The 60,948-nt window shown below is 35.9% G+C and overlaps 1 protein-coding gene across 1 annotated transcript; it reads right to left on the reverse strand.

The window, feature by feature from the left end:
• Positions 1-24,140: 24,140 nt before the first annotated feature.
• On the reverse strand, positions 24,141-35,971 carry LOC136025856 (actin, clone 403). Its single transcript, XM_065701883.1, has 7 exons — positions 35,843-35,971; positions 34,336-34,489; positions 32,010-32,249; positions 30,115-30,253; positions 28,453-28,688; positions 26,722-26,884; positions 24,141-24,457 (listed from the first exon to the last, which is right to left on the reverse strand). The coding sequence occupies exons 2-7, from the start codon at positions 34,459-34,461 to the stop codon at positions 24,231-24,233; spliced, it is 1,131 nt and encodes a 376-aa protein (XP_065557955.1). The 5' UTR covers positions 34,462-34,489; positions 35,843-35,971; the 3' UTR covers positions 24,141-24,230.
• Between the last annotated feature and the right edge of the window lie 24,977 nt (positions 35,972-60,948).

Genomic DNA, 60,948 nt, shown 5'->3' on the forward strand with positions numbered 1-60,948 from the left:
ACAGAAATTACTCCGTATATGAAATGGGTTGTCCCCTCCGCAATCCCTCGCTCTTTACGCTAAAGTGTGACTAAAAAGCTAGTTTTTTTTATTTAATTTCTGAAGGTTTTTGAATTAATGCATGTTTAATTTTGGCTCTCCACACATAAATTATTAAAATGAAATTTGCATATTAATTCCTTTTTTGGCTAAATGGCTTTCTCTTAGTTTTGATAAGACGATTTTGAGAAATAAGGGGTGGAGAAGGAGACCTAGTTGCCCTGCAATTTTTCGGTTACATAAAAAGGCAACTATAAATTTAATTTTTAACGAATGTTTTTATTAGTAAAAAATATACGTAACTTAAGAATTAACTTACGTAACAAACTTTTATATTCTTAAATTTTTGTTATGTATATGAGGGGGTTTGTACCCTCGTTAATACCTCACTCTTTACACTAAATCGTAAGTTTTGTCGCAATTCTTTAAGAATGATCCCTGAATCAGAAAGGCTGCAGAATAAATAGTTAAAATTACTAAAAAATACTATAGTATAAAGAGCGAGGTATTTATCTCCTCCTAAATACCACGCTCTTTATGCTAAAGTATTTTTAGCACCCCTCATATGCGTAATAATCTCTGTTCGTTTTAAGTTTCAATGCTACTCCTTACTTTCAATTGAAAAAACTTTTCCATGTTTATTTTTTCATTGTTTTTTTTTATAGTAATTTTAGAAAATCCTGCGCCCTTTTCATTGAATTTCTGTTCCCCCATGACATATTTCTCCAAGGAAAGATCCTCCCACATAGCCCACTCCTCTCAACCCCACTCCTAAAACCAAAAAAAAAAATCCCCTGAAAACGTCTCTACACTTCCCAATAACCATTATCAAACAGTTCGTGGTAACGAACTGTAGTAAGGAGCGACCCGGCTTAATATTAAATGAAACTCTAAAAAACTCTGCTGATTTTAAATATATAAGTTTCATCAAATTTAGTCTTTGTCATCAAAAGTTAGGAGCCTGAAAAATTTGCCTTATTTTGGAAAATAGGGGGAAACACCCCCTAAAAGTCATAGAATCTTAACGAAAATTACACCATCGTATTCGGCGTATCAGAGAACCCTTGAGCAAAAATTTCAAGCTCATGTCTACAAAAATGTGGAATTTTGTATTTTTTGCCACAAGACAAATCACGGGTGCGTGTTTATTTGTTTGTTTTGTTTTTTTTCCCCAGGGGTCATCGTATCGACCAAGTGGTCCTAAAATGTTGCAAAAGGGCTCATTCTAACGGAAATGAAAAGTTATAGGGCTCTTTCAAATGACCAAAAAAATTGTAGGGCACCTAGGCCCCCTCCCATGCTCATTTTTACTCCAAAGTCAACAGATCAAAATTTTGAGATAGCCATTTTGTTCCGCATAGTCAAAAATCATAATAACTATGCCTTTGAGAATGACTTACTCCCCCACAGTCCCTGGGGAGGGGCTCCAAGTTACAAACTTCGACCAGTGTTTACATATAATAATGGTTATTGGGAAGTGTACAGTCGTTTTCGGTTTTTTTTTGGTTTTGGGGGTGGGGTTGAGGGGAGGGGGCTATGTGGGTGGATCTTTCCTTGGAGAAATATGTCATAGGGGAACAAAAATTCAATGAAAAGGGCGCAGGATTTTCTAAAATTACTATAAAAAAACAATGAAAAAATAAACATGGAAAAGCTTTTTCAATTTAAAGTAAAGAGTAGCATTGAAACTTAAAACAAACAGAGATTATTACGCATATGAGGGGTTCTAAAAATACTTTAGCATAAAGAGCGAGGTATTTAGGAGGAGATAAATACCTCGCTCTTTATGCTATAGTATTTTTTAGTAATTTCAACTATTTATTCTACGGCCTTTCTGATTCAGGGGTCATTCTTAAAGAGTTGGGACAAAACTTACAATTTAGTGTAAAGAACGAGGTATTAACGAGGGTACAAACTCCCTCATATACATAATAAAAATTAAAGAATATAAAAGTTTGTTACGTAAGTTAATTCTTAAGTTACGTATATTTTTTACTAATAAAAAAATTCGTTAAAAATTAAAATTTATAGTTGCCTTTTTATGTAACCGAAAAATTGCATGGCAACTAGGCCTCCTTCCCCATCCCTTATTTCTCAAAATCGTCTGATCAAAACTAAGAGAAAGCCATTTAGTCAAAAAAGGAATTAATATGCAAATTTCATTTTAATACTTTATGCGTGGAGAGCCAAAATCAAACATGCATTAAATCAAAAACGTTCAAAAATTACATAAAGAAAACAAGTTTTTTTAACTGAAAGTAAGGAGCGACATTAAAACTTAAAACGAACAGAAATTACTTCGTATATGAAATGGGTTGTCCCCTCCGAAATCCCTCGCTCTTTACGCTAAAGTTTGACTCTTTGCCACAATTCTGCTTTCTAAAGCAATTAAAAGCTTTAGCGTAAAGAGCGAGGGATTGCGGAGGGGACAACCCATTTCATATACGGAGTAATTTCTGTTCGTTTTAAGTTTTAATGTCGCTCCTTAGTTTCAGTTAAAAAAAACTTGTTTTTTTTATGTAATTATATGTAAACACTGATCGAAGTCTGTAACTTGCAGCCCCTCTCCCAGGGACTTTGGGGGAGTAAGTCATTCCCAAAGACATAGTTATTGTGGTTTTTGACTATGCGGAAGAAAATGGCTATCTCAAAATTTTTATCCGTTGACTTTGGAGAAAAAATGAGCGTGGGAGGGGGCCTAGGTGCCCTCCAAATTCTTGTTCACTTAAAAAGACCACTAGAACTTTTCATTTCCGCTAGAATGAGCCCTCTTGCGACATTCTAGGACCACTTGGTCGATACGATGACCCCTGGGAAAAAAAAAACAAACAAACAAACAAATAAACACGCACCCGTGATTTGTCTTCGGGCAAAAAATACAAAATTCCACATTTTTGTAGATATGAGCTTGAAACTTTTGCTCAAGGGTTCTCTGATACGCCGAATACGATGGTGTAATTTTCGTTAAGATTCTATGACTTTTAGGGGGTGCTTCCCCCTATTTTCCAAAATAAGGCAAATTTTCTCAGGCTCGTAACTTTTGATGACAAAGACTAAATTTGATAAAACTTATATATTTAAAATCAGCATGAAAATCCAATTCTTTTGCTGTATATTTTAGCATCAAAATTCCGTTTTTTAGACTTTCGTTTACTATTGGGCCGGGTCGCTCCTTACTACAGTTCGTTACCACGAACTGTTTGATATTTCTTTTCTTGCATATTTCATTGTTAATATTACACTCGGAAACTGTCTCCCATATTAATTAATAACTAATAGCCTGAATGTCAAATTACAAGCTAATTTATCTGACATTTCTGCCAAACTATTTCCAAAATATTTTCTCTTTAATTCAATTTTTACAAAATTTCCTATAACGGACTTCGTATACCACTTATCAATAGCAGTCCTTTATGTCATGGTTTTACTGTATTATATGATGTCTTGTACAATTTATTAGTACAATTAGAAATTGTTTCCCATATTAATCAGTTACAAGCTTGAAACTCACAAAACGAGTTAATTTATCAGTATTTTGCCTCATTATTTCTTTTGAAAACTGATTATAATGGACTTTTTATACCACTCATCAGCATTTGTTCACTATACCATGATTTTGGTTGTATTATATTTTGTCTTGTATTAGCTAGTTAATTAGTTTGGTCAGAAGATTTCTTCCATATTGCTCAGTGATAAACTAAAAGCTAAAATATTCCATATTTAATTCATATTTTCATATTTAATAATTCATATTACTATTCAATATTTACTAATTCATATTACTAGTTCGTATTTAAACTTTTTTTTATCTAGTCATCGACTTTGATTTTTTTTCTTTTTTTACTCATCCTTTTTTTTTCTTCTCAAAGTACCAAGAACGTCAAAATGTAAACCTGTATTGCCTCTTGGACCTATTTTAACCATAGTGTTCTAAAATGTGCCTTTTAAATAAGCCAAAATAATAAAGTTTTTAAGGCAGTACCAAATTCTCGTTAGCATTGAACAAAGTAAACACGCAAAACACACAAATTCAAAGATTGACAATTCTGCTCATCCTCAAAGGCAGCTAAACCTTCAAAGGAAAGCTCTTAAGCTCTTTGGTGCTATGAGCTTTAACCTTAATTTTTGCTGATATTCGACTTTGTGTCTTTTTTTTTAATTTGGCATCCACTATCGAAAACTACAAGGCTGAATGTTAGCTCTTTTTCATTAAAAGCTGGATTCCATATCTGTCCTAATTTTGTAACATATATATGGTTTTGCAAAACTTTTTTTAACCCGTTCTAACGATTGGAATTAATTTTCACTGTCCTTGGTACTTAGAACTTGCCCACTACTCTGATGCTTTTTTCTGAACAAAATTTTCATTTGGATATTAAACTAACCTATACAATAAGAAGCAAACATTTGTATTGATTAGTAGAACGTCTAAAGTGTCGAAAAAACCTTTGGAGATTTTCGATCTCAAGTGCCAAACATTTCAAAACTTTATTTTCAAATGAGGCTTGATGCTCAAGGTGGTTCAGTTTGTGGTTTGAACGAGCTACACAAGCATACATTTGGTTAAAAGAGCACCAGCGCTAAAAACATCAATTCAAGTGAGCCCTCATATAATATTTATGACCAAAGACGCGACATAACAGGGCTCCCAGACATGCTAACTTTGATAATAAAATTTTTAATAAGACATCAACCCATTTTGTGGAAGGAAGGTGGGGTGGTGACATATCAATTACTTTATAAGTTCGTCAAATTTTTGCTTTTAATTACTTTTGGTAAGAAACTCAACTTACGTTTACTTTTTACTTACAATTAATATAAAAAAAATTCCACAAAACAAGTTTTTCAAAGAAAAGTAAGAACTCTACTAAGCGGAAAATGAGCAGAAAGAAGGCAAAATAGCCTTCCAAGCGCAAAAAAAAACTACTGTAGACCAACTACTGTAGTACTGTAGAACAGAAATTACAACCAATAACTGAGTCAAACTCAAAACTAGCAAAAACTGATATGAATTAAACACTGAAAATTAAAAAGCTGAAAACCACATACATTCTCAAGACCAGAACAAAACTTAATACTTTTCTGAAAAAAAAACAAGTGACCGTGAATTGTGAGTTTAATATACATATACTGATATTTATTCCTTAAAGTTTAAAAAAAAATTTATTCAAAAACTTGTTTTGTGGAAAAATTTTTTCAAATTAATTTCCTTTCGTTTTTATTGACAGTTTTCTTCTATAAGAAACCATAATTTAGCTTGCTATTTGTATGCTGGAGAAACTTTTTCCTGACACAAGTAGTATTGTTTAATTTAAGTTTATACTTCCTCAAGTTGACTTGAAAAATAAAACTTAATATCATTCTCAAGATATTCTATCTATGCCCTTTGACAACCTGGATACACTAAGACTCTTTGGATTTATTTAAATTGTAAAAGTTGAAGTATTAATAGTAGTAGCCCATAAATTTTCAAGTTTATAACACCAGTCGTTCTCGATATATTGCTGAGGTTTATTATTGGTAACGATGCACACAGTGACTTTTGATTTAGTTTTAAATCAACATTCAATTTTAATCATAATGGACCAATCGCATAATTGTGGGGGGTTGATATACACAGTATCCCTACAGGCATAGTTGCTTTACTGTTCTACTACGCTGAACAAAATGGCTGCCTCAAATATTAGATTGGATGTGTCTTGAAAATGAACGGCTTAAGAGGAGTGCTGCTTGCCCTCAAATCTCTTTTTACTCTTAAAAAGGACACTAGAATTTTCAATCTTGAATCGAACTAGCTCCTTTAAAAGTTTCAATTACATTTCTAGCTATTATAGAGCGGCGCTGCCTATAATATTACCTATATGCCCTTTTGAAAATTGCCTACATCTATTTTTTTTGTTTAATTGAACTCCCCGAAACATTCCCTAAGAGTTTCACCTTAATAGCCTTTGCGCTATTAGCCACAGTAATTGTAGTGTTAGTATTAATAGTACATGTATTAATAGTACTACTACTACTACTACTAATAACTCACTGCAGCACCAAGCCGCCTGAGGCCAACACAGCTACGCACGCTCCTCCTCCAACCTAATCTATTTAAAGCCTCCCTCTTTACACCCTCCCAGGAAGATCTCATTTCCTTTAAATCTTTATTTATGACATCCTCCCAACCCAGACAAGGACGACCTGCTTTCCGTGTAGCCCCAGACGGTTGGCCAAAAAGGACAATCTTCGGTAATCTGTCATCCTTCATCCGTAGAACGTGGCCTAGCCATCTCCACCTTTCTTTCATTATAGCCCCAGAAAGCGAGATTGAACCACACTTTTCGTACAACCTACTGTTTGAAATACGGTCAGTCAGCCGGGTACCCAGAACAATCCGTAGGCAATTTTTCTGGAAAACATCTAGTAAATTTTCATCTGCTTTTCGGAGTGCCCATGCTTCAGAGCCATATTTGACCACTGTCATCACTGTAGCTTCCAATATTCTAATCTTGGTTTGTAGGCTTATCTTTCTATTCTTCCAAACTTTTTTTAACTGTGAAAAAACACCCTGAGCTTTAGCTATTCTACTTTTAACATCTTCACTGCTCCCACCATCTTTACTAATAATACAACCAAGGTAACTGAAGCTCCCAACCTGATCAATCTTTTCGTTACCTAAGGTCACCTGTTCATCTTCACTTATTCCTAACCTTAGTGACTTAGTCTTCTTAACATTAATTTTCAAGCCTATTTTAGCACCCTGAACTCGTAAAACCTCTAAAAATTCATTCATTTTGCTCACACTTTCATCTAATATGCTTAAATCATCAGCATAATCTAAGTCCAGGAGCGTTCTTCCTCCCCATTTGATTCCATGGTCTCCAATTGCCTTTCCTGTGCTCCTTAAGACGAAGTCCATCAAAATGATCCATATAAAGGGGGATAGAACACAACCCTGCTTAACTCCTGATTTAATACAAAACCAGTTGCTAGCCTCATTTCCTACCTTAACCGCAGCAGTATTATTCTCGTACATAGCGCAAATCACTTTAATGTATTTTTCTGGTATACCATATAACGATAAGACCTTTGTTAACGCTGTTCTATCAACAGAATCGAAAGCTTGCTCATAATCGATAAAACTAAGGACCAAAGGTGTTTGACAACGAAGGGACTTCTCAATTATTAACCCAAGAGTGAAAACATGGTCGATACATCCTCTACCTTTTCTAAAACCGCATTGTTCTTCCCTTAAAACTTTGTCTACAGCATGTCTCAGTCTAAAAAGTATCATATTACTCAGTAATTTGCTACCTACAGAGACCAGACTAATGCCTCGATAATTCCGACATTCACTCTTGTCACCTTTCTTATACAGTGGTTTAATTAAGGTTTTCCTAAAATCATTGGGTACTTCCCCTTTTTCAAAAATCATGTTCATAATCTTCAGTAGCTTATTCCTAACCTCAGAGCCACCATATTTAAGGAACTCATTAATCATACTATCAGCACCTGGGGCCTTATTATTTTTTAATCCTTCTAGTACTGTCGCTAATTCTTCCTCACTAAACAAATCTTCCTTCACATCCAAGGTATCACAAACTTTTTCATTTTCATCTATATCTTTTCCTGCAACTGTATCTCGGTTTAGCACATTCTCAAAATGTTCCACCCATCTTTCTTTAACTTTTTCCTTATCACTAATTGTGGCCCCATTTCTATCTTTAACTGGGACTAGTCCGGATCGGCTACTCCCTTTCAATTTATTAACATGCCAGTATAATATTTTACTATTATGCCGTCTAGCCGCATCTTCCAGATCCTCAGCAATTTTATCCATCGCCTCCATTTCACATCTCCTTAGTTCATATTTTAATGCTTTCTCCACTTTCTTTACATTCCTTTTGTTTTCATACGACCTATCGCTCAGATAATTCTTATACAAACCCCTTCTACTCTCTATTAAACCTAAAGCTTTTTCACTAATATTCCTAGTTGCTGTCTTAGCACTCTTCCCTAGGACACCATCAGCAACTTCACAAATTGTTTTTCTGAAATTATTCCATCCATCTTCCACATTGTCAAATTTTAAACCCTCAAGTTTAGTACTCAACTGTTCCTGGAATTTTTTTCTCAAATTTTCATCCTGAAGTCTACCAACATCATAACTTTCCGGGAGGGAGTTACTCTTCCGAAATTTCAGTTTTAAATTAACCTTAGACACTACTAGATGGTGATCTTTACTTTTAACATCAATAACGGCACTCCTATACACCCTAGTATCTTGTATTGATCCTGCTAGTCTTCTGTTTACAATAACATAATCAATAAGGTTTGCTGTCTTACCATCACGTGAATACCATGTCAACTTCTGGGCCATTTTGTGACCAAACACCGTATTGGTTATAACTAGGTTGTTATACCTACAAAATTGCAAAAGCCTATAGCCATTACTGTTTTCTTTTCCTACACCAAAATTACCTAGGCTAGGATACCATCTATCCCTATTTCTACCAACCTGGGCATTAAAATCTCCTAGCAAAAACACCATATTTCTACCTGGTACCCTGTCTATTTGCTCCTGTAACTGTAAGTAAAATTCATCTGAGTCACTAGTATCTCCATCAGTTGGTTCAATGGGGGCATATACTACTATAACTGATACCCTAAACTTTTTAGTCATAAAATGAGCAATTAGTATTCTATTATTAATACCTTCCCAGCCTAAACAAGACTTAGCAGCTTCCTTATTCATCATGAGCCCTACTCCCTGTCTATGTACCCCATCCTTCCTTCCTGAGTAAACAAATTCTATGTCACCTAATTTCATGCTTCCTACCCCTGGGATATGAGTTTCTGAAACTCCTAATAAATCCAGTTCAAACCGTCTGAATTCGTCAGTCAAAATGTCGATGCGATAGTCATTTTTTAACGTCGTAACATTCCAAGTTCCAATTTTCATGTTCTTTAAATCTTTGAATTTTTTTTTGGCCTCAAGAAAAGCAGTGATCCCGGATACCAGTACAGGATGGGGACCAACGTATCTTCTCAAGTCTACGCCGAAGCGCTTAAGCCGGCTTAGAACCGGACAGCAAGAAGTCCCTGGGACCTCCAGTAAGTTGGAGGCTTTGTGCAATCCTGGGCCCATCTTGGTCACAACATGGTTTTCAGCACTTGGCGATGCTCTTCTATCAACAAGAGTCGAAATCCTGCACAGACAGTCCCAAGCCTATTACCTCCGACTCATTATATATTCATGCCTACAAATATTATGCTACTACGGGGAGGCAGCCCATAGTAGATAAATCAGCTAGGAAGAGGTTTTTCAGCCCGAAAACGCCCATCAAAACAAACCAAGCCCAGAAAATTATCCAATAATCAGAATCCCGTACGAGTGCCTTTTGGAAATTTCAACATTTCCATTTGTAAAATGTAGCATGTACATTTTGCCTTTTGGTCAATTGATCTTTCTCCTTAAGCATTTTCTTAAAGTTACAACTTAATGCTCGAATCCACTATTGAGATACGCTCTTTTGACAATTTGCATGCACATACTGTCTTTTGTTTTAGTTTCAATTTCTCCTGAACATTTTAAATGTTTACCCCCTCGGAAAATACCCCCCACGGAAACCATGGTTTTCCAAATTTAATAATTTGAGGGTTTATTTCTTTTTCTTTTTTTTATCGAGAAGTGCTAAGGAAATTGAAAAAGAGGAATTTAAGTACCATAAGTATTTTTAGAAACTTACAAAAGAAATACATCAATTTTTGTTGGAAAGACATCCATATGAACTTTTGCAATTTTTGGCAGTAGCGGGCGACAAATTAAAAAAAAAAACGAAAAAAATTTAGACGAAAAATCATCAAGCTTAAGCTAAAAACATATGGCACCAAAAAGTTTAAGAAGATTTAGCTTTTTTTTGAAAGCATAGTTGGCTCTGGGAACCAACAAATTCTTATTGTTTAAGTCTTTACGGATAAAAGCGTTTTAAATTCTACGAGCTAGATCTTCTTATCTTCCAAGCTTAAAACTACCACAAAGTACCATTAATAAATAAATGAAACCCAAAACGAACAGAGATTACAATAGATTAATTAAAAAAAGCATTTTTCCACAAAACAAGTTTCTTGAAAGAAAAGTAAAGAGCTCCATTAAGCCAAGAATGAACAAAAATAAAGTCAAGTAATCTTCCAGTGTACCAGACATTACTATCAATAAATAAATGAAACTAGAAACGAACAGAAATTACAATAAATAGCCGAATCAAACTCAACAAGACCAAAAATTAACATGAGTAGGGCTGATAACCCCTTGTCTTCTCAAGATCAGGACACAATTATCACTTTACTGACAAAAAAGGCAAATGACCGTGATTGTCAGTTTAATTTACATATATTGATATTTATTCCTTAAAGTTTTGATAATTTTTATTTGAGAAAGCAGGAAAAGTGAAACATTTCAAATGTATTTTGTTTTCAGTATAGCGCAAATTCTGTTCTGGTTTTGAGAAGGCAGGAGGGGGGTATCAGCCCTATTCATGTTAATATTTGCTTGTTTTGAGTTTGGCACAATGCCTTTTGATTTATTTTAAAGCATCATTTAGTTTTAAAACATAATAGGGCAGCTGCATAATTGTGGGGGGGGTTGACGTGCCTAATATCCCTAAGGACATAGTTACTGCACTTTTCCACCGTGCTTAACAAAATGGCAGTCTCAAAGTTTTGACTGGATGCGCTTGGAAAATAAATGGGCTTGAGAGAAGGACTGCTTGCCCTCCAAAATCTTTTTACTCTTAAAAAGACCACCAGAACTTTTAATTTTGAATTGAATTACCTCCTTTAAAAGTTTCAATGATATTTCTAGCTATTATAGAATACTGCTACCTATGATATTACTTATATGCCATTTTGAAAACCTGTATGCATGCAGTTTTCTCCTTTAATTGAAACTCCTAGACGTTTCCTAAGAGTTTCATCTTAATACCTTTACCGTCATTAGTTACATTAACTGTAGTGGTAGTATTAAAAGTATACATATAGTGCCTTCCGGCTAGTTCAAAATCCACCACAACTTACTCTTAAAGGTCTAAATTAATAATATAAGTTGACATAATATAAGTTGACAATGTGTTTTGGGGAATGATAGGACTGTGGAAGAGGCTGAATGCCCTCCTTTCACTTTTGAATCTAAAAAAGGGCGCTAGATCTTCTGACTTCCAGTCGAACGAGCCCCATCCGTTCCGGAGTTTATGTGACCATATGTTCCATAAGAACCACGTGTGCCCAGGGCATAACTTACAACCCTTATACCTTGGCTTGGCAGGGTTGTGTCCACCTTGAGGCCATTTTTATGTGCTCTTATTGTGAACAAAATGGTTATCTCACAATTTGATTGGACACGTTAGGGGAAAACAAGTTGTCAGGGAGGGGGGCTAGTTACCCTACATCAATTTTGACTCTTAAAAGTGAACTAGAATTGTATATATCAAATCAAATGAGCTTCCTATAAAGATAAAACAACCTCACCTTCCATAAAAATCATATATGCCCCCCAGGGCATAACTTTCAGCCCTGGCCCCCAGACTCTGTGGGGCTGTGTCAACCCCAAAGGACTTGCTATGTTATCTTCGGACCGCTTTTAAACAAATGCCAATCTGAAAATTTCAATAATATAGAACATCGAAAAATATAAATGTCTTAATATATTATATTAAGACATTTATATTTTGTTTTTCAACGTTTTTTCGTTTTTTCGTTTTTTCGTTTTTTCGTTGAAGACCCAAAGCCATTCTACTCATCCCATCCTACGACATTAAACGACAAAATATATTTAAAAATTTTTTTAATTTAATAAATAAGAAATTATTCAAACTCTAAGGAATATTTATCAGTATATGTATACTAAATTGGCAATCCACAACCACTTATCGCAACCACTCGTTCAAATTATGTTCTGGTCTTTAGAAGGTACCCCATGGAGATTGTCCAAGACCAAATTTCAGATCTATCAACAACGCTGAACAAAATAGCAATCTCAAAATTTTGATTAGATGTGTTGTGGGAAATGATGGGCTCAGAATTAGGGATGGGGTTGTTGCCCTCTAATCACTTTTGACTAATAAGAAGGGAGCTAGCCCTTTCAATTTCCTGTCAAATGAGCCTTTTTCGAAGTTTCTACGACAACAAATGGCCATGTAAAAATTTCTATCAGATGCATTTTGGGAAAATACGAGATCTGGGGGGGGGTATCCACCCTTTGATCACCCTGAATCTTAAAAAGGACACTAGAAATTCTGATTAATAATCTGATGAGCCCCCTCCAAGGTTTATAAGATCACCCTTTCTATATAAACCTTATGTGCCCCCAGGGCGTAACTTACAACCCTTGCCCTGAGGTCTCTGGGGGGCTCACCATCCTCAAAGACACAATTTCTGGACCTTTCGATTACGTTGAAGAAAATGGCTATCTCAGAATTTTGATTGGATATTGTTGAGGAAATGGTGGGCGTGGGAGGGGGCTAGTTGCCTTCCAATCACTTTTGATTATTAGAAAAGGTAATAGCTCTTTCAATTTCCAATTGAATGAGCTGAATGAGCTCTTTTCGAAATTTCAACGACAACAAATGGTCATCTTAAAATTTCTATTAAATAAAAAAAACAAGTTTTTTTAACTGAAAGTAAGGAGCGACATTAAAACTTAAAACGAACAGAAATTACTCCGTATATGAAAGGGGCTTTTCCTCCTCAACGCACCGATCTTTACGCTAAATTTTGACTCTTTCTCTTAACTCTACTTTTTAAGACAGTAAAAAACTTTAGCGTAAAGAGCGGAACGTTGAGGAGGAAAAGCCCCGTTTTTTAATTAATGTATGTTTTGATCTTGGCTCTCCGCACATGAATAATTAAAACGAAACTTGCATATTAAGTTTTTTGGCTAAATGGCTTTTTCATAGTTTTAATGGGAAGATTTTGAGAAAAAAGAAGCGAGGGAGGAGGCCTAGTTGCTCTCCAATTTTTTGATTACTTAAAAAGGCAACTAGAACTTTTAATTTTACGTTTTCATTAGTAAAAAATATACGTAACTTGCGAATTAACTTACGTAACGAACTTCTATATTCGCATGTTTTTATTGCATATATGGCGGAGTTCACCCCCTAGTCAACACCTCACTTTTTACACTAAAGCTTAAATTTTGTCCCAATTCCTTAAGAATAACCCCTGAATCACAAAGGCCGTAGAATAAATAGTTGAAATTACTGAAAATACTTTATCGTAAAGAGCGAGGTATTACGAGGAGGGAAACCCCTCATATGCGTAATAATTTCCGTTCGTTTTAATTTTTGATGCTGCACCTTACTTTCAGTTGAAAAAACTTTTCATATTTATTTTTTCATTGTTTTTTAAATAATGCTAGAAAATCCTGCGCCCCCTTCATTGAAATTTTCTCCCACCCATGACAAACTCCTCCACGGAAAGATCCACCCACGTAACCTCCCTCAACTCCCCCCCCCCCAAACCAAAAAATCCCCCCGAATACATCTGTACAATTCCCAATAACCATTACTATGTAAACACAGGTCAAAGTTCGTAACTTGCAGCCCCTCCCACGGGGACTGTGGGGGAGTAAGTCGTCCCCAAAGACATAGTTATGAGGTTTTTTGACTATGACAATTCTGAATAAAATGGCTATCTGAAAATTTTGATCCGACGACTTTGGGAAAAAATGAGCGTGGGAGGGAGCCTAGGTGCCCTCCAATTTTTTTGGTCACTTAAAAAGGGCACTAGAACTTTTCATCTCCGTTCGAATGAGCCCTCTCGCAAAATTCTACGACCACTGAGTCGATACGATCACCCCTGGGGAAAAGGAAGAACAACAAATAAACACGCATCCGTGATCTGTCTTCTGGCAAAAAATGCGAAATTTCACATTTTTGTAGATAGGAGCTTGAAACTTTTATAATAGGATTCTCTGATACGTTGAATCTAATGGTGTGATTTTCGTTAAGATTGTATGACTTTTAGGGGGTGTTTTCCCCTATTTTTTAAAACGATGCAAATTTTCTCAGGCTCGTAATTTTTGATTGGTAAGACTAATCTTGATGAAACTTATATATTTAAAAATGCAATAAATTTTTACTCAAAAGCATACCATTAAAATTATATGCTTTTGATGTAACTATTGATATTAAAATTCCATTTTTGGAGTTTCAGTTACTACTGAGCCGGGTCACTCCTTACTAAAGTTCGTTACCACGAAGTGTCTGATCACATGCATTTTGGGAAAATAAGAGGTTTGAGGGAGGGGTATCCATCCTCCGATCACTCTGAATCTTAAAAAGGGCACTAGAACTTTCGGTTGCGAATCCAATGAGCCCCCTCCAAAGTTTATACGATCACCCTTGCAAAAATGCAAGATCTCAGTCATAGTAGTAAATGCTCTTGTATAGTAGTGATTCAGATGTATTCTACTTACCACTATAGAAACAAATTGACAGGATCTCCCGTAGAAATATGGTATAAGAGAGATTTAATGCAAAGACTGGTAGTAATAGGGACATGTGGTATTCTAGCCGAGGTAAATTTGGTGTAGAAAAAAAATTAGTAATGGTTACAGACTGCTGTAATTGTTTAGGCATAACAACCTGCTTATAACCAACGCATTATTTTTACGTAAATGGCCTACAATTTAACATACAATTCCCTTGATGGTAGGAATGACCTTGTTGATTGTGTTATTGTAAACTAGGGACTGGCAGGAACAATACAAGATAATATGGTATTTAAGTGATGTTTTTGATGTTAAAATTAAAGATCACTATCCAGTAGCACCTAGGCTTAATTTAAAGCATAAATTTAGGAAGGGTAACTACCTTCTGAGAAATCATGACGTATATAGACTCCAAGATTTGAATTTGAAAGAAACTTTCCACGAACAGATGAATGGAATAATTGTAGGGGACTAGCTTTGAAATCGCAGGTGTTCTCTTAGGGAGGAAAGTTAGAATCGCAGCTAGAAATATTTTGAATTTAGTAGAGAGAAGGAGGGGCTTGTACAAGACATTTGAGGGATAGATCATATGAAAATAAGAAGAATGTAAGAGAAGTTGAGAAAGCATTAGGACATGACCTTAGAGGGTCGGAAGTCGATGCCACGGATAAAATTGCTGAAGATCTTGAAGATGCAGCCAGACGGCACAATTGCAAAATGCTGTGCTAGTATTTTAAAAAATTGAGAGGAAGAGTCAATCAGGACTCGTTCCAGTTAAAGGTTGGAATGAAATCAAATTAGTAATAAGGACGGTGTTGAGGAGAGATTGACAGAACATTTTGACAAGTTCTGGCTAAACCACGATAAATATATTGGAAATGATAGAGAAGAGGTGGAAAAATATGTGTCAACATGGAAGTGAAGGAAGATTTAGTTTGTGAGGATGAATTAGTAAAAGTACTAAAAGAATGAAAAAAGTGTGACGTTCCTGGTGCTGATAGTTTGGCAAATGAGTTTTTTAAATGTGGTGGTTGTGAAGCAAGAGATAAATTATTCAAGATGATGAATACAATTTTTGAAAAGAGAGAAGCACCTAGCGATTTTAGGAGAACTTTAATTAAACCCCTCTATAAGAAAGGTGATAAGAGTGAGTGTAGTGATTATATAAGGAGTGCCTTGGTTTCTGTAGGAAGCGAATAATTTAAGCATGTCGGTAACATATGACAATGCTTTTTATACTTAAAAAATATTTAGATAAATTTTTAAGATAGGAACAGTGTGGCTTTAGGAAGTGAAGACGGTGTGCTGACACAATTTTCACTCTTAGAATAAAAATCAGAAGCGTCAGAATCATCAGACCCCATTAGTCCTTAGTTTTATAAATTATGAGCAAATTATGAGCGTTAAGTTGAAGTGATTAATGCTATATACAAGAAGAATTATGCTGCATTTAAGGTTAGGTAGATGGTTTCATATGGAATCAGGAGTCATAGAAGGGTTGCGTTCTATCCCCATTTATATGGATCATTTAAACAAACTTTCTTTTACAGAGCATAGCGAAGGCTGTAGAAGAACACGTGATCAAACGAGGAAGTAAACTTTCCTAGACTTTTGTACTACCAAATCTTCGAAGAAATCTGTTCGGATTTATGTTGGCCTTTGCTTTGTTCTTTGTCCAATTATTTATGTCCAAACTTTGCATAAGAGGGATAAAGCACCCTAAAGTGCGATTAACAAAATCAACCTGATATGTCATTTGTCTTTAACCCAGTTACCAAATAAAATTTAAATATTATAAATTGAATCCCAGAGAATTTCTCTCTTTTTCACAAGCTTAATCCTTTAAACCTGTCCTGTCTGTAATCTGTAATGAATTACAAGACAGAATAGAGATAGTATAAAAAGGGACCTTAAGAATTATCTTCAATGTGGGTGAAGTCCCTTTTATCTCCCTTCTTCAGAAAGCCAATTTGTTCAACTTTAAAGGAATATAAAAAAATCCTTGCGCTTTGCTAGCACTACACATAACCCCCGAACTAATTCCAATTTCCATAGTCAACTCCACCCCCTAAAACCTTACCTTGCTCACTTTGCTTTGACGAAACTCGTTATTTTTACCCCAATAAACTTTTCCACAGAAAATGAACAACTTTTTCCCATACGTGGATGGGATGGTAAATCCAATTTCCTTCCCAATCCCCTCTTTTTTAACCCTCTTTGGCCAATAATTAACTGAACTTTTTCAATCGTCTTTTATATGGTTTTTTACTAAAATATGCTTTTATTTTACCCACCTGACGAAATTGCCTTTGCTTTTTCATTTGTTTAATTCGTTTAGATTTTTTACTTTTAACTTTTTTAGTCTTTTTTGGCATGTTGACCTTTTTGCATTTTTTGCTATTCATTAACATTGAAGTGCAAACCTGACCCAACACCCAGGCATGTGATAGTAATTTTTTTTAATTTAAATCTTGTCGTCTATTAAGATATAGTAAGATATTTAGAGAACCTTGACTTATAAGACCTTCCTTCTTCTAAGTAGGTTTCTAAAGATTTTGGGTACAGCCCAGGATCGATTAGTTTCTCTAGGGAATTGAAAACAGATGATCTACTAAAGTGTTCGTAAGCATAATATCGGAATGAATAGTTTCCATAGATACTGTTACGTGTGAAATGTACAGCAGTTGTTTATTCGCTATCGATACCCTAACAAATACGCTACAATACCCAATACCCAATACAATACAATACAATACAATACCCAAATACCCTACAAATACGGTATTTGCACTGACTGAAAACTCAAATGAAAACAATAATTGCATAATAGCAGAAAATGGAATATGAGCCCTTTTCATGCATCTCCACTCTTACTTAATGTTCATACTCATTATTATGAATAAGTAAAACCACGACAGATTGGTTACCCTTCAAAAAATCCCGGAATAACAGTGTTTTGGGCACCCCTGGCAGCGTTTAATATACCAGGCAACATAAAATGTGTTACGAAGAAATACTAGGTTAATACAATCACCAGAGCTATTTCAATAATACGGCTCGTATACGGTTCACCTAATGGCTTCAGTTTCAAGTATCAGTTAGATATTGAAAAGCATGGCGAGGTTAATACAACTGCCAAAGTTATTTAAAAGCATGACTCATACCAGCCTATGACTATTTCAAGTTCGAAACTCTTAAGCTTAGATCGCGTTAACTAGGGCAAGTGGGTTTATTTCGATATATCCTTCCGTTAACAGCAATAAGATGGAAGGTTTTATATTTTGACATAATTTCGTTTATAAAGTTCCTATAGACGCAAGCTTGTGTTTGCAGCGACTATAGCTACCTTATTACCTACAGCTACCTATAGCTGTACCTATACCTATAGCTACCTACCTTAGCTTGAAGATAAAGGTTGAGATGGCTAGGACACGTTTTGTGGACGAAGGATGACACATTGCCAAAATCATCCTTTTCTGCCATCCATCTACCGTCAAAAAAAAGAAATTTATCCCCGAAAAGGGTGGGAAAAATGTTGTAAGAAAAGAAATTGGAACTCCTTGTGAGGGTGTATAGAGGCAGACTTTGAAGAGATTGGGAGAAAGAGGAAGAGCATGCGCAGCTTAGGTGGTCTCAGGCGTCTAAGTGCTGTAGTGACTTCATAGCAGTAGTGACAGCGGCTTCCACTGGAACCAGTTTGTAGTGACGCGTCGTATATATTCATTTGTATAACAAGTTTACGAATTTGAAGTAAAATACTGAAATGAACCATAAAACTTCTGAAGGATTTTGACACTAGCTGATATACAGGACAATCACGGGCTTCAGTTACGGGTAACACTGATGGGATCATATGATGATCATCTGACAATCTTCCTTATTCATTATATTCAACCACCTTTGGGAACTCACTTACCCAAAACGAAATTACCCTTTCCTTTCCTTTTTCCTTTCCTTTACGGGTAAACAAATTACCCTTTCCTTTACGAGCTCACTTACGGTCAACCAAAATTCATCCATTCCTAAATCACTATCCCCTTGGAGGACACACTGTGGCACTTTCTTTATGAAGAATTGCAGGGACATCTTTCTTTCCAAAAATATAGAATGAAATTTGCGAATATTTTGCCTATATACAACATGGTGTCCTCATCATTGAAGAGGAAAGAATCTAAACCATGAAAAACATTTAAAATAAAAACAATCAAAACAAAAGACCACAACAGAACCCTATTCATAAAAACATTACATCAGCTCACATCAACGCAGGAAGATTGTGCTCGTAGCGCACACAAATAATAAAGTGCGTGGAGTAATTAAAACGATTTTAGCCCCTAGTAGCCAAAGTAGCTTGTGATAATAGTATCAAATATTAATGCAACAAACATAGACCAATACTGCATTTTCTAGAAGTAAACCTGAGATCCTCATACTCGCGCTGCTAAATATCACAACTAGGTAATTAGCTCTTAAGTTTTGCGAAACCTTCTGAACACAAAAATTTCTTCTCTCTTAAGTTTTGCGAAACCTTCTGAACATAAAACATCTTCTGGAAGATGGTTTCGAAAGTTAAAAACTCTAGGAACTAAACTTTTCAGCTAGTAGCCCTGTAACGCACGAACCTGAAGGACTTGCTGAAGAACGATTTGAATGTATTCAAGAGAGCATCTTAAACGCCACATTGTTTTTTCTTTTTTTAATAAAAAAAAGATGGCATTTCAGCATGTGCAGTAAAATTTGGGACTTCTTTCTCTGTTAACATCATTTTATGCTTCAAATCACTACATGTGACTAAATTAAATGCTGCTTTGTTATTAAATGATTCTAATTTAGCATTGATTAAATAACTGATATCAATTGAGTTAAATATTTATTTAATTCAATGATTATAAGGGTATTGCAAAATAACGTAATCTAATATAACTTAAAATATAACTCAAAGTCTCCTAGTTAAATCTAATGATAAACAGTGTCATTTGTTTCCAAACACCTACGAATTTTCTCTCGTCACAGATGCTTTAAGCGACTTATCAAACTGCGAATAATTTGTTCTTAGCAAGACGTAAAGCTTTTTGTACAATTCCTAAACTTATTTTAAGAATCCGAAACATTACATTCAATGAAGAGGTAGCAGACCTTCTGTTAAACTTCTGCTATCATGTCTTATTGTCAATGTTATATAGAGGGTGTCCCAAAAGGACCACATGATTTGAATCTACTATAAATCGAACTGATTTGTTTGAAAAAAGCAAATAAAACTTAACTATCTCTTCAGGACATGTTCCAAAACAATAATACGTGAAGCACAACATTGGGCATATGCCCCCCCCCTGCTAGACCCACAGGTACTTATTATACCCATTAAATATAGCCTAAGGAGCTTTGCCTGGTTTTCAATAAAGGGAGGAAACACCCATAAAAAGTCAAGGAATCTTAAGGAAAATTGTACCGTCTTATTCAGTGTATCAGTGAACCCTATCTTAGAGTTTTGAAGCTTCCATCTGCAATTTTTTTTTTTTTTTGGGGGGGGGGGAAGAAGAAAGATCCCGTGATCTGAATTTTTATGTTGCTGCTGGGTGGCGCTGTGGTCATAGCGCTACTACCTTTAAATTCCTGCTTTGACCATGTTTACCACAAATGGTTTCTTTTATACAGTTTTACCTTTCTTTTGCTTCCACTGCAAAATTCCCATACAGTAAAAAGCCCTTTCACGGAAAAAGAAATTGTATATAAAACAAGGAACACAAAAATCTTAATCCTTGTGAACTTATGTACTTTAAAAGCTTTTGGGGCACGAAAGCTAACAATTTATTTTGCTACTAGATTTATCCATTTGACTTATTTGTCCTTATTATTTGGCTCTTAGCGATCATGTTTGATTTATTATTTTCTGTTTGTGCTTTTTAAATAGTGTGCTTGTTCAACCTTATAATTGTACTTGTTCCTAAAAGACCTCATCTAGTGACGTTTTGTAGGGAGGACCAAAAGGCCGTTTCCCCGTGAGGATCATAATTAGTGGTAAACAGCATGATTTAGTTTTTAACTCAGTTTTTTTCTAGTTCCCACTCACCACCAAAAATAATCGTGAATTTTGGCCCCTGTCAAAGAAAAACCTAATCTATTATTGATCAAAATGAATGAGAGGTTTCCTTTCATTGTTTTACTTTCTAATTTGAAAAAAAAATACAGTACTGCATGGTTCCAGTTTTCAGGTGGAATATGAAAAACACGGAGGTGTTCAGGCTACGATGATTTGCGACACTGCATACCCTCTTTCAGTTTCAATTGGAAAATATTATCGTGGCAGCAAATCAGTAGAAAGCTATTTCTTCATACCAAAGACGTATGCATCGTAAAATGTCTTAAATTTTAGGGCATTTCTTTTTCAAAATATCAAATTATCTTGGAATTTTTTATGAGCCCCCCCCCCCCCTCTATTTTTTATTTCCCCCACCCCTCCCAGAAAAATGCTTGTATAGGCTCTTGCTTCATTTCTGAGTGTCTCTGGAGACATGAGTGGAACTAAGTCACCTTATAATGTGTTATTTTATGCTTGTTTATTTTATTTATGCTTATAAGTGGAGATATAATTATTCATTCATCCTTTTTTTCAGATCAAAAGATAGATGGCCGTTCAAGTCCTAATTATTTAGCTTTACTCGTAGCTGCTATATGCGTTGCTGCACTCATGTTACCAACGACGGGTAACGCTGATACACATATGCCAACTTTCCTGCATCTGACTTTGCATCAAAAACTTGTATTTGCACATACCCTAGGTAAGTAGTCTCAGAATATTTGATATAATATCAGATTATTTAGTTGCATTGGGGAATTGTGATTACCGTTCTATACTTCCGTGATAAAGAGTGTGCTTTAAGCTAATTGGTTTGTTTTCGCGACGTGACTTGACGTTTTGTGTCGTTATATTTTGGGATGTTTTGCGACTTGAAAGAATATCGGGTTCCTACTGGTGGACGTAACATTTTTGTGACTTGAAAGAATAACAGATAAATAATTGCACCAATGAGCAATCGAGATTACAGTCCTATACCTACGTGATAAAAATAGGCTTGAAGTTCATTGGTTTATTTTTGTGATGTGTATTCGTAAGCCAATCTCATTAATCCTTATTTCTGGATAGACGAACTTGTATCAATATAAAAAAATGTTAGATTTCACTTGCACCGTCCGGCTACCAAAACGTCTTAAAATAGTTTTGCTTTATATTTGTGCGCGAAAGTTGGTTCTTCATGGTTAAAATGATATTGACTCTTTCAGCTTTTTTCGCTTTATTTCTGAGTACCAGAATCACTCCTGTTGAAGCCGTTGCTGTGACAAAAACTGACTTAACAAAGTTGCGTTTCCTTTCCACCATTTTGGCGTCATCTATCTTATATACTACACTTACTGCGAGACGTCACAGATAGCGCATTGTCCACCAGTGGAAACAAACTGACACGAAGGAGACGTGGATACCGGGCAGGGAAAAATGAAAGAAGGCGTACGCGGTGTACTATTTTAGTACTAGTGACAATCCATGACTAGTGTCCTTCACCAAAACAAGTGTTTGAGTGAAACCTGGTGAAAATCAAGGTATCCAAAATTCCTAAAATACCGAGTCTGAAGAGAATTGACGACACCCCCGTGTGCCGCATGCAAGACAGCCCGCCCATTCTTAAGCCGAAAGTGTCCCATAGGCCCACCATGCCCAATTTCCTCTCGGCTAACTGTCAATCCCTTTTTAACAAGATGGAAAACTTGGAAATCCTGCTCCGTAGCAGCAAAATAGCTGTTGCTACTGTGAACGAAATCTGAAACCTCGATGAGGCTACAGGACGGATTGCTGGATACAACTCATTTCTAAGTAGTCGAAATAATCTAGGTGACAAAAGGCTCGGCGGTGATGTGGAATCTATGGAGGTGTAGGAATCTATCAGGTAACCCCTACCTGAACTCACAAATCCAGATCATGATGTTATATGGGTCATGTGCAAAATTGCGGTCTTGTCTTGTCGTTTTTCATCCGTGATAACGGTAGCTGTATGTTACCCTGAAAGCGCACAAAATAGGCATGACCTAGTTTTCTGCCCCCAAACAACGGTTGATACGCTTAGAAGCCGATATGGTAGTCCTGCTTTTATAATTGCTAGTGATTTTCACCAGACAAAGAAAGCTTGGCTAGTCTCCAGTCTTTCTCTCAATCAGATTGTGAACATTCCCACTCACTCGTCTGGCAGTACCCTCGATCTGATTCTTGCGAACACTGAGAACCTATACCACACCCCGACATCGCTTGGACCAGTCGGCTTGTCTAATCACTTACGCCCTGTTTCTGAAAGCCAAGACTTCTGTGAGAAAACGCAAGCCATCACGGATCACTACTTATTAGAGCAATAACGACTCTGCAATCCACAAATATGGCCGCTGGACTGCCGAATATGACTTCCCCGAGGTCTCAGTGGATGTTTCTCTTGAGCAAAGGGTGTGCGCTTTCAGTGAAAAAATTATACTCCCAGGCACCTCGAGATATTTCCAACAAAGACTGTGGTTAAAAGTGAATACGACGAGCCATCGACTACGCCCACTTTTATGGCCCTAACCTGCGAACACAGCCGCCTTTACTCGGGCGACAAGGGAAATCAAGGCGCAACCAAAAGAAACCTAATAGTTAACATGATCAGAAATGCAAAACACTAGTATGGTCGTGAAAAAGTTGACCCCCTGGTCGACACTGAACCTACAAAGTGGCACCGCTCGGTCAAAGCGATGAGTGGGAATGTTTCAAAAACCTGTGTAAAGATATCTGACGACAATGGGCAAATACTGGGGTCCAGTGTCAAATTAGTCAGGATCTAATCTTAACCCTTCAACTACAATTCCAACCAAAGTAACAAAAAATAAACATTCACTGATTGACAACATTTTTTCTACATCGTGTCCGACGACGATATCAGTCATCACTAGCGACAAAGCTGATCACTTTCCTATACACAACATCTTCAACACAGCGAGGATATCAACTCCGATGGTAAGAACTAACCAGGATCTACAAGTAGTTAATCTTAAAGAGGAGACTCTTAAACTGTTAAAAGAAGAGTTAAGAAAGTTTCTTGAGACAGTGTGCTAGCAAAAGAAGATGTGAACGAAGGTTTTGAAATTTCCCACTATGCGTTCGTAGCTGCGTATAAAACATGTTATTTTAAAGAGAAACCAAGAAACTGTGGAAGACAAAATACACCAATATCTGCATGGGTTACCGAAAGCTTACTCGTGTGCATAAATAAGAAAAACAAGTTATGGGCAAATTACTGAAACCACCCAAACCCAGCCAACCTAGAGAGATACGTGAGATTATGTGGATAACAAACTATCAAAAAGTGGGAAAGATGGGCGAAAAGTCTGGAAGGTCATTAATTCGGTTTTGCGACCAAATGATAAGAGAGCAGAATTGCCTTCCATAATTTTTGTCAATGGAGAGGCTGTTACGGAATCCACTCAGGTTGCAAAAGATCTTAGTACATTTTTCGCAGGGATTTCGTTCATGGCTGTCACCCTGAACGATTTCCCAAATACTAATTATTTTATTTCTAAACTGTTTGTTCTAGAAATGAAATATATTAAAAACTTGAAATTATTAATAGATTTATTCCGAATTAATAAGAAAAAATATTAATGAGCATGACATAAAAAAAAAATCACAGGCAATAAAGCACACTTAAAAGCACTTGCGATGGACAATAGATGGACCAGATTCATCATACTCTTGCTTGGAGATCCACATCTGTTGGAATGTGGAGAGGGAGGCGAGGATGGAGCCACCGATCCAGACGGAGTACTTGCGCTCAGGGGGAGCAATAATCTTGATCTTCATAGTAGATGGTGCTAGAGCTGTAATTTCTTTCTGCATTCTATCAGCAATACCTGGGTACATAGTAGTACCACCTTAAATAAAAAGAAATCATTAAAATAGTTGAACAAAAGGAACTTTAAAAAGGAACATTCTAAAATAATGATACAAAAAAGTTGACATCAACACACTAAAGCCATGCCACTATTATGGCTCTTCCAGCCAAAGCCGGCCAAATGAATCCTGCGTTCAATAAAGTTTATTAATTGCGATTATTGATTAAACAGAAAACTATTATGCGCTATTGAATGCTGTTTGGACATCTGTATGGATTTAACGTGAGTAATTTGAAAATTCAAAGAAATGGTCAAAACCTAGTAGTCACTTTCCCTCTTTATGCGATTATTCTGTTCCTATTGTACCAAAAATTAATAATAAAGAATTAAAAATTAAAAAAAAAATAAAAATTAAAAAAAAATAAAAATTAAAGAAAAAAAATTAGAAGTACTGCAGATAAGTAGCACTTTTTAAGAAAGGTTTTAACAGGAAGATTCCTAATTTATCCTGATAAATTACACCAAGAATTTTCTATCTAGAGAAGAACGAATAGCAGCTTATTAAGCTCTGAAGGGCTAAAGCCATTGTCACTATTATGGCTCTTCCAGCCGAAGTCGGCCAAATGAATCCGGCGTACAATAGTTTATTAATTACAATTATTTATTGATTAAACGGAAATTTTTTGTGCGATATTGAACGCTGTTTGGACATCTGTATGAATTTAACGTAATTTGAAAATCCGAAGATAAGGTCAAAACCTAGTAGTCACTTTCCTTCTATGCGATTATTCTGTTGTTGTACCAAAAATTACACGAAGAAAAAAGAAGTTAAAAATACTGCAGCTAAGAAAGGTTTTAAGAAAGGATTCCAGGCAATCTAATGGTCTCATGTTAATTTAAAATTCTTGGGTCAACCTGCCTGAGACTCATGGCAGGCATTTAAGTACATTTTCCAGTATAAGTCCAACTTTCCAATATATTTGCCACTCTCCCGACGCACTATCCATTATAATTACCACTATCAATTATAATGGATGATTTTCCATTATAATTGCAAATCCGAGCGTCATTAACAGTGAAGCCTCTGAAAGAACCTCAACAGGGTGAGAACCTGACTGATACCCACAGCTATTCCATTTTAATCCAAATTATAATTTCGATTCCATTATAATTGCGAATCCGATCGTGATTAACAGTGAAGCCTCTGAAAGAAACTCAACAGGTTGAGAACCTGACTGATGCCCATAATTTTCCCATTTTAATTCAAAAAAGCTTTTAAGAAAGGTTTTAACAGTAAGATTTCTAATTTATCCTGATAGATAAATAAACCAAGAATTTACTATCTAGAAAAGAATGAATAGCAGCTTATTAAGCTCTGAAGGACAATAGTTAACAGGTTTACATTAAGGTTTGAACGCAGTTCATAATTGAAATTTTTTATTGAACGCTAAAAATAACAAGTCGCCACTCATACAATACTCTACAGCTGTTTGGAGTGTGGCATTAGTTGCACCAATCGGGGAAGGAGCCCCCCTCCCAAGATCTAGAAAAATATCTTTATTCTAGTATTTTTTTATAAAAACGGAAGAGAACAACTGCTTCGCCCAGATTTTGAAAAGTTCCTTCCCCAGAATTATATATATATATACTAGCTGACCCCTGCCCCGCGTTGCTGACAGACCTAAGAATTCCCAGTATTGTCTCTTAATGAGACATCTGTGCTTACCTGTTAGCACAAAGTTTATCAAGTCTCGGGGTCAATTGCTGGCATTTTTTTATATTTTTTTGTGTGTCTAAATTAAGCTATAAAGTTTATACCCCACTTTTATAGAGCACAGCCTTATTTGAGGATAACTCTTTTAATGTGTATAAGGTACAAATATTTTAGACCAATAATATTAAAGGTGTGGCTTTTCCTTTCGACGGTGTAGTAGTCTTTGGAAATCAAGAAATTGTCAATGTTATGGATTCCTACGGAAGAAAAGCGTTGTTAAGTTCGACGAATTATTTTGCTGTTATTTTAACCGTATTTAAAAAAAAGAATGAAATAAAAGAAGAAAAAAGTAAAAATAAACGCTATTTTTACGGTTTTCCAGGGTTACCTTCCTCTCGACACCACAAAGAAGTTTTGACTGTACCGATTGTGAGCCTCTTAACTAAAGTGTATTAAACATTTGCGTGTTCAATAAAAATAAAAATTGTGTTTAATTTAAGCCACAATTAAAAAAGAAGTGAAAAACAAAAGAAAATAAAAAAAGAGAAAGAAAAAGATGTAGGTTTTTTCCTATAACAAGAAGACTTACCAGAAAGAACAGTATTGGCATAGAGGTCCTTCCTGATGTCTACGTCACACTTCATAATACTGTTATAAGTTGTCTCATGAATGCCACAGGATTCCATTCCAAGGAAAGATGGCTGGAATAGAGCTTCGGGACATCTGAAGCGCTCATTTCCAATTGTGATCACCTAAAATAATAAACATATTTTAAAACATTTATCTAACACTAAGTTATCAACTAAAACTATTACTTACAATTTCATTTGTCTATTCATAATTCACGTATAATCTAAAAATACATTAATTAACAAATATAAAACATCCATTATTCTAAAAAATGCTCAAATCTAAAAATATCATCATCCCCATCTGAGGTAATAATTACCTTCCACCCCAGTTACAAAAATTACCTGCCCCCCCCCCCCCCCCCCTTAACTAAATTTTTATATAAATAAATATAAAAATGCTCAAAAAACATTTTATGGAGTAATAATTGGAGTTTGTTATTTTTCTTATTTTCCTTTTATGATTATTTTATGCTTGTGTTCTAATATTCGCAAATAGGGAGAAATAATTAAGCTTTTGAGAGATGTTTGATTTCATACCCTTTCTTCCAGCAATACGACAAGCTACCGGCATACACTAACCATTCTTTTCCTTAGAATCAGGTGAAAGTACAATTTTTCATACTTTGCTACTTAAGTAACTTTTCAGTTTATAACAAAGAAAATTTACAGAGAATTTACCAAAGGGATTTATTATAAAAACTATAAGAAGATTTATTGTAACAGTTCATAATAAAGCAACTTGGATATACAAATTTGAGTTACTGAATTATTTTCATTTTTCTCACATTTTCTATCTTAGTGATTTTTCGGTGTTACTAAACCCTGTTGTCTCAACATGATTATTTTTTAATATCTTACTGCCTTTTATAGTAAACGAGAAGTTAAAGCAACCCCTATTTTTATATTTTTACTTACAGCCTAGTTACTAAATTGAAATAAAAAGCGTGCAACTTGAAAAATGAAATTACAGATACTAATATATGGTATAAATAAGATACCGTGTAACGCAACTCCTGTAACTTGTTTACTATGTAAATATGAACTTCCCAAAGAAAGCAGCATCTAACACTAAAGTATTACAGAATAGGATACTAGGTAGAAAAAACGAAAAATTCACGTTATGGAATTCTCCTTAAGACGCCAAATATAGTCAAAGCTGATCACAAAATATAGTCAAAGTTGATCACAAAGCCCTTGTATCATCTCAACTATTTTTATTTTTAGGGTCAATACAGATCAAGGTAAAATAATACTGATCTGATTTCAGTGTAGCATGGTCTACGACTGGTCAGCTAAAAATAACCAACCAATCAGATATCATGTTCAAATACTAAGGTTTGCGTTCCAAAATCCAATTATCATTGATTACTTATTATTATTTACAGCTAACAATAGCAGTTAACTCAATTAACTAAAATTCTTACAATGCATAAAAGGGGCTAACATTTACACCTAATACAAATTGCTCATAATTGTGTGATAGCCGTTAGGACCGAAAATAATAACCAAATTAATCATAGCGAATGATAATTAAAGTGTAGAACACACCAAAGTTCGAGGACTAAAACTGATCCAGTAACTTTAAAAAAAGCGTCCAGTTTTGGTACACCAAGATAAAGTAATAAATATATATATTATACACATATAATCAAATATAGCATAAAATATAATATAGTAAATAAACTAACCTGTCCGTCAGGAAGCTCATAACTCTTCTCCAAAGATGTGGAGCTGGCGGCAGTGGCCATTTCTTGTTCAAAGTCAAGAGCTACGTAGCATAGTTTTTCTTTGATATCACGGACAATTTCTCTTTCAGCAGTGGTGGTGAAGGAGTAGCCTCTCTCAGTCAAAATTTTCATGAGATAATCAGTCAAGTCACGACCAGCCAAGTCCAAACGCAAGATGGCATGAGGGAGAGCATAACCTAGAATTTAATATAGTATTTCAACAACTGTGCCGGAAAAGAGATAACAAGTGACAAAATTAATAAAACGTTTACTTTACACAATATAGGCGATAATTACGAGGGAATCCCTACTCCCAAACATTTTGAAAAATAATTTTAGCATTTTATGTGAAAAAAAAAAGTCTGAAGTTGTGTCCTATTCCAATTGTCCCCAAGGTTTGGAAAATACATTATTTTATGCTATCATTGACAAATTTCCCTCCTCCCTAGATTATGAAAAACCCATGCCCCTCGCAACTAGTCGTGAGGGGCCAATCCTGCGATCCTACACAACAACAAAAAAACACGAAAAAGTAGACAATATTTACAACACTTTTCTTGCATTTTTGTGATTTTCACCCCCCACCCCCCTCTAAAAATCAAGACATCAAAGTCAAATCTTGATCAAAAATACGAACTACAGCAGAACTACAAATATTATTATAATATGTTTCTACACAATTTGAAATTTTCCAGTCTTTTACACTGTCCGCGATTATTTTTCCTCTTAGAACATCTGTCTTTAAGAAGGCCTAATTTAAGCAACAAAAAGATTCTGACATCTGTCACAAATTTAGGAACAATTGTTCTCCCCTGTGAAGAAGTAAAATAGTTCTATTGTTTACATCTGTTAATGTAAACAAATCTAGGTTGTTCCTCACGAATCAGGAGAAATATCCGCGAAAAATCTAATTATAGTTGCACGTCCGTTCCTAGGGTTGGTGGTACCCTGAAGAAATTAATTACGGCGCCCTCCTGAGTCAAAACAAGTAAAAAAGCCCCACGGCTTCCAACCAACCACGGCACCCGGGCAGCATGCCCCGGTTCCCCCCCCCCCTGAAGGTACCTGAATAGTTGTTCTTATTTATGATAATTTGTTTTCTAATATATTGGAGTTTTATACTTATTTTGTTTTTCTTTACTCAGTCTTATTATGGTAACCGAATGACAGATGTTCAATAAAATAAAAATTAATTTATTAATAATAATAAAATTAAATTAAAATTAATTTAAAATAATTAAAATTATTAATTATATTTATAAAGCTGTTTTAATGTACCAACTAAACTAAAACATCCAAGCATGTAATGCTCAACTTTATCATAAAGTGTCCATCAACCATTTTATAATCCTAGTCATAATAGAAACGATTGAAACTAGCTGTTCAGAGATATGATTCACACAGGAGTGGGTGTGAGGGGCTACCAGATTCCGCAGTTTCTGTCAGCAATTTTTCGAAATTTATGTCTCCCTAGTGTAAGAATAATTGTTAAAAACGTTTTTTTCAAAATATACATGATCAAACACCCCCCCACCCTCTGCTTAAAAAAATAGGGGTGCTAAAAACATCTCTGTTACCATAGCTCCACTGAAGCGGAGAGAGTGTAAGCTATTGAAAAATTACCTTCATAGATAGGTACAGTGTGAGAAACGCCATCACCAGAATCCAACACAATACCAGTGGTTCTACCAGAGGCGTAAAGAGATAGGACAGCTTGAATTGCAACATACATGGCTGGAGTGTTAAAGGTCTCGAACATAATCTAATTAAAAAGGGGCAATTAGCATAATTTAAATTTACACTATCGCTGGTGCGGCGCTTATGGGAAAGGAAGAAGCAGCGCCTTAATTATTTTTACAGCGTTGCCGTAGCTTCGAAAAAATAGATTCGAAACGAAAAACTGTTTTGCCTTTTTATTTGTCCATCGAAAAGAAAGCATTGTCATGTTTTATCATAACACTAAAGCTAGTGTGTTTTATCCTCTATAACATTTGAAGAATAATGGAAAATACCAAGTTTAATGCCAAAGAAAAAAAATTAACTAATAATTACACAAATTAGTTTTGTATTTTATAGGTTCCATAAAATAAAGCAAAAATCTAAATTGTTCTTGGCTTCAGGCTTATTACCCCCTAAAGTAGGGTCTACATTAAAACGTTTTTCAATCAAAAAAACTCTAGGCTATAGTTAACCAAAAACATCTGAGGTGAGGTAAGTGTAATTTCGCAAATATTAGTAGAAATTTTGGTTTGATTCTGCCTTTTTTTGAAACTAGGCGTTACAAATTATCGCTCTCGACTATCAAAATAAATTAGGAAAAATAAGACAAAGCAAAAAACGAACATGAAATGAAAGTGAAACAATAGAAGAAAATAAATAGCTAAAAGAGGATAAATGGCAAATAATTGTCAAAAACCAAACTGTTGTCAAAGGAGCAACAGCGACGTAATGCAAGTCAGGATTGAAGCGTGATAAAACAAACATTGCTCATCAGGTTCTCCCTTTGAATACAGTATAGCAAACGGTTTTTGGAAATTATTTCAAAAGTTAGAAAATCTTAGATACGACTTTTCCGCATAAGCTATGATATGTAGAGAACGAAAAATGAAAGAATTTTTTGTATGGGGCAATATTTGAAGGGTAAATTTGTAATCAAGAGCATGGATAGAATAGGATTTATTGAAATCTCAGTGGCAAAATACTTTCAGGTGAGATATAAATCTCATACATAACTAAAATAGCATAATGTAATGAAATCATTCTTTATATATTCCCTTTTAAATGTTTTTTATTTATTCCATATTAAACCTTTTTTGGTTTAAACATCAAGAAAGGGAAGGCTGTTGTTATTATCATATTGGTACAAGCTGAAAATTTACGTAGTTGTTGAAAAATATTGATTATTTCTCATATGCCCTCAAAAAAAACTAAGTTTTTTTTTAGTTTAAAAAAAAAACAACAAAGTTTAAAAAACCAAGTTTTTATAAACAAGCAAATGTAGAAATAATATTAGGTTAATTTGGTCCGATTTAAAGATAAAAATTAGAACTGTTAGAAGTAGTAGCCTATGAGAAGCCAAATATAATGACAGATGGTGACTGTAATTATAACACCCACATAACCTTAAAACAAGACTGGAAAAGATTACCACAAAATCAAGAAGTCATCAAACTCCTTAAAAAGGGCAAGGAAAAAATTATTATAAATAACAAATAATAATAGCTGTGGCCGCCCTCTAACAATAATAGTATTAATCGAAATGATGAAAATAGGGAAACGGGGCATCACCACGGTCAATTAAAAGTACCTGAGTAACATTTTCTCGACTGGTTTAAGGGTTAAGCGGAGCTTTGGTGACTAGTATACTAAAAATGAACAGAAAAATCTGAAAGTAGGGTGCAAAAAGCAGTCAAGTTCCCGGGTCGATTTTCCTTGATTGGCTTAAGGGTTAAACGGGACTTCAATTACTAATACAAGAATGCTAAAGAAACGGGACAAAAATAAGAAGTGGGTATTACCTGAGTCATCTTTTCTCGGTTGGCTTTTGGGTTAAGCGGGGCTTCAGTCAACAACACAGGGTGTTCCTCTGGCGCTACACGGAGTTCATTGTAAAAAGTATGATGCCAGATTTTCTCCATATCGTCCCAGTTAGTAACAATTCCATGCTCAATGGGGTATTTCAGGGTCAGAATACCTCTTTTGGACTGGGCTTCATCTCCTACGTAGCTATCCTTTTGGCCCATGCCAACCATAACACCCTTGAAAAAAATTTAATAGGTCAGGAATCGCCACACAATGAGAATGCGTTAAAATATTTCGTTCCAGAAATTATCATAGTTACAGCACTAACTGCAGCCTACTGATCAACTTATAATAGAGAAGAGTTAAGTGGGTTTGCTTGCAGTGGCGCGTTGGCGACATTTCACAAAAATGTGTCGAGTGGGGCGGGGGTGTAAGGATTTTCCCTTTCTAAGGACTTGGATGAGTTCGTCACCAGTGGTCTCTCTTTAATGCACTATTTGGCAGAAATATTTGATTTTTTGCTAAGATCAGTGAGCTCTAAGATCTTGGCACTAAGGCTAACGTAACATTTTGTCATGCAGTTTCATCTTTCCTTATAATCAATTCTTCGTTTCAGCATACAGACAATTAAATATTACAAAGCATTCTTTATTGGAACAGTGTCGTAATTTAATTTTTAAATTTATAAAGATTGTTGTAATTTTGACAAGAAAGATTTCCTTAAGCTTACGCAAGAGTGCATTCTTGGATCTAATTTATGCTAAAATAAAGGAAGTAGAGACACGGTGAGATGCATGTATACAGTAATTTGTTTTGGCTGGGGAGGGGGGGTTAGCTTCAAAGGTGAACGATGGAGGAAATAAAATATTTTGAACAAAACTTAGCCAAAATATCATTATGTGCCCAAACCCCCTGTCCTCAATATACTTGAGGACAAGTAGAGGCACGGTGAGATGCATGTATACAGTAATCTGTTTTGGCTGGGGAGGGGGGGAGTTAGTTTCGAAGGTGAACGATTGAGGAAATAAAATATTTTGAACAAAACTTAGCCAAAATATCATTATGTGCCCAAACCCCCTGTCCTCAATATACGAGTTTGGAAAAGCAATTAGGTTTCTTTATTCTCAGAGAAAAACAATTATTACTAATTACAAACACAGTAATTATGAAAAGACTAACGGAAAAAAGTAGCAGTTTTGTTAGCGTGCAGCCAAGATGCTGGTCGGCTTCTTTAACTCTAACACAATAGTTTCATTAGACAATTTATTTCGAAGCGCGTTTTTTTTTTTTGTTACTACTGGCCGTAGTACAGTTTCTAATTTACAATCTTGCTGCAACAATGAACACACTGAATCGAGTTTTTACACACACAAAAAAACATTCCATAGGACTGAATTTACTTAAAACATTTACTTAATTTTATGTGCTAATATAGCAGGGGCGTCAATTCACGAAAATATGAGGGTGGCAAATTTATTTTTAAGATCAATGGGGGGGGGGTGTCTTTTATTTTCCCATGGAAATACAAAATGTTTTACATTTTCATTACAAAATGCTTTACATTTTTATTACAAAATGCTTTACATTTTTATTAAAAAATGTTTTACATTTTTATTACAAAATGCCTGTAAAAGAATACAGCCTAGGGCAGTGGTCCTAAACCAATTTTAGCCTATTTACCTGAAAGTGAATAACGTAAATAAAAGATCATTTACTAGTCAGGTTTTTTGGGTCGTCCTCTAGGCATATTTTATACTAATTAAAAATATTGTCTTAACACAATACTGTTTATACAATGTATAACGACATTGCAATTCTATCACTTATCTTTTTTGCTCTAAAACTTAAACTTCCTCTGCACGAAAAACTTTTTTTTCGGAATCAGGGCTCTGAAGTCTAAGTCAGCCGAAGGGTGCACGTCCTGCCCACGACCCACCACAAAATATTGCCATACTCCACCGGTGGAACCTGCACCCAACGTTGAGAATCACGGACCTAGGGGCACAATACAAAGGACCTATCTGTTGTTTTAAACTACTCCTGTAAAAAAAGGCTAAGAAAAATATTTTAATAGTTAGGATTGAAACACGCAGGCTTACTTTAAGTAAGGAAATATGAAAGGCAATAGGAGGTCAAAGCTAATTTTAACGCAGAATAGTTAATAGCCCCTCAATTTGCAACACTCTTAAGTCCCTCAAAATTTGTCCTATCATTTCAGGAACTCAAAAGTTTAATTAGGATTTTCTTGGGCTTCATCGAGTCCTGACAAGGGCCTTTGCAAAACCCAGAGTAATTACAAGCAGCCGAAAAGGAGGAACTCACCTGATGTCTTGGGCGACCAACAATGGAGGGGAAGACAGCACGGGGAGCGTCATCACCAGCAAAACCGGCTTTGCACATTCCAGATCCATTGTCGACAACCAATGCAGCAACTTCGTCGTCACACATTATGAATTATAAAATTGAAAATAAAGGCCTGAAAAAAAAATATAGTTGCAGGCTTTAAAGGGATGAGTTAAGATGGACAGAATACATTTTTGCTATAAGAGGGGGAGGGAAGAGATCAGGGTACTTATCTATTAGCCAGTACACAACCGGTTAATTGCTGTTTGTATAAGGGGACAATTAGCTTCGGTTCAGTGGAAAACTACATTGTAGCTATATTTTAACAAATATTTAGTTGGCATTTTGCTTAGATTACATTTTGCATGCATCACCACTATACCTAACCTCCAACCCCTCCTAGTAGATTCAGATTCTTGAGTGTGTAGCCTATTGGCTAACAGATAAGCACCAAAAACAGTGATAAAGTATATAAACTTGATAACTTTTAGTGCTGTAGGCTTAATCGAGAATAAATTGCCAATTTCAACGCGAAACGACTTTGGTAAAATTCTAAACAAAAGCTCTTCTCTTCGTGGGGGGTGTTATTTTTCAAATTTCAGGATATATTTCCCAATTTTTCAGTGCCATAAAAGGCATAGGTATAACCCTAGAATTTGGTCTATTGAGTAGGAAACATGTTAAGAATACAATTCTTATTTCAAAGCCTAATAGGGGGGAAAATTGTAGTTCACATTTTGAAGGCACTTCCACCATATTTTAACCCCCCCCCCCCCATATTGTGCAAATATATAGCTCAGATTGTATTCTTCCAATGCATTTTGCCATGCATCACTTATTTCCACTCATGTAGGCTAAGCTCCTTGTAAATTGAATCAAAGGTAATGTAGCCCAAAAAATAGGCCTAGACTAATCTAATAAATAATGGCTATATATTGTACCACTAGAGGGGGGGGCTTCAGACTACAACGAATGGTTAGAAAAGGTAGATCCAGAAATAGGCCTAGAGTGTTTCAAATTTGCGTTGATATCAACAAAGGAGAAAATAACATAGGCTAAATTATCTTCCCAGGACTTAAAATGCCTAGGCTAGCCTCAGCCTACTCTAAGCTCATGTTAGTCAACCATGAAAGTCAGTCTAGTCTTTCCTACTTCAGTAGGTCATTTCCCATTGTAGTCTAGCATTGGTAGCTAACCCCTAAGATTAAGAATATCCCTGGAAAAATCCTAGGCTAAAGTGCAGATTTAGTCATGAAAACTAGAAAGGTGGGGCAGTTTGTTTTTAAACTTTTGACCTAAGCCCACCTAGGATTTTTTTTTAATCCAGAAGCCACACCCAGATAACATAACCGATCCTAGTTCCTGATACAAATTCAGGGCCTTAAAAATATATGGTTTCAACCACACTATGCCATAATCTGTCCGCAGAAGTAGATTTGCACAATGTCACAAAAAATTAATTTGAAAGCGTATCCTATTTACTTACAGAAACAAACTGTACTCCACAAAAGCTGAAAGCAGACTGATTTCTATTTCCGTACGGCGGTTACTTATCAATCGTCGTTCCTACTCAGTCGAATATGCCCATATATGGTCATGTTTTGTAAAGTCTGTTGTTAGGCGTCAGACACTTCAAAATTCAATAGTTTTATCCTATATTTCAAATGTTCAGCATTGCCGCAACTGGGTGGGGGTAAAATATACTATTTTGCTATGGGTAGAAGTAAGATCTAAGTATGTTTGATTGACGAAAGGGGGTAAAACTTGTTAAAACCGTATTTCAAACCCTTGTCAAATTGATTTTTTTTACGTGTTTTAGGAAATATATTTGAACCGACAGGAAAGCAAATTCAAGAAACTGGCCCTTCCAGAATCTCGTATTTTTCTTGTCATTTGCCAGTTTAGACAGGTTTAATCCTCCCCCCAAACAATCCTACTCACCTGCACTGGCTATGGCCCTTTCTCTAGGGTACCTAAGCTCCAGGTAGGATAGTATCAATCCCATGTTGCATCAATAGTTAAAATCCAAAAGAAAATATATAGTTGAGCAATTGAGGCTTTGTCGAAGGATAAAGTCCTGCTCTAGGCGTTTTGGATAGCTACCTGTACTAACAGGGACGAAGGCGTAGGGTAAACGACCCACATATAAAATTTCTCATAAAATAAGGAAGCTCCCAGATTTGCGAAAAAACAGGTTATACAGAGTTAGTGGTGGTTCTTACATCTCTTATGCCCGGTGTAAAATATTGATTGTTGCCCCCCCCCCCTGTGTTCCAAAAACTTTCAGGCCAATTTTTAACAAAATTTTCGTTTTTAGCAAATTTTCCATTTATTTAAATCTGACCTTTCTTATTTTAGCTCCTGCAAAATTATTAATTACCTCGTCTAAAATGATTACTTCTATTTCTTCAATAGGGTCTACATACCTTTTGCTTAAAATTAAATTTAAAATTTGCTTCAGTTCGGTCTGCTTATTTTTATTTTCAGGGAATGGTGATAAAAATATGGAAAAAATAAAATTTCAGATTCAATTTGCTTTACCTACTCGCAACTGCGTTCTCTACTATACTTTAATAGAAATAAGATTTATAAATTTATAAAATAACTATAACCGTTAGATCATTTATTTGACATTTTGAACCCCTAGAAATTAGGCACTAAGCACGAGGCAAGTGCCCCCTTCCCCCCCACGAAAACACCTCTGTATTGAGCAACATATTTTTTCGTTTGGAGGGGGATGTGACAAATATTTCAAACTTCTATAAGCCCTTGTCCCTCTTATGCTCATCAGAGTACAATCTCGGATCATGCCACCCCCCTCCAGCCTTAGCAGGGAGTTTATCTTAAAAGACAAATTGCCCAGGTAGGAGCAAGGGAGAAATTTAGCACCCTCTGCACTTTAACACCCCCAACACTTAACTCATATTTCCTTTTTTGTACAGGAAGGTACAATAAAACTCCAGTTTTCAACCAATTATCCGAACGTTTTCGCCAAATGCTTTCTGTTTTCGCAAAAGTACTTCCTTTATTTTGCACCAAACATTTTGGCCATTGTATCATACTGTTTCCCCAGGGCTGACAAGAGCCCTGAAAGGGCAAGGGGTAATAAATAAGGGGACAAGGGACAAAGATATCATATGTGCACTTCTTAATTAACCGCAAGACATATTGTGTATGTGTGTTTTTGACCCTCTTGACTGTCTGTATGTGCAAGTACAAGTGCTTTTGTACAAGTGGCTTTCCTTCACAGCGCGGTCTGAGATGTCTTTTAGGCTTTTCCAGAGTGAAACGCAGCCGAACATCTTCGTATCAGGGTTACATTTGCGAGAGTCTCAGATAAGGGAGGGTTGTTATAACTACGAGTAATATAATATTCCTCAGAAATTGGCTATAAAGGAGTCAAAGGGCGAAAATGGGCTATAAGACCAGAAGTCAAAGGTATCAAAAGCATTTTATTCTCCCCTCCCTCTCGATTTTTTTAGATTGGCTCTGATAATGAACACCCTCGCCCCGTGTTAGAATTTGATTCTACATATTTTTTTATTTTTTTTTAGTTTGTCATTTTATTTTACATGATGCAACCAATGGTGCCCGTCGGAGGGAGATGAAGGGCATCTGCCCCTTAGATTTCATTCCCCCCTAGAGTTTTAAAACTGTTGTATAGGATATTTCCTGTGAAAATGTCTTTTTTGGATTTCTGTTCTAAAAAAAAAATGAACAACGACAATTCCTCCCCCTAAATTTAGAAAGAATACATTCTCCCCCCTACAATTTTTTTTTGAATTGACGCCACTGGATATAATTTAGTGTAATTCCTATTTCAACTTTTTTTACATGATTATTTATTTAATTCTAAAAATATGCTTTGCGTCAATTTTGTTATACTTATTTTTTAACTAAACTCGAATTTGGCACATGTATTTTGTGGCATAGTTTTGTGAACATTAAATCGTGTCTTTGTCTAAAAGCTAAATTATTTCTTCCCCAAGGAAAACTTTTTTGAGACTTTCCCAGATTAAATTCAATTTTGCAAACGAAATTAACAATTTGCAAAGTAAATTTTATACAGTTCTCATCTCTCAAAATGACGAAGCGTAAAGTTACTATTAAAAGAAATCCATGATTTATTGCTGTAGTGCGATAGAACAAATATTGCTTTACAAATGTGCTTAAGGGCAGATACGGGTGCCCAATATTTGGGAGCGGGTGAAGTGGAGAAATAGTAGCTTTTCTATCGAGAAAAAAAGAAAGCATTTGTTGTTAAGTACTCCCCCCCCTCGGAAAACTAGTCAGGTTTGCTATTTTATTCTTCAAACTTTTTGTTTCCCTTTGTCGAAGAAAATATTCAAAATCTTGAATTGCACTCCCCAAAAGGCTTCTCAGAATCAAGGCCGTTCCCAAGGGAGGGTGGTTAAAGGGGTTAAGCTTTCCCCCCGAGAAAAAAGTTTTGACACGTAAAAACGTAACAAAGATACAGTGAACAAATGTTGATATATTTTTTTTAAGTTTCGTTACCAATTCACCTCCTATCCCGAACAAAAATCCTGGACATGCCCTATTTCAGAACACATGAGAATTCTTTGATTCTGGCTTTAAAAATGCATAGAAGAAAAATATTCCTTTCTTCGGCAGAAATAAACAGTGAAGCTAGGAATAAGTAAATACGAAAAGGTGATGTAGAAAAGATTGATCAGGTGTGCAGCTTCACTTACCTTGATAGTATTACTAGTAAAGACGGTGGGAGCAGTGAAGATGTTAAAAGTAGAATAGCCAAGGCTCACGCTGTTTTTTTTTTTTTTTTTCACAGATAAAAAAAGTTTGGAAGAATAGGAAGATAAGTCTGCCAACCAAGATCAGAATATTAGAAGCTACAGTGATGAAAGTGGCCAGACATGGCTCTGAAGCATGGGTGCTCCGAAAAGTGGATGAAGATTTGCTAGATGTTTTTCAGAGAAATTGCTTACGAATTGTTCTGGGTACCCAGCTGACTGACCGTATTTCAAACAGTAGGCTGTACGAAAAATGTGGTTCAATCCCGCTTTCTAGGGCTGTAATAAAAGCACAGTTTAAGGGTATACCAGTAGCGACTTCTTTTTCCAAACATGACACACTTTTCATACCGCGCGTATAGACCCTGAATATCCATTTCAGAATCTTAAAAAGAACCTGCCATGCTAAAAAATTGTCTTGCATGTTGTAGTTGATTACACGCTATACTGGAAACATATAAAATTAACATTAATCCTTCAGGCTTGAATGTCCTATCCTAAGAGGACTCATATATCAGTGGCGAAGAATGGGGGGATTGCCCTGTTGTACTTTGAAAACTTACCGTTTCTTGTACCTTCACTTAAAAGTAATAAAAAATCAGGAAAGTCTCAAAACAGCTTTTTTTTTCCTGGAAATAGCCAGAAGTTTTAGCATTTCATTCATTCCACATGGTTCATTAATAATTTCATATAAGTTTGATTCTAAACTATAGTTTTGCCAGAGGGGGCTGGACCCATCCTATCAAACGCTTCTGAGTCCCAGATTTATGTCCATGCTTACTTCTCTGAAATTCGAGAAATAGCAATCTTGAAAGTTTTTTTTATGTCTTTTAATAAATGTATCAGTACCCAGAGACACCAATAGGGTGGTTCTACGAAGATCTTTTGTTCAGTCTACCTTAGAAAATGGTCCACGCCCAACCAGAAGAGGGTGTCATCTGAGATCTCTGGTTGGAGTCCACCATTGGAATGGACCTAGGGCCAAAATTTTAGACCATAAATATCACATACTGTCCTCGCTCTGACAATTTCTAAGCTGTCGTTTGAACATGTAGGCTCAGTGAGTATGCGAATTAGGTAAAATTTACAGAAAAAATAAGAATAATAATAAGACTTTGAGGGAAGCCCTCCTTCCATTATGATTGCCCGAGGGGGTGTGCATTTTCTGAAAACATATAAACAGGTGATGTGTGCAAGCGTGGTGGACTGAGAAACTCGAAATCATTTGAAATTGTTTAAATTTGAAGCCCAGTCTTGAGCTAGCTAAAAAAAAAATTGCCATAATCAAGGGGTAACAAAACATCTGTCGGATGAGTGCCTAAATTTTGCTTTTGGCATTTCTTTTTTGCCTCTAAACTTGCCACCTGTTCGTCATCAATACCTCTTGTGTTCATAATGTGACCGAATGCCCGACCCCTAGATCCTATTCTTTTGTCATGTCATTAGTACAGTCAAGTAGTGAAGGCGTTGGGTTGGTATTTTGGGTTGATATTTAGAGGTGTTTTATGCTTCAGTATTACGTTTTGACCGGGTATAGCGTAGCATGTGTACAGGGAGGGGGGCTTCACAAATATTTTTCTCCCGTATTTAATTCCGCTACAATATTTTCTTCTTTGCTGTCCTCAAGATAAGCTCCTCCCAGAAATAGTCATGCAAATGCGCTTGGTATATAGCAGTGGTTCCCAACTGGTTTCGGAGGCGTCCGCGTAACTGAACCACAAGCAACTTAACCTCTGTAACCGAGCCACCGTGCAACTGAACCACCGTGCAATCGAACCCTCGTGTAACTGAACCATCGTGCAATTAAACCACTCAGTTTTTCAGTTTTTCAGTATTCTACAAATATGAGGCAATATCATTGGGTAAAACACAAGTTAGAATTTTTACATGTTCAACCTTGATGGAATTATTTGTTTCTTATAGTCATGATATAAACGCCTGTCAAGATCATTCATAAAAAAAGCTTTGCTTTATTTTTGCAAAAAAAGAATAAGATCCGATGTCAAAAACCAGCTGATTTCATTTCTCTTGTTTTCAGATGAATCACACCTTTCTGGACGTTAAGTAATAAACATACTACTACTACTAATAATAATAACTCACTCCAGCACCAAGCCGCCTGAGGCCAACACATCTACGCACGCTCCTCCTCCAGCCTCATCTATTCAAGGCCTCCCTCTTTACACCCTCCCAGAAAGTTCCCATTTCCTTTAAATCTTTATTTATGACATCCTCCCAAATCAGACGAGGACGACCTGCTTTCCGTGTAGCCCCAGACGGTTGGCCAAAAAGGACAATCTTCGGCAATCTGTTATCCTTCATCCGCAGAACGTGGCCTAGCCATCTCAACCTTTCTTTCATTGTAGCCCTAGAAAGCGGGATTGAACCACATTTTTCGTACAACCTACTGTTTGAAATAAGGTCGGTTAGCCGGGTACCCAGAACAATCCGTAGGCAATTTCTCTGGAAAACATCTAGTAAATTTTAACCTTTGTGAATTTAACATGGGGGTTGCCAAGGCTTGAACATAAATTCCTCACTTCCGCTTTCCCTTCTCAGCTAAACTAAAAAATTACAGAACCCAAATAATATATTCCAATTTGGAGAACCATATTTTCCGCAAGGGGAAATTTTCCAGGGTAGGGTTTTTCGATTGCAAGGGGGGTATACGCCTAGACCCGTAGACAGTGACAGGGTGAAGGGAAAGCCCCCTTAACAGACATAAAAGAGGAGAAATAGATATGGCTTTAAGAGTCTGTGAGTCTGATTTTCTTTGTTTTTGTGACAGCAAAACGAAGTTTTTTTTTTAATTAATCATCTTGACAGTCATTTATATTATGACTTTAGAAAGCAAACAATTCCAACAAGGCTAAACATGTAAAGATTCTAACTTGTGTTTTACCCAATATGAGTACGGTGATTGAGTTGCACGAGAGTTCAGTTATATGAGGGTTCAGTTGCACGGTGGTTTAGTTGCATGGTGTTCCAGTTGCACAATGGTTCAGCTGCACGAGGGCCAGTTGTAAGGGGTTTCAGTTAAACGGGGGTTTAGTAAAATGGGGTTCTGTTGCAAAACGGTTAAGTTACACGAGGGTTCTGTTACATAGGGGTTCAGCTGCACGGGGGTTCAGTTGCTTGGGGTTCAGTTGTAATGGAACCAATTTCTGATCATGCCCCACATAGGCATTCTTAAGATCCCGATGCCCTTTCGTGAAATCTATATTTTTTATTCCAAATTTTACGTGTATTCACATAAGGAAGCTTAAAAAGCCATTAACTCGGTCTCTTCTTTCCGGGTCGTCCTCTAGGCATATTTTATGCTAATGAGAAATATTGCCTGAATGCAACGCCTTTTGTACAATGTATGACATCCTTGCAATACTATCAAGTTAATTTTTTGTTCTTTAAATGCATAAAATGTAACGTCATTGTAGAACAATTTTTTTTTTCAAATTAAGGCTCTGAAGTGCTGTCGGCCGAATGGTGCACGTCTTGCCCATGATCCACCAAAATATTGCGATGCCCCACTGGTGGGACCTGTACCCCCCGTTAGAAATCACGGGTATATAGTAAAGCTGGCCCGCAAATAGGGGGCTTATGGGCCGAGTCTCTCCACCAAATCCTGATATAAGATTTGCGAGCATGTCTATGATTTCTTACATTTTTGGTATAATTCATAGATTTTCGGTATTTTTTTCCAGGTTGTACCGCTTCCCCAAAATGGCGACTTTCCCACCGCAAAATGTTATCCTCTCACACATATTGTTTGCAAAAGGTATGTTTTCATCCTTTTTTAGGGATACATTATAAGACTGTGGTCCCTAAGTGTTTTATATTTCAATAAAGTTAGGTTGGGTTAGGTTTCCTTAATTTTGTTTCTAAATTATTATTTTATCACCATATTTTGTTATTTTTCAATAGGATCGACCTAACTTTACATCTTGGGTGTGTTTCCGATAACCGACAGGTACCAGTATTTACATTGAGAAATACCTTTTTTGATATTTCCATCGAAAAATTTAAAAACAACAATTTCTCACCCATCATGCTGAAAATAAATTCCCCCCTAAACCTTACTAGATCAAACTTTAATGATGAAGTAGCAATGCCAGGTTGCCAAAGATTTTCTAGCTATCCACCTGGGGCAAAATAAAGAAAGCGAGTCATTCTAGGAAGGGGTTAAAAAAAGGTCAGCGGAAGGATTTTAGGATATTAGAACTCTAAGGGGGGATGAAGAATGAAGCTTTGAATAGATTGGGGAGGAGGAAGAGGGTACAAAGCTATGGTGGGGTCAGGTGGCTTGTTACTGAAGTATGTTGTTAGTAATGGTATCAGTAAATATTTATTTATTATTTAACAACATAATAAATGCTATATTATTACTTAATTTTTATTATTTTATCAATTTGTAAATTATCGTATTCTTTTCATACTTATTTTATTTGATAATCTTTCCCCCAACTATTTAAATTATTGACTTGAATGAATCATGTAAATATTTGATAAGTTACATAATGCATACATATATAAATCATTAACAAGACAATGTAAATTGTTACTAGATCGGGTCATATTTTTACACAATAAACATCAAAAGAATTTTTTCCAACTTATCAGTGACGTAATTTCCTATTTCTTAATCTAGTCCTTAATTATTCAACCGTTTATGGCATATATTGGCTTGTCTTGAAAAGAATTCCTAATTCGGATGTAAGCAATACTCAGTTGAAAACCGGTTTTTAAAAACCATATCCGAAAAAGGCTGAAATTCTAAACTTCGTGATCTTAATAATATAATTATACCCAAATTAAGTAAAACCTGCTCCTGTATAGAGGATCTGAATGTAAAAAGATTATTCGCGAACGGAACCTAATGCGCTTCGAGGGGTGGCTCTCTCTCAGACATCACATACACTAGGTGGCGCGTGGCACAACTGTGTCAAGAGTTTCTGGACTGTGTCAAGCTTGGTGAAACTGTGCGGTATAGGTGGTATTCTATGATGTACATCAGGCAGCGGGAAGTTAGTGCCCCCTTGGTGTGATTTGATGACGTGAATTGATACTGCTGGAGAAAAAAAGGGGATGTTTTAGTTCTGACCTACTTAGAATATGACTTTTTCGAGTTTTCCAGATAGGGTGTATTTGGACGTATCCCGGGGCCTATTTGTTTTACCCCCCCCCCCCCCTCTGAAATTTTGTCGAACTCGTAAAAAAGTAACAAAATTAAATACAAAAAATTGTTACATTTTATGAGGTTATTTGTACCCTTCTCTCTTGAACCAGTTTCTTGGATGCGGCCTTGGAGTGGGAGTGAAAACTTCAAATGTTATTTTAATTTAGTCCAATTTCTTAGGTTAGTTATCATTTCTGAATCATTTTTCATTGTGTATTCTATTTCATTAGACAATTGTTTCCAAAACGTGATTTTTATTATTCAGCTACTACGGGCCATGGTTCAGTCTCTGCTAATTTAAAGCTCCCATTGCACAAATGAAAATGATAAATAATAGCGCCAGAATCAGTAGCAACAATTGGGGGTGTATGCCCCATAGATTTAAGAAAAAGCCACAATCTTGATTTCGATTCTTTATTTAAAAATTAAATAAAATTTTGCCTCCCTATATTTTCGTAAATTGGCGCCTCCAGAAATCAGATGAAGAGGAGGTTTTCTAATCAGATTCTATAGAAATATGACGACTTTCACGAAATATCTCATTATTTCAATTTTTCTTTGCGATTAAATATCTGTAAATGGCTAACACTCAAAATGCCCACGATTGGATAAATTTTAGGTTCCAGTCCTTAATTGGGGATGAGATGAGGGGTTGCTCACTCCCCAAACCCGTGTACACCGGGTGCCGGTGCTTGGAGGGTGCCGGGAGGGAACCACTTCATCCTAGACAGGGTAAAAACTGACAAAAGTGGAAGGTGCCGGGTGGGTGACGGGAGCTGCCGGGAATGAGTATGTCACAGGATTTCCGGTTCCCCCAACTCCCCCAAAGTTACCGGATCCATTCCGGACTTAAAGTGTAACGTCTGAGACACGAAGTCTTTCCAAGTTTTATTAAGTTCCGATCACCCGTTCGAAAGTTTAGTTGCCTCAAGATTCCGCATTCCCCATCCCTTCACTCCCCCCACGGTGATCGGATTTGGGGAGTGAGCGACCCCTCGTCTCATCCCCAATTAAGGACTGAAACCTAAAATTTATCCAATCGTGGGCGTTTTAAGTCGTTGGCATTTTGATCCGTGGGCATTTTTAGTTGTTGGCATTTTTCTTGGACAAAAAGATCGTGGTGATTTTGGTAACCACCCCTGTAAATTCACCTGACCTTAACCGTATTTAGCTCACATTTTTTTTTGAACATTTCAGTACCTACTGGTCCATATAAGAAGTATTTTTCCTTATAATTATCTTTTACTGGTAAGACAAAATTAAATAACAAAATTAAGACAAATTTAAATGTTTTTTTTCTTAGCGAGTCTTCTTTTTTTAAACAGGTACTCCAGTTTTCATTCACTTAGGGGGCTGGGAAGGGAGTTTTAATTTATTTTTTTTCACAAAATAAGTTTTTCAAAGAAAAATAAAAAGCTACGTCAAACCAAAAATGAGCACGAATAAAGTAAAATAATTTTCCAACCGTTGAAAATATAACAAATCACCATAAATTTATAATTCAAACCCAAAACGAACAGAAATTACAATAAATGACCCAATCAAACTCGAAACGAACAGAACCTAAGATGAGTAGAGCTGCCAAACCCACCCAACTTCTTCTGAAGACCAGTACATCGTTTCCAATTTACTGAAAATAAAATATATTTTAAATGTTTAAACTTTTTTATCGTAGGCAGCGTAATAGCGCTGCCTAAGTAAAAAACAATGATGGCACAATGTTTTATTATTATTATTATTATTATTTTTATTTTGTTTAGACCAGGGCACATCATATAGAAAAAGTTGTTGTAAAAACTACGAAAGTGGCTTATTCGATTGGAAATAGAAAGTGCTAGTGATTTTTTAATTATCAAAAGTGATTGTAGGGCGAAAATCCCCCCCCCCATTCCCATCATTTTTCTAAAAACGTCCAATCGAAATTTTGAGATAGCCATTTTGTTTAGCGTAATTGAAGGGTACTAAAATTATGTCTTTGAGGATGACCCCCTCTCCATATTCATCAGTGCAAGGGTAGAAAGTTGTGCCCTGGGGATACATAAAGTTTTTTTCAGAAACGGTGGACGTATAAACTTCGGAGGGGGCTCATATACATATACATATGCACACACACACACACACATATATATATATATATATATATATATATATATATATATATATATATATATATATATATATATATATATATATATATATATATATATATATATATATATATATATATATATATATATATATATATATATATATATATATATATATATATATATATATATATATAAAAAGCCTAGTTATCTTTTTAAGAGTCAAAGTGATCAGAGGGCAGCTATCCTGCTCCCCCCACACGTTGTATTTTCCCGAAATGCAAACAATAGAAATTTGAGATAGCCATATTATTCGAAGTAGTCCAAATATCATAAAACAAGGCTTTTGGGGTTGAAACAAACACCCAGAGCCTGGGGACAAGAGTTAAAAGTCATACCATGGGGGTATTTAAGGTTCTTATCGAAGGGATGGTTGTATAAACTTTAAAGTATGCTCATTGGGCCGGAAATTAGAAGTTCTAGTTCCCTTTTAAGAGTCAAAAGTGATGGAGGGCAACTAGCCCCCCCACCAGACTACCCCGCTTTTCACCAAACGCATCTGATTGAAATTGTGAGATAGAGATCTTGTTCAAAATAGTCCAAAGAACATAAACAATGCCTCCAGGGTTACTACAACCTGCCAGGACCCTGGGGCAAGGTTGTTGAGTTATGCCCTGGGGACATGTAAGGTTTTCGTTGAATATGTGGTTGCATAAGACTTCGGATGGGGCTCATTTGATTTTAAATTGGAGGTTATTGTGCCCATTTTAACTGCCATTTTAAAAAGTGATTTGAGGGCAACCAGCCCCCCCGCCCATAATTTCCCCCAAAAATTCAAGCAAACTTTTGAGACATCCATTTTTTCAGTATTATTGAAATATTCAGTAATGGTATGTTTTAGGATGCCAACCCCCTCCCCCTCTCAGGGCCCGGGGCCTTAAGTTAGGCAATTCGTCCAATGTTTAAATATAGTATATGTTGTTGAGAGAGGTATGCATGTTTGATTTCTACCTCAAAGTACGAAGGGCATTCAGATGAGCATTTTAGGGAATGTTGAGGGGAGTGTTTGAACTAAATCAAAGCGCTTTATATGAATATGGGCTGTCAAAAGGGCGTAGCTCAGGAATGACTGAGGATATTAATATCTTACTTTCAGAAAATGATAAACGAGATAATCAATTGATCAAAATGCGAAATTTACACGCTACTACTACTATAACTACCACTGATTCTACTGCTACCACTTCTATCACTAAAACTACTACTTCTATTAAAAGTACTACTCAGGCTGAAGATATTGAAATAAAAATCTGAGGAAACGTTGAGGTCAGAGTTGAACTAAATCAAAATATACTATGCGCATACAGATTGCTGACACGGGCATATCAGCAATCAAGAAGAAACCTCTGGGGCATCATGAGTAGGATATTCAGCTCACAGGTGGATCCAGAGCAAAATCCTGGGGGAGGCCCAATGTAACAAGGACACCAATGAGTAAAATCTTGGGGGGGGGCTAATTTGACAAAGGTGCAAATAATTGACCAAAAAATTTATTCTAAAAAAGAGTAAAAAAAAGAAAAAACGGATAGGAGGGTGCCAGAAAAAATGTCGTGGGGGCGGGGCCCAGAGTCCCCCACCCTCTGGATCCATCAGTGATTTAAATGACCAAAAGACAAAATGTACCTGCTACTACTGCTATCAATACTGCTGCTACTAGCGTTACCACTACTAATAATAATACACTATTACTTCTACCACTATTCCTAGTACTACCATTACTTCTGTGATACTAGTAAAATTAAGGCTACGTGTATGAAGGTGAAAACTTAACAGAATATTGAGGGGGAATTTGAACTAATTCAAAACCCATTATGTGAATGTATATTGTCAAAAGGGCGTATCTCAAGAATGGATGTGGGTATCAAATTGGAACTTTCAGAGTACACTTAAAGGGGAAGATCAATTGACAAAAAAAGTAATATATGCATGTCACTGCTAACACTGCTACTATTACTAATGCTACTGCTAGTAGTAAATTACTCCAACTACTCCCTCAACTGTGACAACTCGTAAGGCTTAGAGTGTTAAGATATAAAGAGCGTCAATAGGGGTCAAAATGGCACATAAACAATATTATTGGAACGGCTTACCTCGTCAAGGTGAAACTTTTGGGGCATTATGAAAGGCAGGTTCAACTGACCAAAAGGCAAGATGTACCTGCTACTACCGCTATTAATACTGGTGCTACTACTACTACTAATGCAACACAAACACTGCAACTACTTCTCCTACTACCACCACAACTATTGTGATACTAGTACTATTATGGCTCAGTCTATAAATGTAAAATGTGAGACAATGTTAACGGCGAATTTGAAGTAGCAAAAGACACTATGTGCATTTATATTCTTAAAAGACCATATCTTGAGACTTGATTCTGAGAGTCGGAACTCCCAGAAAATGCTTGCAGGGGAAGATCAACTGACCAATAGGCAATATGTGAATACCACTACTAATACTATTACATCAGCTACATTCACTAATTCTGCTACTACTATTGCTCCAACTACTACTTCTATCGCAACTACTTGTAAGGTTAAGAGCATTAAGATGAAAATTTAAAGAAGCATATGAATATACAGGTTATCAAAAGGACATATCTACAAGGTCATATCAAGGGCTAATTGTATTAAGTTGAGTACTAATATTACTACTGTGACTACTATTAAAACTATGCCTTGGCGTATTAAGGTGAAATTTTCAGAGAATATTTAGGGTGGAAGGTAAGCTGAATCACAGCGCGTTATCTCTATGCAGGTTGTCAGAAGGGCATATCAGCAATATCTTAACACCAGTTCTGTGTGTATAGTTAAAACTTACAACGGTTGTTATGGGGGATGTTGAACTATCCAAAAAACAATATTTGCATCACAATACTGCTGTTTTTACTCGTAGAACTACTATTGCTGCTGCTATCATTAGTACTGATACTAAAACTACTGCTACTAACGCTAAGACTACTACTATCAATTCTGCTACTACTACTACTACTACTGCTACTGCTAAAACTACTGGTGCTACTAAAGCTAAGGGTATTAATGCGAAAATTTTGGGCATTATTGAAACTATATTGAAACACACTATGCCCACATAGGTTGTTAAGAGGACGTGGCAGCAATGCTTCAGGAACAGTTGATGATATTAAGTTGAAACTTTGATGTGTGTTGAAGGGGATGTAGAAGAAAACCAAAGGTGCTATGTGTATACTGCTACTAATGCTATTAAGGTGAAGCTTTTAAGGAATAATCAAAACGGACTATGATCACGTAGATGGTCAAATGGGTGACAAAGCAATATCTCGATAACGGCTTAAATTATGAATTTGGACCTTTCAGGGTAAACTGCGGCAGATTTTGATCTCGCATATACTTTAATACTACTTTTTTGGTTACTGTAACTAATGGCAATAAGGGTATTAAGTTGAAAATTTTAAGGAACATTGGGAGGAGTTTCAATTAAATAAAAAACTATATGCACGCAGGTAGTAAAAGGGCATATAAGCAATGTCATAAGCAGAGCTGCTCTATCATGGAAATTTTAAACGAGCTTATTCGATTGAAAATTAAAAGTTTTAGTACCCTTTTTGAGAGTTAAATGTGATCGGAGGGTAATCAGCCCTCCTATTTAGCCCATAATTTTTAAACCACTTCCAATTCAAATTTTGAGACAGCCATTTCATTCAGCATATCTGAACGGCTAAGTAACTATGTCACTTGGGTTATTGCCCCCCCATAGGTCAACCCCTATAGTTATTCATTTTGCCCATTATTCTTAAAAACCAAATATTGCTTTAAAATTAAATCAAAACGCACTGTGTGTACGCTGGCTACAATCTCACCAATGAATGATCCCAATGAATATCCCAAGAATGGCTGAGTGTACAAAATTCAAACTTTTGGGACTACTTCTATTACTACTTCTGCTCTTAAAGTTTAGCTAAATCAAATGAGCGTAAGCGCATCCGGGCTATAAAAGAGCATAGATTGTTTTTTGGGGAACAGAATGAAGTTTTATCTTTTAGGTCACTAGGGGAGGTATAAAACTAAATTTGTGTCAAGATTTTCAAAAGGGTGTACCTGTTAAAAATTGTTGAAAAAGTTTCTTCCACATACAAAAACCAGGCCAAACTATCAGGGGCAGATCCAAGATTTTATTTAGGGGGGGGAAGTGCACAATAGGTTACTTCGATAAACTTTCGAACAAGGAAATACCTCCAATTTAAAGGGAACCTCAACAATTATGTGTTGTAGGTAGGTAGTGGAAATGGTCGTAAATTTAATATAAAATCTAGTGAGGGTTAAAGGTCTAATAAATCTGTTGAAATTAAAATGGTATAAAAATATTGATACAAAAATAGTAAGTTATAAAAACCACCCCGCCATAAAAAAAGCTGTTCACCATCTATAAAATAAAAACTATATTTAATGTTTTCTGCACAATTTTTTGCCTTTGGATTTCTGACCGCTATAGAGAATGAGTTAAGCTTTTTACTGTCAAAAAAAGATTGGTCTTGAACCATCGTTGGGGGTTATGCACTCTTTGTGACAATTTATATGGGTCAAATCATTTAGTATGTTGCTTAATTTTATGGCTTCGCTTATTAACTATGATAGTAATGAAGAGTAGGAAATTAGGATAAAGATATAACTTATATATTCGTAAAATGTATATTAAACATTAAATACTAGTCCTTTTAGGGTAACAAGAAAATCAGAACAAAGCGATAGAAATGTATAGAATAAATTTAAAACGAGGGTTTTAAGTATAGGTAATAAAGAATTAACTAATCACTGTTTCTTTTTAAAAATAGAGTTTTAATAAACAGTGTCAACTTTGACGAAATCTCAAAAATTTACTAATCAAAATTTTTATAACAACGTAGCGTGTCTTCCCACTTTTTAAAGTTCTATATATTTTGTTTAAATTATAGAATTAACAATTTTATAAGAAAAGACTATTTCTGTATTTCCACAACAGCCATATCTATTTATTACACGATCGATGTCTACCTCAATATTTTGGTGAATGTTTATAATGGTTAGTCCTTTCAGTCTAGAGTCTTGCCAGTTTAAAGCTCTTCGTTAGTATTTCCTCTTCTATTCATCCTAAAATATTCGAATAAAGACCAAAATCGCCAGAAAAAATATTAACTCTAATAAAGATGCATGTAGGTATGTGCTTTAAACTAAGCATATGAGTCGAAATATTCCTTAAAAAACAGATAATTGTGTGTTTGTTGTTTTTTTTTTATTTGATAGGTATAGATTGGTGATTTAAATTCTCAGAGTTTCAAGCTGTGGTAGATTTCTAATTTTTTTTTTTAATCTTCAGATTGTCAGATATTTAATTCAAACGTTTAAATCTCGATATGTCTGTTGAGCACAAAAATAAAAATTTGACTCAGATTTAGCATTATGAAAGAGAATTGTCCTGTAAAAATTTTGATTTATAAGCAACTAATCATGGAAATATGATTGGATGGCATGTATCAAAATAAGTATAAAAATCCTCAGCGGTATATATGGCATTTTAGACAATTTTATGGACAAATATCTGCAGCCCCTATACAAAAACAAAACTATATTTTGTGACTGGTTGGTACTGAGAAGGTGAGAAATTCTTAAGTAATTTAGTATTGTAGTTGCATTCCGTTTCCGTGGTTAACTCAAGTCGTGTGAATTTCCACTTTTTATCAACATTTATTAGCAAATGTTTGAAAAAAATCGATACCATTCCACTAATTCAAAATGAAAATTCAAAGATATATACCAGCTAGATAAAAAACACACATAATTATTTGCCTCCTTTCATGCACAATTGTTCGAAAATCTATTCTTTATAAATAATTATTTTTGAAGGAGTATTTCGACTCGTATACTTAGTTTTAAGTATATACTTATACGAACTTTTATTATAGTTCTAAAGAGTTAAGGCCTTTATTTTAATGTTTTAGGATGAACAGAGGAGGTGATATGTCATATATTGCAGAGCTTTAATTAGATGAAAATAGACAGTAAAGTGGCCAGCATTTGCTCACCAAAATGCAATACTTAAATTAATAATTTTTGCACTTCTCTTACATTTACTTTCTATTATAAAAATCACCTAAAAAAACGTTGTAAAAACCACCCTGCTTTGCATAAAAAGCCAACCCAAAATCGAAAACAGAGAGCCAAAAAAGTATTTTTGACATTAAAAAAGTGAATATTTTGCTTTTCAACCTCGTTATGACAGAACAATAGTGATATATCATTTCGACAGCCTAAAGAAATTAGGATTTTAAATTTCTTCTCCTTGTTATTACGAAATCAAGATTTTTGCCTCCCTGTTGGCTTTTATGGTAAAACGGACAGATTCCCTTGATAAACCTAAACTTAAATACTTTTTGGCGGCATGCAACATTAGTAAAATCTAACAGAGACCGCACAAAGTAGCTGAAACCTTTTTTCAAACTTGTTTGCAAAACGAAACATTCTTAATAATTAAAAACTTAATAAAAACTCAACTACTAAAACCAATAAAAAAAAAACAAAAAACTTTCGTCTTAACCAAACCAGAGCAAGTGGTCCCAACCACAAATACACCACGACATCAAGGGGGGGGGGGCCTGGATCCACCATTGAAAACTATAAAATCTTACAGAAAAATCGAAAATATCTAAACTGCTATTTTCTTTTTTCCTGAAAACGACTGTCAGTACAAAACGAACATAAATTAATTTAAAAAAAGAGTTTTTTTCACAAATTAAGTTGCAAAAATAAAATTCAAGAATCTGTCATACGTAAAACTACCACAAATCAGCATTGATAAGTAAATGTGACCCAGAACGAACAGAAATTACAATAAATAACCCAATCAAACTCAATTCGATGAGAAATTAACATGAGTATGGCTCACAACCCCCATGCTCAAGGCCAGAACATAATCTGCACTTTACTTGAAAAAATACAAGTGAATATGCATTGTCAGTTTCATATATATATATATATATATATATATATATATATATATATATATATATATATATATATATATATATATATATATATATATATATATATATATATATATATATATACTAGCTGTTGGGGTGGCGCTTCGCGCCACCCCAACACCTAGTTGGTGGGGGCGCTTCGCGCCCCCCCCAAGCCCCCCCGCGCGCGTAAGTCGTTACGCGCCATAATAGTTACGCGCCATTGTAGTTGTGTCCCTATGTCCCACCTGTGAATATAGATATATATATATATATATAGTTTTAACTACGTAAAACTTGCGAATATACAACATTCTTTGCTGTCCCATTGTCTTTGCATATAAATAGATTGTCAGGTTTACCGACTCTTGAACATGCAACATATAATGGTCCATGGGAAAACAATCTGTATTCAGATCTATACCTCATGATTCTAATGATTGCCCTTGAGCTTTGTTGATGGTGATTGCTAATCGACCATTCCCTGTCCCGGTGTCCCGGTCGTCATTTACATCCCCCTGTTTCCCCCGGTGTCCCCGTTGTAGTTGTGTCCCTGTGTCCCGGTCGTCATTTATATTCCCTGTGTCCCGGGTCCCGGTCATCATTTGTATCCCGGTGTCCCGGTCTGTATATACATTCGTTTTTTAGTTTTGTTTTTCTCCTTTATTTTTTTCCTTTTTTTTTCTTTTTTAGCTTATTTAGATTTTTTAGTTTTTTTTATTAGTTTTTAGTTTTTATTTCTTTTTAGTTTTTTTGTCCCGGTCGTCATTTATATCCCCCTGTTTCCCCCGGTGTCCCCGTTGTAGTTGTGTCCCTGTGTCGCCACCCCAACACCTAGTTGGTGGGGGCGCTTCGCGCCCCCCCCAAGCCCCCCCGCGCGCGTAAGTCGTTACGCGCCATAATAGTTACGCGCCATTGTAGTTGTGTCCCTATGTCCCACCTGTGAATATAGATATATATATATATATATATGGTTTTAACTACGTAAAACTTGCGAATATACAACATTCTTTGCTGTCCCATTGTCTTTGCATATAAATAGATTGTCAGGTTTACCGACTCTTGATTGCCCTTGAGCTTTGTTGATGGTGATTGCTAATCGACCATTCCCTGTCCCGGTGTCCCGGTCGTCATTTACATCCCCCTGTTTCCCCCGGTGTCCCCGTTGTAGTTGTGTCCCTGTGTCCCGGTCGTCATTTATATTCCCTGTGTCCCGGGTCCCGGTCATCATTTGTATCCCGGTGTCCCGGTCTGTATATACATTCGTTTTTTAGTTTTGTTTTTCTCCTTTATTTTTTTCCTTTTTTTTTCTTTTTTAGCTTATTTAGATTTTTTAGTTTTTTTTATTAGTTTTTAGTTTTTATTTCTTTTTAGTTTTTTTGTCCCGGTCGTCATTCATTTATATCCCCCTGTTTCCCCCGGTGTCCCCGTTGTAGTTGTGTCCCTGTGTCCCGGTCGTTATTTATATTCCCTGTGTCCCGGTCGTCATTTGTATCCCGGTGTACATGTCCTGGTCGCTTTCTCTTTGAGTGTCGTCATTTATTAGTTTTTTCCTTTTTTTTTTAGTTTTTTATTGGTTTTTACCTTTATTTTAGCTTATTTTTCAGTTTTTTTCCTTTTTTTTAGTTTTTTTTTATTTTTTATTTTTTTTATTTTTTATTTTTTTAGTTTTTTACCTTTTTTTAGTTTTTTTAGTTTTTTTAGTTTTTTAGCTTTTTTACTTTTTTTATTAGTTTTTAGTTTTTTTTTGTAGTTTTTGCCTTTTTTTAGTTTTTTCACTTTTTTTTTTAGTTTTTTATTGGTTTTTACCTTTATAGTTTTTTTAGTTTTTTAGCTTTTTTATTTTTTTTATTAGTTTTTAGTTTTTTTTGTAGTTTTTGCCTTTTTTTAGTTTTTTCAGTTTTGACGTCACCTAATCCAGTTTTTTCAGGTGACGTCACCTGACACATCCATCCACACATCCACAGACAGACAGACAACTTATTTTTATATATATAGATATATATATGTATGCTGATATTTATTCTTTTTGATTTATTAAAGTTAAAAAGTGAAAACATTTAAAATGTGTTTTTTCAGTAAAGTGCAAATTATGTTCTGGCCTTGAGAAGGCATAGAGGTTGTGAGTCCTAATCATTGTTAATTTCTGCTCGTTTTGAGTTTGATTATTTATTGTAATATCTGTTCGTTTCGGGTTCCATTTATACATCAATCCTGATTTAGGGTAGTTTTACGCGTGGTAGATTATTAGATTTTTGTCTGTTTTTGGTTTTTATGGACTTCTTTACTTTTCTAAGAAAAACTTATTTTGTGAAAAATGTTTTTTAAATTAATCTTTGGTAAATCCAACATTATTAAGACTTTAGGGAATGATTATCAGTCTATGTGTATTAAACTGTCGATACCCATTCATTTGTTGTTTTTTTCGGTAATTTTCGTTATAACGGTGTTTCTAAGTTGTTTTTTTTTCAGCTCGAAACAAGGATTGTTTTCCGAAAAGTGCAAATAAATTCTTCTTTAAACTTATTTTATGAAACAATTTTTAGGTTAATCTTGTATATAGAAGCTTAGTCCGTTTTACCTAGTTTGGGCATAATTATGTATTCGCCCATTGAGAGTTGTATCACGCACACGGTGTTTGAAGGTTTTGCCTTTTTGGGCAAGATTTTCAAACTGGTTTTCCACTGATTTTTGCCTACATCCAAAATAGGAATTCAATTCAAGCCAAAAATAAAAGTGGCCCAACCCCCTTTTTGTAAGAGAGTGTTACTTGGCAATTTTACTGAACATTGGTTTTATCTATTTTTTATACTTTTTATTTATAATATCTATTTTTTATTTATAATTTGTTTTATAATTTCTTTTTTATTTATGCCCAATTTTACGCAAATTTTAATTAATTTTATATTTAATTTTCTATAATATGTTATATATGTTTATCATATTATTTGTTACTGTATTATATATAATTATCATTATTGACGGAAGAGGCTAGGAATAAGTGAAGATGAAAAGGTGTCGTTGGGTAACGAAACAATCGATCAGCTTCACTAACCTTGGTAGTACCATGGTTGCAGCAGTCGTTGCAACCTAGTAAAGAGCGAACCACAGCCCATAGTAACCAAAAGTTAAAAAAAAGTGCTTTGAAAAAACTACCTAGTGAAAAAATTGCCATCTAACATTGAGTCAGGAATTGTAACTATTATTTCGGTTCGTCTTGGTGCCATATCTCAAGTGAAAAGCTGGGGATGGTACCTAGTGGGCATCCAGAACTTCTTAGAGAGATGTTTAATGGCTCATGTGAAAGCTATTGCCCATATCTACGTGCTTTTTATTAATTCTACGGCACTTTTGGTGCCAATTCTTAAGTGGAAAAACTTGGAAGCATAAAACGGCATCATTGTAACGGTTATGGTCGAAAACCCTTAACTGAAGATTTACAAGAACCTCTTCCATATACTCTCCCTCCCAGTCCCCTTAGTAAGTCTTATTAGTCCGTTGGGAGAATTCACTATGAACTCTTTTATACAGTCAGCCGACGTTGAAGCTTGCAGAATGATTTTTAAAACATTGAATGATCTTTAGAGGAAGAAATTCACAGAAGAACAATTTATTGAATTTCGAAATTTCAAATGACCATTCCTTGACGTACCCCCTCCCCTCCTCCTGTTTGCAAAAATTCAGCTTCACTAAATATAGTTTTATACTCTTTATAATAGAAACTTTTATTGACTCAATATTTTATAATAGCCATTTACAAAAATGTATTTGCTGAATAAGTCCAGTAACAATATTTCTGGTGATGACATAGCTCCCCATAGTCTTTGGGAAAAGTTAAACAACTAGGTTCTACAAGAACAAATAGATTGAATTCGATCGTCAGCTGCTGTAGTTCAGTTAAAAGCACGTTAGACGCCCCGAACCCCAACCTTTTGCCATTTAGGGGTTGGAGAAGTGTAGGGATATGATTCTGGAACCACTCAAAGTTATATCTTCAAAGAAGGATTACTTATTGTTATATTTATTGATTTATATTATTTCCATTTTTACTGTTTAATAGACAGGATAAAACTATTTGTAATGCATATAGAGAAATCATAGCACTAAGAACCTATTAGCATTTTTTTTTCTGTGATGTTTTTCTGGTTGTCAGGTTACTTTCCAACTTTTTCTTGTTTATTGCTATTCCACACCTGTATGTTTAATATTTTTGGTGTTTATCAGGGGGGAGGGGGGAGATAATTAGTAAAATAAGTTAGAAATACAAATAATTTGCTTAGGTTTTGAAAACCTTAAACATCTTCTTTAGAAAAACAGTTACTCTTTCCTAACTGTCGAGGTTGCCCACCTTCAAAAATCGTGTACACCATTTTGTGTAGCATGGATTCCTCGGAAATATTTGAAAAACAATCAGAAACTAAATAAATCTTTTTCAACTGAAAGTAAAGAGTGACATTAAAACTTAAAACAAACAGCTTACGGCCAATTTTTACAGTATACAAATAAAGCATTTTTTTTAATAATATTAAAGTATATTTCTTACAATCTAAGATTGTTTATTACTCACTATTGGTATTATAGCTGGTGAGACCAAAACTTTACCTCATAAATCAATCCAATATTTTTGCCGTTCAGTGACTTTGCAGTTATTAAAAAACTATTTGTTTTTATGCTTAGGATAATTTTAATTGTATATTGAAAGTTACTGATATCACAGCTGGTGTAAGTCATTGAAAAGCTATATAGATTAGTTTGTTGTTGTCAGGCTACGTACTCACTTTTAACTAATAAATCAACATTCTTGTTTTTTATACTTGGTTTCTGTGTTTTTAGTAAAGCGCTAGTTTTTTTATAACCCTACAAACATAGGGACATATGATTATTTGGTTTATTTGTACTAGCTTTATTGATATAAGTTAGATAGACTGTGAAGCAATAACTTTTGTTTGTTTAAGTTTCAACTTCGCTCTTTATTTCCCTCAAAAAACATTATTCTTTTGAATTAATTATTAGTAAAGACAGTGAGAGCAGTGAAATGTTAAAAGTAGAATAGCCAAGGCTCAGGGTGTTTTTTTTTTCACAGTTAAAAAAGTTGGAAGAATAGAAAGACAGGTCTGCAAACCAAGATTAAAATATCAGAAGCTACATTGATGACAGTGGTCAAATATGGCTCTGGAGCATAGGCGCTCCGAAATGCGGATGAAGATTTGCTAGATGTTTTCCAATGAAATCCCCTACGGATTGTTCCGTGTACCCGGTTGACTGACCATATTCCAAACTCTAGGCTGTACGAAAAATGTGGTTCAATCCCGCTTTCTAGGGGCATACTTACTTACTTGTACTTGTGGCGGGAATCAGGCGTTTCCACCTCGCCCGGCATCGATGATCTTAGAGACCTTCTTGGACCATGTTGATCGATCTTGTGCCAGCTGCTCTGCAAAGGCGAGCCACTGTGTTGACCATCTGTGACCGAATTTTTTGAAACCCCCGATTGGTCCAAGGTCTGACTTGGCCAGGTTTCACCAGTTCTTCCTCTGTCCTCCTTGGCGTTTCTTCCAGTAGCTAATAGGCTCAACTAGAAGTATTTGGCGAGGCAGGTACTCTGGCAGTTTCCGTAACACTTGGCCCAACCATTTCAAACGGCGTTCTTTAATAGTGAGCACAACATCTCTCTGAATATTGCACATTCGACGTATATTCCCGTTGGAGATACGGTCACGTAGCTGTACTCTGAGAATTCTTCGAGGACAAGTATGCTCAAACACCTTAAGTGTATTCTCTTGTTGTAGTTTTGCCGACCATGTTTCGCACCCGTAAAGGAGAACGGTGCGGACTAGTGCCATGTAAATTCGAACTTTCGTTTGGACACTGATTTCACGGCGATTCCATAAGGGTTTCCGAAAGGAGGTAAAGACTGTCTGCGCTTTCTGTATTCTCTGTTGGATATCAGCGTCGGAAGATCCGTCAGTACAAAGCTGGGAGCCTAGGTATGTGAAACGGTTGACTTTTTCCAGCTGAACTTGGTTGACAGTTTGTGGGAATGGTCCTGTGTCGTGGTTAATAGCCATGAATTTCGTTTTCTCTGTGCTGACTTTCAAGCCGATCAGGTCTGCCCAGGCCACAACGCTGGCAAGCATGTTTTGGGCTTCTACAGGGTCTGACAGGAGGCAAACATCATCTGCATAATCGAGGTCAGTCATTGAGAGATTCTGTCCAACCTGCGCTCCTGGATAAGACGATAGAGCATTTTCAAGCACCCAATCGATGCAATAATTGTACAGAGTCGGAGAGAGGACACATCCTTGTTTTACTCCGAACTCAACCAGAAATTCTTCGGTTTCTCCGCCATAGATTCTAACTTGGCTCACTGAAGCGTCATAGTATGCCTTCATCAGTTCAACAAAATTCAGTGGCATTCCGTCATTCTCTAGGATCTTCCAAAGTTTCTGGCGAGTGACAGAGTCGAAGGCGGCAATGAAGTCCAGGAACATCAAGATCAGGGGTAGGTTGTACCTTTCAAACTGCTGGATAATGAGGCGAAAGGCGAAGATATTATCAGTACAGCCTCTACCTGGTCGAAAGCCGGCTTGATTTCCTCGATTTCTTTCCTCCCTTGCCCCTTTGAAGCGGTTCAAGAGTATGATCCCGAATATTTTGACGGCAATGTCTATGAGACTTATTCCGCGGTAATTTTTGCATTCGGTTTTGTCTCCTTTCTTATAGAAAGGGAGGATGACTGATGTCCTCCAATCTTTTGGAAAAGTGTTGGTCCTCCACACTTCTTCGAGAATGCCATGGAGCTAATCAGCAGTGACCTCAGGGCATTGTTTGTATAGTTCCGGGGGGAGGCCGTCCTCACCTGGGGCTTTGTGGTTTCTTAGGGTTTTGATCGCTTTTAGTATTTCGGCTCTGGTCGGTGTATCCAGCTCGATATCGTAAGGCACTCTAGAAACGGAAGGTGGGAAGGCATCATGAGCAGATGAAGGGGATGGGTTCCGGAGGAGCTGAAAGTGATCCTTCCATCTTGCTGAACGCTCCTTCTGACAACTAATGATTTTTCCTGATCTGTTTTTGATTATTTCTGAGACAGCAGCTTTCTTACCAGCGGATTCTTTCAGGATATGGTAAAGCTTGCGGGTGTCATGTAAGCGTGCTGCTTTCTCTAATGACTCGGCAGCATCTTCCCACATTTGGTGGCGGTCCAGCCGAACAGAGCGTTTTACCTGTCTGCGTAACTCCTTTGTTTCTTCTTTAAGGCCTCCCATCTTTTGTCTTCACTCACCGACTATTGACAGGGTTCTAGCGGTTATCCAGTGTTGTTGTTTGATTTTTGCTCGGCCTAGGATCTCATCGGCAGTCTCTGTCATCACGGTTTTAAAGGTCTCCCATCTCTTATCGGGGGTTAGGTTTTCATCAGAGCTGAGGGAGTCAAACCGGTTAGTTAGTTCCAAGTTGAGGGCCTGCCGCACTTCTTTGTCTTGAAGTTAACCGATATCAAAGCCGACCTTGGACTTGTTTTTTTTCGAATTG

The sequence above is a fragment of the Artemia franciscana genome, chromosome 4, assembly GCF_032884065.1.
Source record: "Artemia franciscana chromosome 4, ASM3288406v1, whole genome shotgun sequence".
Taxonomy (NCBI): Eukaryota; Metazoa; Arthropoda; class Branchiopoda; order Anostraca; family Artemiidae; genus Artemia; species Artemia franciscana.

What these genes read in the sequence shown, in the direction of transcription:
- LOC136025856 (XM_065701883.1), bottom strand. Translation starts at nt 34,461, where the DNA reads ATGTGTGACGACGAAGTTGCTGCATTGGTTGTCGACAATGGATCTGGA. An exon ending in ACCGAGAAAAGATGACTCAG is followed by an intron (nt 30,254 to 32,009) that starts GTAATACCCACT and finishes CTTTTTAATTAG; the next exon opens with ATTATGTTCGAGACCTTTAA. An exon ending in ATGAGCTTCCTGACGGACAG is followed by an intron (nt 26,885 to 28,452) that starts GTTAGTTTATTT and finishes TTATTATTTTAG; the next exon opens with GTGATCACAATTGGAAATGA.